The following is a 71370-nucleotide window of genomic DNA, read 5'->3' as shown; positions in this document are numbered from 1 at the left end:
TATTTTTCATTTACAAAATAATAAACCATTGATTTTGGCCGAACAAAACATTAGCGATTGCAAAAAGAAAATTATCAAAAGTAACTTAAAAAGGCATTTATATATATGTATATGTTCAAGCCCGCAGAGCACTAGTGCTGAGAAACATACAAATCTATGTCAACGGTAACAACGCTTCGTTGTGTTTTCAAACATCTATCTACCTACACGGCAACAGTTGAGAAACACAAAGCAAAAACATTCTTTCTTTTTTTTTGTTTTTCCTTCTTTCCCAAGTAACTCATGAATTGAAACATCCTATATATGAACAACACCTCAAAGGGCATTAAACAGCCAACATTTCTTCTATGAGCAAAATAATTAGCAAAAATGTACAGAAGCGAAGGGAATAGCTAGATGGCAAAACTCCACATAAAGCTTCCAAAAGGGTTTGAGTAAAGGCAGAAAAAGCTCGGGCTCAAGCCAGTAAACTTGAGCTGCCTTTAAACCCGAGCAAACAGGTAATCGCTTCCCAGCCAGGTCACACTGATAAAGGAGGGAAATCATCTTCGTCTTTCAAACGATATGATTGTGCAGAAATCCTACAAACCCAATGAGACACAACACCGACACGGCCAAAATTATATACGTTTATTTATATATCTGAGTGACGGATTAGATCCTAGGGCTATATCGAAAGAATCCCAATTACCGGTCTTTATCGAGACTCAGCACAGGCTTTTGCTTGTCCGCCACCGGCGATACGCTTGTGTTCTGAATGACGACGCTCGACCCTAAATTTGCTTGCCAGCTTCCTCTGAGCAAAGGCGGTTCCGGTGGCAGATGAACAATCGATCCAAACTCAACGAAATGCTCCGGCGAGTGCATCGAGCCATTGGCAATTTGATCGACCTTCATCTGAGGGGACCCACATGGTTCATCTGAAGGCCCGGATTTTACGGGTCCATTTGGAACAGGAAAGTGTGGTTGAGCAGCATCGCGGACGTTTCTCTCGGGAAATCCGTTCTCAGCGGGAAAAGCTAAAGGGAAACGACCATTGCCGCCACGAGGAGATCTCAACATGGCTTGGTTTCTTCCTCTCGGTGTCATAGGCCTATCCCGGTAATGATTCTGCAAAGATTTTACACCGAAAATAGCTTTGGAATGAGATATCGATTCTAGGAAGAACAACAAAATTAACGGGCACTTTGTCTGAGACTCGAACCCCCACAACCTCAAATATATCAAGAAATTCAGAAGATGATTGAAAGCACGTAAGAGTTGTTGGTCTAGCGCCCTTGGTTTATTTTCAAGAGGAGCCCAATAGTTTCTCTAAAGGTGTACCCAAATGTTGTGAAGCCGGGCAAAATGATAGAAAACATACCGCATTGGGGAAATACGTCCCCGTTCCTCGCGGCTTGGGGATCTCTTCCCCACTGAATGCCGGGCCACTTGGTAAAAGCGGAGGAGCCAAGTGGTAAAATGGGGGTCGATGAACAACACCATTGGGCGTCATTTGAGAGAAGTGCTTGAGATTGCAAGATTGTTTTACGACCTCCCATGATTTCTTGCGTTGGAAATGTGGGACCATATGTGGCACCGGTGAAATTGGGGCGGTCAAAGTGCACTCGTAGAACCACCGACCGTAGCTCAAACTGCTGATATGGCTCTCGTAATCCCCAGTGAGATCCGCCAAGGTGTTGTAACACTCGGGGCTTCGAACGGCCACCGGAGACATTCTATAACCCGGATGATTCGGATGGAATTCTTCGGAGGACAAGGCGATCGAGCTCGGATGTGGTGGCTTCACACCCACGGGACATCCGACCCCGTTGATGTTGACCAACCGGGTTTCATCTTGGCCGTGAGCTATTACCATCTCGGGATAACCGTCTTCGTTCGTATGCTTGACATGATCGTCGCTCATGTCTCCATTCGCGAGGGACGGATGAGAAAAATATTGATGTAGCGACTGATGTTGCTTACTGAAAGGAGAAGCTGGATTTGCCTCACTACCCGTAGGAGAAGCTTTCGGTGTGCCATTTGAAATGATAAGACCTTGGAGTCTAAGGGTCGGTAGGTCTTCTCCGTCCCCCTTGAGACGACTGTCCGAAACAGAGATCCCATTCATAGAGCTTGTGCTTGTCCTGTTGACCAGTCTGTCTGAAACATCTTCGGTCCCTGGTATCTCAACATTCAGTGAATCCTCATAATTCGACCTACACTCCCCAGAAATCTCACTCGAATGCATAGCATCTGAGTCGTGGGAAAATAGTGGGCCCCGAAGCTCGTCATACCCTTGCATCGGGAGATAATCTAGGATATCAGGCCTCTGGCCTTTTCCGTGCCTCTCCAGTGTGTTGCCGAAGAACTTCTGAACTTCATGACTGATATTATCTTCAGCCTGGGAAAGGACACGGCCAAGTTTTCGAGCACCGTATGAAAAAGCACTCCTTATTCGGAAAAAATTCCCTGCACATATATAAGAAGACTTTTCTCTTAGTCAATTGGTCGCTGATTTACAAAATTTATTTGAAGATTCTGCTACGGGTGGTTGTTTAAATTGCAATTCAAACACATGGAAAAAATTAGTTTGAACAAAAAAAAAAGTAATTACAAACAAACAACAAACAAAAGGAATGGCACAATGCTTTAATTAATTTCAAAGAAACACAATATTACCTTTGCTCACGCTGCGCCCAAGGTTGTTATTTTCTTTCAACGGATCGACTATGTTAAAATGCTTTTGCGGAAACATCTTTGAGATCGGCTCACAAGGAGCCGAGAACCTTTCGACACACCCCTTGAGAAAATCATCACTGAGCAATAGCTCATGGCCACCATTTTCAGGCGGCTCAGCTGCAGAAGAGAATCTAGAACAATAAGTACCTCAACCGGAAAATAGATTCAATATACTTACAAAGGAAAATTAGAAGGATATTACGAACCCATGAGTTCAGGAAGATTTGTTATTCGGACTGGACCGTTCAAGCTGATGCAGTAGTTATCCCAGTCAAAATTACTAAAGTAGTCCAAAAACTTGTACAATACCTATAATGGTCATCCACATTAAAATTTAGATTTTACATCAATGTGGAAGTATAGTAATTGCTTTTAAGCACTCACAGCTAACGGGCCACTCAAGGAGTCGTGAAACACATGGAAGATATACAAGACCAATGTCTCTAATGCATATGTAGAAATCAGACCATGATGAGCGCCAAGTATACGACTTTCATAATAGCACCATGCCTTTATTAGTATAATACTTCGCTTGAAGAGGTGATCTTTTCCGATGAGGCGATCAACCTGTCACGATAGCATACAAATTGCAAAAGGGACATCTATTAGCTACAAAGGGCTATAGGACATTGATCTTAAGATCCGGAGCCATTTTACAAAAAGAAAATGCTACAGATAACTGAGAGAACGGAGAAATTTAGATTATTGTAACACACTATAGCAGAGAAGTACAACTTCAAAAATGGGTTAACTAATAGCGCCAGTTAACAAAGCAATCACAAGGGCACAAGTTGTATAAGAAACACACAAGAGTGGTGGACAATAAAGATAAGATATTGAAATGGATGCATTGATTTGGAGCAATAGATTTCAATTTCTGGTGAGTTTTATCAGCAAAATACCTGCTCCAAAAAGTTTAGTGTACAAAGCCCTCCCAACTGAGTGAATGATATATCAACCACAATGTTCTGCACTAGGCATTTTATAAGCTTGACCTGCCACAGAAACACCCGATATTTGTTATATCAAGCATAACAGTCTATGAAGCAGCAATAGAAATGTCAAGCAAATCCATGACTGCTGATCAGCAACAGATATATTCTGTAAAAGTCAATAGAAATAACTTCCAGTTGCAGGTAGTATGCTTTGGAAGAAGCTTGTACAGTTTGGATTGATAAAAAGGAAGAATCCTTATAGAAGAAGCTTCCAAGACTCTTTCTAGTTACTCCGTTCTCTATTTCTATTTAATTGAGAAAAACTTTTTGTTAGTTGAGAGAGAGAGAGAGATCAGATGGAAAAATTTATTAAAGTATAAGAAAATGAAGCTTGCTAAATAACGGTAATCCAAATCAAATTGGACTGAGTACGCCTTTTTTTTATGTCTACGAATAGAACTTTAATAAAATTGGAAATGGCAAAACAATTCAAGGAAAGGATAAGGTATCATCAAAGGACAACTTTTTTTATTTTGCTAAAAGGAACAAACACAGATCCTAACACCACTACATAATTTTCTCTTTTAACCTAAAACATCATCCAATACCACTCTCGGGAATTATGGTGAATTTTGAACACTTAACTTTAGGATACCCAAAACTAAAATGATTGCACATGCGCTTCCATTAGATTGCAAGAGATGCAAACTGTACGAGATCTATACTCGAAACTAAAACACAGCCAAAGACAATTTGCAACCAAGAAGAAGAGTTTGTAAAATCTGGTCAGAAATTTGGACTGTCACCATCTTGGATGGGTCATGATTAGGGGCCGAGCTGAGGCATGAAAGTACGAAAGTTGACTAACAAACCGTATAAGTGAAAGTTGACTAACAAACCGTATAAGTGAAAGTTGACTAACAAACCGTATAATATCAGATTTCAGATCTAACGAACAAAGAGCTTTAGTTAGCATAGGATCAAGGATTAAAACCTCTGCTCTGATTAATTGCACATCTTTCACAACAAATTCCATATTGGTGTTTCTTTCTTGGCTTTCAAGGACTGAATACACATCGTTTGCGAAAGCCTCCTCGTGATTCGTACCACAAAAGGCAGTTAAATCAATGTCACCATCAGGTAAATACGTCTTTAGAGGTACTGATCCAAATGGGAAAACCTGCAGCTAAGCAACAGTTTGCAAGTGAGTAATCCGTGAAGACGTAACCAATAATTGAACAGAAATTTATGGGAAAAAAAATAATAATTACAAAGAAGGAAAGCGCGTCACAAGAAAAGTCCTAGCTAACTCCAAAAGGATCTATCCACAAACAATTTAAGAAACATATCTTGCAAAGGTCCGAATTATTATTAATACGACCATCTTTCATACGAGCATGAGATACGCTCGGCACAGATTTCAACACAAACATATTTGGATAAAATTGGTTTTACAGAACGAGGAGTTATTGTTGCACTATCCTTCAAAGATCCTATTTTCTTTTCTCTTGTCACATACGTTGTCACTTAGGTTATGAACCACGGATTATATTCAAACTACCAAGCATAAAAATATGGCGCTATGGCGCCAAGTACGTTGCATTTCAATCATGAATCAGAAATTCAAATCTGGAAAATCAGATAAGCACTTCCCAATTGAGTTTTCCAAACTACTACTCGAACTAGTTCCGAACACGGAGCTCCGAAAGCATAAAAACTAAAAAAATATTGTTCACTAAAACGCCACCGTGTTGTACGTTGAAGCGAAGTGTAGTCCAGCGCAACGACACGAAAAATAAATACAGAATCCGCATAACCCAATTACTTTCTTTCCTCTAATAAACCATCAAACTTGCAAGAAACAGCTAAATATCCTTAAAATCCCCGAATACAAAACCCGATGCAGAGCATATTTACTTAAAGGTTTTATCTGTAATAAGCCCAGCGCTTGACCAAAAACCTAAAGCTCTATACTTTCTTAGTCGTTAGGTCAGAACCCCATAGATTTTATCAAGAAACACATAATCCGAGATGCAAAAAAAAAAAAAAAAAAGCCTAATTAAGCTCGCCTCAAATTAGGTCAAACAAACATCAAATACTTATTCTGAATAACAATGCTGCAACTTCACTAAGCTTTACACAATCAATCAATATAGGTTTTGAAAAGAAAGAAAAAAAAAATCGATCATTTCTTTCAAATTCAACACGAAGGCTTGAAATTTATCTTACCTCGCAACCGAGATAAAATTTGAGAAGACCTTGAACGAAGTCAACAACCGCTTTTCTTCGCTTCTCCGACACAGCCGTGGGCTGAACCTTGGCTATAATCCCCTGCGTCGCTTCCTCCGCTAACCTCCAAAACTCCGCTCCGTTCTCCGCCGTCCGATCCTCCGCCGCGACGCCGTTCGGCTCCGGCGACCAGCCACGAAGATCGCCCATGGTATCAAAGCCAAAGAAATTAAAAGAGAAAAAAATAATCAACCGACAAGCTCTCACAGCTGTACGGCCGAGAAAGTGAGACCGAAGCCCTCCGTTACAGCCATCGGACTCGGCGATCGGAAAATCTTGGAGCTTGATCTTACGGCGATACGAAACAAGCACTTAAGAAAATCTAGGGTTCTTTATATTTTTTTATTTTAATTTTTTATTTTTCTGGCCAAAGAAGATTGTCCTTTCTTTGATTGAAGAACAACAACAGATACCGAAAAAGATTCAAAGGGCTTTTCCTTTCTTTCTCAAATTTTTTCTCTTGAATTTCTAGCGATCAGAAAGCGATTTCTCCTACAACTTTTACGTTTCAGTGGATTTTGACGATTTATTTTTGTCCTTTTTTTTCTTCTCAATAATATTTGGATTTTTATTCGATGATTCTTTTTTTTTTTCTTCCAACTGATTACTATATGGTAATTGGAACTGAACACACGTACAGAAAGAAAACAAAAACATTAAGGTGAAAATAATTTTATAATTTTTCAAAAGGAATTATTTGTATATATATTTTGAAAAAATAAATCTAAGAAAATAGGAAAAATTAATATATTAGTATTCAAGATATATTTATTAATTTATTTTTCTTACGACAAATTAAATAAGATTTTCAATAATACAGATTTCGTTAAAAAAAAAAAGATTTTATTAGCTTTTTTTTAGTTCGTAATTATCCTACTTTTTTGTACCATACGAAAATTGGCATTTTCTATATTCCCACACGGTCACGTGTTTCATTCTCACCTACTTTTTTCTTTTCTTTTTTCTTTTTCTAGTCACTCATCTTTTCTTTAGTTTATTATTCAACTAAATTTCTTTATTCATGCGTTATTTTAATACATTTTGACATTTTATATATGGAAGCATTTAAATATGACCATGGTCCCCTCCATAATTTATTTGGCCAAAGGAAAATGGTCCATATAATGAAAATAAAAGAAATTAGGTATATAATCCATTTAAATGTCTTAGGTTTAAATTTAGATTAATTACCTAATAATTAAAAATAGCTCAAATAAAACGAGTGCATACATTATAATCATAATATGAGATATTTATAGTTAATTTATATTTTTAATCCTTAAACAATTAAGTCATAATTTCAATTGAAAATAGTAATTTGACCATTTCATACCTTTTTTAAATGATAATGATCACTTCCTAAACGTGTAATAGAATATGAATAAAAACATATAATAAGATCTTTTTTATCTATGGAAAACATTTATTTAAAATCGTGTCCTCTTCATTTTCCTTTATGGATAATAAAAAAGTTAAACTATATAACCATATATGATCAATAAAGAAGTAATGTCAAAACAATTTGTTTCCTCTGTCACAAATTCAATACGTCTTCGACTCGTCTTAATTGGGATTTGGGATAACAACTCAGTAAAATCCTCTCACAAATATTTATTTATTGGAATCTATCATTTGATGAGTGGAAATTGAAGTGGTGCTCTTTAAACATATGCAAACATCACATCGAATTTCCATATCCTTTTTTTTTTTTTTTAAGTAAGTGCTTCTCTATGCTTTTGCATATCATTGCATTTATACCTTGATTTTCCCATATTAAATCGGCTTCGTTGATCATAATTTGTTGATATCATTAAATATTGTGTACAACCCATATGATATATGCTTATTGGGTGGGATAGAAGTCAATTCATGAATAATTTACTCCTCAACCTTTGTATTGATTTTCAAGATAAAATACTAGAAGGAAACGAAAACCAAATAGAACATAGCAGAGGAACATTATCTAAAAAAATACCGTTTTCTTGTCATTGAAATACCACTATTTGATATGAATGATTTAAATTGATGTTTTGTGTCCAAGCTAATGATGGCTTCTTGACTTAGAACGTTGGGAATTTCTTGTAAATTGTATATTTTGTGTCATTTGTTTTATAGGGTAATTATTATACTTTGTATTGGTATAGGATTTTGTCTTATTTAAAAAAATATATATATAGCTGAAAAATATTTAGAACCGTTACATACCACATCGCACTATGCAAAAAATATTTTATGCGCCGCGAGCTTAAAAAAGAATATCGATTCAAACAGTGGCGGACCCAGAATTAAAAAAGTGGGGGGTCAAAAAAAATTTTAAGGTAAAAAAAAAAAAAAAAAACTGGAGGGGGGGCCCAGACACCCCTAAGGGTACACCTGAGTCCGCCACTGGATTCAAAAGTGACGACGTTGATATTGTTTCAGTCGCATGATATTCATTTATTATAGTTTGAGATGGTTTCAGATGAATTATGACGTAACACTTTGCGTCGCACCTCAAAAAATATCAATATTTATTTTCAATAATACTTTTACGATATTCCTTAAAATGTCAACACTGCATTATTACATTTTAAAATAAAAATAAGATAAAAAGTAATTAACATATATATTTACGTTGTTAGACATTTTTATGTTATTATTTTTTTTTTTTTGTTATAAAGGGCTTCTCATGTGAATATATTGATAAAAGTCAAAAACTTAGATTATAAAATTAGCACAAAAGAAAAAGATGATATGTAGACCACAAACAATCATAAATCATACAACAAAATAAACTGTGGATTACTCGTCTACGCAGATAAATCAGTCATTATCAAATTACTATACAAATCACGAGAGGAAACGTTGGTCTTCGCTTGTTGCATATTTCATTTTAGAGATTTTGCCCGAGAGGTCCACACCCAAAGAATAAATTCATATCTGAAGAAAAATTTAAAACCACTCCGACTAAAGATCGGGCGGTACAAAAGTCATATCTTATAAGTCTGAATTATTAAAATATAATCAAACCAGAAAGTAAAACATGAAATATATATATATATATATATATATATATATATATATATATATATATTCCCTAAGTCGAGAGTCCTCCATTGATTGAAACTTTCGGAGTCTCTTTATCCCAAGGGAGGAGGCGACACTGAAGATTGAAAACCCAAACTTTTTTTATTTATTTTTTGGAGAGAAAGTGGCTAGGGTTAGTCTCTGTGCATTATTTGATTTTCCCTGAAAACATTTATTGATTTTATTTTGTATGAGAGAAATCTTCAAATTTTAATAAAAGAAATTTTCATTTATGATAATTAGTAAGAGTATTAAGAACTATTAATACAAAAAAAAAAATGTGAGAAATAAATTAAACTTGTGGACCCAAAAAAGATGATTTGGTAAAAATTTGTTTTTTTTTAATAAATGACATATAAAAAAAAAGATATAAATTGATAAAAGCAAAGACTTAAATTACAAGAATAGCGCAAAAAAAAAAAAATTGAAAAAAATTTATACAGAAAGAAGATGAAAAGTGGACCACAAATAATCATAAATACAACAAAATAACCTATGGAAACACTGGTCTTCGCCTGTTGGAGATTGCGGTTTTATGGGCCTTGTTCGAATAAGAGTCACGCCCAAAGAAAACCATATCTTAGATATGAAATTCAGATATGAAAAAATATTCAAAACCACTCCGATTAAAGATTAAAAAAAAGCTACAAATTAACAAAATTAAAAAGTAATAGATGAGGGTTTAGAATTCATCTAAAAAGAGATCAAACAAAAACGCCACCATGACGAAATTTCATGTAGACATGGACGTTTAAACTGTGAGTATATACGGGAGTGGATGAGTTTTGCGGGAGGTCGGGTCATGTTTTAGGAGATGTCACTCCCCTGATCCTTGGTCTTCGTCACCAAAGCCTGGGATCGTCAAGATCAACCTCGACGCCTCCTTCAACGAAATGGGTGCGGCGGTGAGGGCGGTCACGAGAAATGAGAAAGGGGACGTTCTGTGGATGTCGTGCTCGAAGGTTGTGGCCAGTTCAGCTTTTGAAGCGGAGCTCGTTGCTGTTCTTGAGGCGGTTTTACTAGTCAAGTCCTGTAATTATGATCGAGCTCTATTTGAAGATGATAATCTAAGTATCATGGATAACTTGGAGCATCATGTTCAGAGCCCTATTTGGCAGCTCACTCCTACGTTCGAGAAGGTATGAGATTTAAGTGAAGAGTTTTCTGTCTGTAATTTTGGTTGGTGTCCTAAGTTGTCGACCGGTTTGGCCAATGAATTTTGTCGATGGGCTAATCGAAGTGATTTTTTTGGGTTTTGTAATGTCAGGGATCTCCCGCTTCTTGTACATGAGTCTATTACGGTTGATGCCGTGTTTGAATGAGGAGTTGGGGGTGCTCTTTCTTCTCCGTCGCACCGATCTCGGGGGCGGGAGCAGTGACGGACCCATAATTCTTTTTTGGGGGGAAGTTAAAAAAAAAAAAAAAAAAAAAAAAAAAAAAAAAAATTATTATTTGGGCTTAAACTTTTGGTTGGAGGGAGGTCAAGGCATCTTCATGTTTCTACACGGGTCCTTCCATGAGCGGGAGGTTTTAGGGAGGTCTCGTTTGTTTTTTTTTTTTTAATGTGAATATATGCATTAAAAATTTATATTGAGCAGATTTCACCTAGTAAAGCAATTTTTTTTTAAGTAGAGCAATTTTCTTTATTTAAGTATAGAGATTAGATAAACCTTAAGAAGTACATTAACCATTGACGACACGTGACCAATGGAAACCCAATTGGTAACATTTGTTTCCGAATATTCGCTAATCATTTCGACAAATTTTTCACATAAATTTACAATTAAAACGCAATTGCGTGTTTGACATTATTTTTAAGAAGATCAAGGTGTCAATTTTTAGAATATGGTAAATTCTTCTATAATAGTTTATTTCCTTCTAGAAGGGGCTCACTGTGAGAAAAAGCCATCGCCACTACTTCATTGTAAAGAATTAATTATTCTAGTGGGATCCAACTTTCTCTTCATAGCTGAAAGAAATAAATGTCTATCCTAAATCCTAGTTCTTGATTTCATTTTTTAATCCCAGGTGGTGTTTGGTAGATGATTGATTAAGTAGATACATATTTTTTTTAAAAAATTAGTCATTTTAGATATTTGGTTGGAGAAAAACGTGTTAAAATCCATTATAATTTTTTTGATGCTGTAATATAATAGCTATGTTTGGCTCAGCTTATTAAGCTTGATTTTAGCTTTTTCTAAAAGTTAAATCATATTAAAGTGTTTGGTAAAATTGCTTTTTCTAAAAGCTAAAAAGTGTTTTTGAATATTTTAACTAAAAAACTAAAAGCTACAATTTGTAGCTTTTATACGTAGCTTTAGTTTTTTGTTTGTAGTTTCTCTCTCTTGACTTTTATTTTCTCTTACACTAACTTTTAATTATAATTATCTTAATATGCTTTTATCAAATAATTTTTTTGACGTCACCAAAATTTATAATTTATTTTTTACATTCTATAGACACCCACTTTGATATTTTTTTTATATACCAAAATATATCTTATTTTTATTATTAATTACATTTTATATAAATAATTATTACAAATAAATATTAATATATATTTTACCAAACACTAAATCAGCTTTTATTAACAACTACAGCTATTTTACAATAGTTTATCAAACACTCATCTGTTTTTTAAAACAACAGTTTTTTCGTACAGCTATTTTAAAATCACTTTTTTAAAAAGCAAAGCTATGCCAAACGTAGCCAATAACTGTTTCTCGTTTGTCTCATCACTTCATCATTGAGAGTGAATGCAATAAATTTTCTTAACGTGAAGCGTGGATTCAAAGTTGCTATGGTTGCATTTTAATTAGTATTTTTTGTTTTTGTTTTTTTGTTAGTGGTTATTTGAATTATTGAATATTGATTGACACTTGTGATCCTTTTGCAATACGTAGCGTTAGAACTGCAAATAAGTTAAGTGGTTACCAACTTATGGAATACATTTTCTGTTAGAGCTTAATTAATGACTTATACATGGCTAAAAACTCACATGAAAGGAAATCGACTCATTTATAAATTAGATTTAGATTTTATCGTGAACTTATTTATTAAAATCTTAAGTTTAAGCTTTCTTAATATAACTTCGTCGTACACGATGTATGAGACCTAAACGTGACAAACCTTACCGGTCAAACAATAAATTGTGAAATGCTTATAAAATATAATTGTTTGGTAATTCGACATTTGCTTAATTTTGAGCATCCGACTTGAGTTCCTCAACCTAACTAATATGTTTGGTACATTGAGAAAATTGGTAAATGTTATGTCAGCCACTCTGTGACATCTTATGACAAATTCTCATCCATGATCAATGACCAACGGTAGTTACTCCAAATATTTGTGTATTCATGAGTAATCTTGTGAATAACTGCTATAAAAAGAGTATGTGAAAAGATACAATATTTTGAGGCCGTTTCGAGACTATATTCTCTCGTCCATGAGTAAATACTAAAAATGGACTTTTGTAGTAGATGCTAATGGTTGGTATAGAATTAGTGCAAAGCATGTTTATCATATCCCTTGTAACCCCTCTGGCTGATTTTCCTAAAATCGATAGTCTTTGGCTCTACGAATTCCACAATCTCTGAACTCGTTCAAGTGTCCAACTAGTACTTTCAAGACAATACCGATAATGTTATCGGGGCTTTCTAGGCTTCATTACAAACTTCTACAACACATTTGTTTTCGAACTACGGGTCATCTCTAAAGGCCTTTGTTTTGTCACCATGACGTCTTAATCCACACCTTGGAGTTCGATTGCCTTACAGTGATCAAATCTATTAATGGTATCAATCCCCAAAGTTATTCTGCTATATTGTTTGTGATATTCATAGCTTTTTTAATTATTATTGTAAGTCGGTAGCTCTTGTTAGGACATTCCCACGAGGAAGATGATAATCTCACACGTTGTTTTGTGATTCATTCTTCACCTTTAAACTTTTATTGGTTTTATAATGGCTTTCATGTATTGATTTGTAATCACAATCTATTTGATAGCGCTATCTATCAATGAAAGATTTACCTACTACAAAAAGCATTAATTTTTTAATTTAAGTTTATACTGTTAAATTTCATCTTAAAACCAATTGGTAATAAGTGGAGAGGCTCAACTGATATATAAACACATGTCCATTCACACACGCAACCAATGTGAGACTATCCCACTTTAATACTCTCTTTCACGCGTAGCGTGACTAGGCCGAGTAACAATCCCCCTCACGATTCGCGTGGGCCAGGCCAAATTCAAGTTGTGTGAATGGACAAGGCTCTGATGCCATGTTAATTTCAATCTTAAAACCAATTGGTAATAAGTGGATAAGCTCAACTGATATATAAACACATGTTCATTCACACACGCAACCTTTAGTGGAAGAGCAAGAAATAATATCATGCTTCTTGCTATTCCAAGAGATGCGTGAATCTCTAAGGAAAACACAGAATCCAGTGGTGGACTTGCGATCTGTAGGATCACCAGCCCAATTGGTATCAGAGTATGCGCGCAACTCTAACGAAGACGAGGAAGGAAATAGTAGACTCTGAAATTGAGTACCACGAAGATACCTGAGAATGCGAAGAATGGCAGCCCAATAAACTATCGTAAGAGCAGTGACAAACTGACTGACAATATGAACAGCATGTGCAATTTCGGGACGAGTAAACGTGAGATAAACCAAGCTCCCTACCACCGTGCGGTATAGGCTAGGATCGGGCAGAAGATACCCGTCATATGGAGAGTAGCGAGCATTAGTTTTAAGAGGAGTATCAACGGTCCTGCTATCAGTGAGACGAGCCCGCTCAAAAAGATCTGATATATACTTTGGCTGAGATAGAAGGAAGCCTTTCGGGGAGAAGACCACCTCGATACCCAAAAAGTAACGTAACAAACCCAGATCTTTCATAGCAAAACACCGAGTCAAGTTAGACTTCAACGATTCAATCCCATCATAATCATCGCCGGTAATAATCATATCATCAACATACAAGGACAAGAAGATACGACTTGTACTTGTATGCTTGACGAACAAAGCGGAATCGTGCTGACTAGGAATGAAACCAAGGGAGGTGATCACAGTGGAGAACTTCTCAAACCAAGCTCGAGGAGCTTGTTTGAGATCATAAAGAGCTTTGCGCAGCTTGCACACCGGGCTGATGCGCGACACCAGGAGGGGGTGTCTCGTAGCCTCTTCGTGAATGATCCATACAAGAAGGCATTCTTCACATCCATCTGAGATATCTGCCAACGATGTATGGAAGCCACAACGATCAGAGCGCGGATCATCGTCATCTTTGCGACTGGCGCAAAAGTCTCTTCATAACCCATACCATACTCCTGAGAATAGCCTTTAGCAACAAGACATGCCTTGTAACGCTATACGGACCCATCTAATTTAGTCGTGATCTTATAGACCCAATGAGAACTGATAGCTCTCTTCCTCGACGGCAACGGTACAAAGTCCAAAGTGCGAGTCTGATGTAGAGTAGTAAGTTCCTCAACCATAGCAGTCTGTCAAATGGGGTCAAGAACATCATCTCTATAGGACAAAGGCTCAGACAAAGAGTGAAGAGACATGAGAAAAGAAACAAAAGAGGTAGAGTATGAAGAATAAGCAAAATCGGAAAGTTTAGTGGACTTATGAGGAAGAATGGACTGACACAGATGAGGATGATTTGCAATCTCAAATGATGGAGAACAGTCGTAGCATGAGGGGTCGGAGACGTATGTGTCTCACGAACCAAAGTATCAGTGTATACAACCTCATTGATGTCAATATCAAAAGGAAAATGCGAATAAGATCATTCTAAGTCATGTTATGAGAACTAGCGAGAACAGAGAAAAAAATGAATATGCTCTAAAAACACAACATGACTAGAGACATACAATTTCTGACTAACCGGATCGAAACAACGATATCTTTTTTGACCAACACCGTATCCCAAAAAGACACACAAAGCAGACTTAGGAGACAATTTATCGCGCTCGACGTGAGGTAGAAGCACGAAACAAGTGGAACAAAAAACACGCAAAGAGACATAATCAGGGACATTGCCAAGCAACTTTTTGAAATGGACAAACCTGAATTATGAGAGGTTGGGATCCTGTTTATGACATAGGCAGCGGTATGGTTAGCCTCCCCCTAAAAAATACTGGGAACCTCGGCGGACAATAGGAATGAGCGAGCGGTCTCAACAAGATGACGGTGTTTCCTTTCCGCAACACCGTTTCGTTGAGATGTGTCGATGCATGAGGTTTGACGAATGGTCCCATCAGAAGCAAGTAACTAGAAAAAATCATTAGAAGTATATTCACCCCCTAAATTATAACGAAAACATTTAATGACAACAGAGTGTTGTGTTTTAACGAGAGCTCTAAAATCACGATAAATATCCAAAAAATCAGATCTACGCTTAATAAGATAAACCCAAGTGTAACGAGTGAAATCATAATAAAAGAGACGTAATATCTAAAATCACCCTTAGTAGACACATGAGCAGGTCTCCACACATCAGAATGCACAATATCAAATGGAGCAAGAGATGACGAAACACTGTTTTGAAATGGTAGGGCTGAGAATTTTGCAAGTTTACAACCACTACAATCAGAAATATCATGAGAATTCAAATGACCTAAAGCTCCCGTAGAAACCAAAAAAGGCAAACGAGACGCTGAAACATGACCCAAATGAAAATGCCACAAATAAAATCAGACGACAAATGACTCAAACGAAAAGAAGATAAATCCACACTAGAGGCAGTCACTCCCGATGCGTTGAGTTCATCCAAGACATAGAGTCTCCTCTGCTTACGGCATGTCCCAATCACCGTCTGAGATCGCGGATCCTGAACACAACAACTGGAAGAAGAAAATGTGACTGATAAACCAGATTCAGTCAATTGACTAACAGACACAAGATTTATAGCAAGACTAGGGATATAGTAGACATTAGGAATAGAAATATGAGATGTAACAACAGAACCAACGCCCTCCGATGGCATACGGGTATCATCAGTGGTCATAACAGGAAGAGATGAATGACGAGACAATGACACAAAAGATGAAAAGTGAGGGGACATATGGTTAGAGGCACCTGAATCAAGGATCCACAAGGAGGATTGTATACCTGGGGCTGACAACAAAGACAAACCTGAGGAAGAGAGGGACATGACATGAGACTACGAAGCAAGGAACCGGAACTGCTCAAACATATACGGATCCATAAATGGGGCCAACGATCGCTGATGGGACTGTGGCGGTTATTGGTGTTGCGGCTGCGTTTTGCCTCTGCTCAACAATACAGGACACTCAGCCTTCCAATGGCCCTTCTTCTTGCAGTAAGCACACTCGTCATTGTGCCTCGCCATAACTCCAAAGATGAAATCAAACAACCAAATTTGAAATCCAAACAACCTATTATACAATCTAAAACGAAGCAATTTACAACCAAACAACAACCAAACTACTATGTGATTCACCCTACAGAGAGACTTAGAAAGCTCAAAATTTAATCCCACCGTTCAAAACGTACCTCTGACTGTCTCAATCATCCAACGGTTGACGAAAATGTAAACTCAATTTCCCCGTTGTTGGTCGGAGCTGTTGCGAAAATAAATTCGCAATTCATCTATTCACTCGACATACAAACTTAAATTATTCAAAACAGAAATCCAACCGTTCAGAATGAGCGAATATGTGTCACAAACATTTTGTGACAATCCAACGGTGAACGAATGTGGAAAAATGATTTTAGGGCCATGATACCATGAAGATTTTGGGGTTACGAAAATAGAATAAATAGTCTGAATGATAATGCATTGACGAAAAATACAATAATCTGGATATATATAACCCTTATACAACAAAAAAAGAAATAAAGAAAAACGGAAATAATCCTAAACATATATAATAATAATAATGGCTAATATATATATATATATATATATATATATATATATATATATATATATATATGCTAATATATACTATGTTTTAATTTGAATTTTGTAACGAACACTAAATTTTATTTATTTATTTAAATTTGCACAAATATTTTAAGAGAAAAAGTTATGTTAAAATTTCACTAGTAAATTGTGAACCTTCACTTATAAATTAATAGTATTCACATGTGTACGATATTTATATATATTATTTTACTTCTAATAAGAACTTGAATTTCAAATCCTTAAGTTGTAGTCATTTGAAAATTAACCATAAAGTTGATGTATATAGAAAAGGAGAGATAGACATATGGTTTATTTAGACTATCCATGTTAAATTTTTAGCATAATTATCTAACATTTAAAAAGTCTGGACAAATCAAGATAAGATGTGTTGATGTCAAAATTTGGCCAACAATCAGGAGCGATTGATGAAATCAACATAGGGCTCACGGAACACGGGACAACAGCCTACATCTTTCCGGAGCTACGGTGAACCTGAAAAAATTCGGCATATAAGAATAAAGATAATTTCGGGATTAAACAAGTATATCGAAATGAAATAAATAGAAAAATAATAGCAATATTATTAATTGAACAATCTCGATTACAAAAATGAAATTGACAGCAATAATACCATTTGTTTGACAATTACCAAAAATCAACCAAAACCCAAATATTGGCACGTAGAGTAACAAATTGGTCACAAACTGGTTGATTACGTGACACAGTTGGCTAATATGTAAATATTTGGGTTTGGTTGATTTTTGGTAAGTGACAAGCAATTGGTATTATTGTTGTCAATTTTCCTATATGAAAAAGTTGGTTCATTTCTTTTGAGAAGAAGTGAATTTATAGACTGTCAATGTGCGATTTCTTTTGAGACACCTGTCTATTAATTCGTTTGTGATCTCGTCTCGTCATGACACTGTTAGGAATATTGCCCACTTGAAGATAATGAATAAATGATTACTAAATTCGATAATAAGATAACTTTATTAGCATTATATGATTAGTGGGTTGAGTTCTAAACAATTAGAATCAATAACAACTATCTTCCATAGCCTCCGTATCTAACTGAGTCACGTGCTGGGCACCTGAGTTCGGGCGGTGAGCTAAAACGAGGTCGATGACTGATATGCGCCTGGAAAGCTATATCTAAAGTCATATATGTGGAACACATGGGTGAAGGCTGATCACTATGTGGGAGCATTCTACACTTGTGGTAAGTGTACGACCCGGACAGGTCTTGGTGTAGATGTGTCGTTTAAGGACCGTTACGACACACTAACCGAGGCCACTATGATGGTCACAGTGAGACTTGATCTAAATCCTGAAGTGATCATGGACACTGGGTTATGTTACTGGGCTCTTTGACTCATTCGCTAAAAGGTTATTCATGCTAATCACAGCTTATGTCTTGGGAGTTTTCTCAGAGCATGATTCGAGTGGGAAGTGATTTACAGATACGGAATCCAGCCTTCCTGAAAGAAGGTTAATGTTCACCCACCTAAGGGTTGATTCAAAAACCGATAAATTGCTAGCACTTTCGAAGTAAGTAACGTTCGAAAGAATCTTTCGCTGGGGAAGAAACAATGCTTAGGGCTGATATGTATCAAGAGAAGTATAACGGATAAATTGACTTCTCTTGACACGGGTTCAACCTGGAGGATCTTGATCACGAACTGACTATATCAGTGGACACTCGTCACGATGAGTAAATATAATTCTAGTATAAAGGAGAGTTCAATCTTGGCTTACAAGGTGGAGTATTTGACCAAGATTAGACGAATCGATGGACAAAAGAGAAAGGACTATTTCGTCTTTTTCATCGGATTTGTTAAGCTTCTATTACTAGGTCCATAGTCCCCGATTCGGCTCTGATAAAGGCGGATAAGAACTTTCGTATAATAATGTTTATCATTATTAAATCTCACTTGCTGTAATTGTGATTGACATCATTAATTCTGAAAAACGGGTATTCGCAGAATTAAATAAATATTTATGGTAGAGTTGTTTGTTTATTGTTTGATCAAGTAAATAAACAATTACTAATTATTTGTTTATTGTTGGACCAAGTAAATAAATGATTAATTGAGTTTTAAGCAATTGGGCCTTGCACAAAATATGAAAGTCGGATTTAGGGTTTTGGCACTAGGGTTTGCGCAAATCCCCTTGGCCGTGTGCCTAAAAACCGATTTTTATAATATTGGTATTTGCCAATATTTTCTCTTTAGTTGTTTAAATAAAGGAGAGAGAATAATATAAGATATTTTCCTATATTTTCTCCTTATTTAAAGGAGAGTATTTATGAGAATATTTAAGAGAAAATTTAGGAGAATAATATATTATCCTTTATTATCTCACTAAATAAATTATTCTCTATTTAAACATCCCATAGATATTGATCTGATGGATGAGAGAAAAAGTAGGATTCACTTGTTGAGATCCAATGGCCTAGATTTAATCCACTAGTGTGAACACAATAAAAGGAAATAAAATATTCTGGAAGATTCCGTGAATATCTCCTTTTTACTACTATAAATAGGTGTTCATGAGAAGGCAAAAATTAAGGATTTTGACCTAGAAATTTCGTGGCCCTCCCTCTTGGCCGTGCGAAATTTGCTGCTTCTCCCCCTCGGAAATTTGTTTCCATTCTTAGTAAAATAAGAGAGAGATCTCGAAACACCTAGTTTCGCGATCTAGTGAGATAAAGACTGTGCCCACTCATCTTTCTTATTCGCCTCGGAGATTACGTTTCGGAAGACTAAGGTGTCATCCTCTAGTCCTTTATCAAGACGTTCAAGACGAAGACGGATTGTGAAAGCTTTCAGTACGTGAGCCAAAAACTGTAAGTATTCGTTTTCGCTCTATATCGGTTGCTTGACTTATATGCTCTCGTGAATTAAATTAATTAAACATAACTAGATCTTGTTAATTATAACCATAATTTAATTGGCTTATGATCAGCGTAATTAATTATTTTTCCGCATTAATATGGTTATATGGTGGAATCATCTCAAAAGAGGCGCGTCGGAGCGATCGTTCGTGTCCGATGCGCGCTCGATCCACCAACAAACACGTCTCCTGATATGGTTGAACAACGAATGAATACTCGATAAATAGGTTAGAATCTTATGGCAGATGACATGGTCCCTCATGACGTGACATCCCTCGTCGTCACGAAGACGGTGAAATTGGCTGATTTTGTCCAACAGTATGGGCCATGTCCAACCGTGGTCCTCGGGTTAGCCTCTTTAATTGATTCATAATTTTGAAACGACAATAACTTTGTCAGTTTGGCTAAAATTACTCGAGTTGGGCCAGGTCGACTTCGGGCTTGATACTGAGCTCATGGTTCAATAGCTAATTTTTTTGGGGTGAGACCAAATTCTGCACCACACAAGATGAAGATGATGTATATGACTTATCATTAGAGAATTAGATATAAGTAGGACTATATATTTGATATTAAAATATATAGGCTATAATTGATATAACACAAAGACTAGGGGTGGCAATTCGGGTTGCGTGTCGTGTTCGTGCCGTGTCTTATTCGTTTTCATGTATTTTTTGACAGACCCAGACCCGACCCATTTATTAATCGTGTCTAGGAGCAAAACTCAAACACGACCCACTATTTTTTTGTCAAACCCAGACCCAACCCACTAAGACTCATTTATTAATCGTATCTCAATGGACCATGTAACCCACGAACCCACTTAGACCCATTTAGATCACTAAACCCATTTGAACACGCGAATCGGTTTAGGCCCTTAGACATGTTTACTTCAAAATATTGAAATCCTCTGAATCAAATTAAATAACAAATTAGTCAGAATAAGTAATTAATAAAAATACTCCATTATAATCAACTAAACCACCAACATAATATTTTTACTACAAAAGAGAAGTTCAAACACAATCCATTGGGTCATTATGGGTCTTTATCGTGTTTACCCATTAACAACCCATTTAATATTCGTGTCTAATTGAGTCCCAATGGGTTGTCGTGTTCGTGTCGTGTTCACCCGTTATTTAATCTTGTCAATCGTGTTCGATACGGATGGACCCAAATCCATTTTAGGTCGACCCAAACCCATTTACACCGTGTCGTAACCATGTCGTGTCTCGTGTACGGCCCAAATTAACGGACTTGTTACGGACCTACACGTGGCCCATCTTCGGCAACCTTAAATGGGCTCGTATCCAAAGTCAAATGGGCCGAATCAATGTCAAAGTTCAATGCCCACTTGGCCTCGATCCGTTCTTCTTCTTCGTCTTCTTTCTTTGATCTCTTTCTCTCTCTCTCTCGAAAAGTGAAAATTGAGTTGAGCACAGAATGGTCGGAAATGGAAGGACTTCGATACCGGCATGGACTATACTCTTCTTCCTTCTCACTCTTTCCTTAAACCCATCTCTCGCTTACAAACCCGGCGATATCGTCCCCACCAGCAAGATGGGTCAATATCACTCTGTTCGTCTTTAATCTCTCCTCTTTTTTCCCTTTTTCTTCATCTGTTTTATGTGGTTATGACGATGAATTCACGTAATTCAGTCGAGAACTGTGTGGCAAGACGTGATCGGTCGGCAATGTCCAATCTTCGGCGTCAATCGTGAGGTTCGATTCTTCCGATTTCGAAATTAGTTTTTTTTTTGGATTTCGCTTGGATTATCATTATCGTCTGTGTGTGTATACAAGTGAAGGTTTTGATCCCTATTCCGAAGCCTGTGGGTTATACCGGTGCTGATCCGTACAAAATGTGAGTTCAGTTTACGGATAATCATGAATTCTATTTCATGTACTGAATTGAATATACGAATTGTAGAATTAAACGCCCTTTAATGGGTTTGGATATGGCACAGATCATTTCAAGTTGGAAGAGAGAAGTTTTTAGTTCCTTGGCTTCTCATGATAAACCGTAAAAGCCAGGAAGTTCCGATGATCGATATGCACTTGGTAAAATCATTTTTCTTCGCCGTGAATACAGTGTATTATTGCTCTCTTGTTCTGAGAATCTGATGGAGATTAATTTATTTTTATTTTGAACGTGTGCGCAGAGATACTCGGGGGGCGATTTGCTTGGTGTCACAGCCAAAGTTGTTGATATGCCTCACCACTGTAAGTCGTTTCATCTTTATTTTGTGATTACTGTTTATTCGATTAAACTTTTTTTTTTTTGAGTTATTAGAAATTTTTTCATTGCCTGGACTTATTCCCATTACAAGGGAAGGTTTTTATGATAATTTTTTTTTTTAATCTTTTCGGTCTCAACAGTCACCGAGGTTCATACAAACATTCGGAAACAATTCTGGGATCCTGAAAAGTGGCCCAAAAACGTACTGATCAGATATACCTGGTTAGTAATTCTCTCCTTGTTTGGTTTTAATTTTGTCATCGTTTTGATGATGTGTACTTCTCTCGATCTTTATTTCGTTGATAAAAAAGGTGTGGTCTTCCTATGGAACAATGTCATCTTTGTCAATCTTTTATAAGACTAATGAAATGATCCGTTAGACATGTGGTTGAACGTATTCAATAATTTTTTTTTTCAATTTGCCTTGTATATATAAGACCTAGAATTAAGTTGCAATTTCACACGGATTACACCTTCCATTCTAACTTTTTGTAGTTACAATGAATTAGACGAGATGTGTTGATAATTATGGTGTTTCTTAGGGTTTGATTAGATGTTCTATGCTATCACTTTCGCCAATGTAGTGAGAAAATCTAATATGTTTCTAGATAAGAGAAAAACAGATAACCACTTCGTTAATGCGATTTTTTTTTAGTGTTTCATATTATCTCCGATCTTGTGTGCCCAGGGAGGAGCAATCAGAGATCGATGTGGCTTCGGGATTTTACGTCCTGTTCGGATCAGGTAAAATTTATGCTTCAATAGGTACCTGAAAATTTTTCAATTAATGAGGGTCTAAACAATAGCCTCAAATATCTTCATTTTTTAATGTTGGAACTCTATATTAGTCTCTGAAAAAAGTCTTTTATGCCCACAACAGGTCTAGGGCTTTCCTTCATTCTTGCGATCTATGTTCTTCAATCATCACGTGAGAAGATCGAAAGGTAATAACGATATTGCAGAAGCGGCTCAAAAGTCTCGTGCAAAGAGTTTCATTCGACTTGTTTTACTGAGATTTCTGTACCACTCTTATAACAACCAGGTTTGTGAGAGAGACTGTTGCAGAGAACAGCTCGTCTATGGAGGGCGTTGCTAAGGTCGAATGAAGTCACTCACTCTCGAATCTGAATCGAGTATTACGGATCTGATTTCCATCGTGAAAGGAAGGTACTTTGAGAAACCTATTAGCTCTTGAGGATCAAGCTGTGTGGGTGATAAAAATAGTCACAAACTGAGGACAGAGAAGAGAGACCAGAAACAGATTTTTACATCATCGCTTCATCTAAATTTTAGGAAATGACCTTAAATTGTATGTATCTTTTTTAGTTTGTTATACGCTTTTTTAACCCAAAAAAAAAAAAAAAACCGTTCAACAATTTGAAACTTTTTAAGAATGGGTTATGCTTTGTAGCTTCATATCTAAATCATAGTAGGCATTTTTGTTTGAGCTGGACAAAAGCTTTTTAGTTACTCTGTTCGAGATTTGCGAACTTAGACCTACCCTGAACTAGACTTATAAAGATGAAGAGAGGATTTTAAAAAACGAATTTTGTATTCATCTTATAAGGTTGTTTTTGTTGGTCGAATCCAGAAACATAAGGAATGTTGGAGGTACTGTAGTTGGCTGATTTAACATGTAAACAATCTCGATGACATTAAACCCAGTAAAATTTTGGATAAATATTTTTGATTTAAATGTTTTTAATTTAAATAATTAAAAAAATGTCATCTACTGTTTTATTTGTTAAAAACAAATTTAAGATATAAATCTTATCTAGTGTTTTATCCATCATAATAAATTAAATTTCGTATGGATATTAAAACATATTTAAGATTCAAATCTAATTTAGTGTTTATACGTTATACTTAATCGAACTTCTCGTGAATAAATATCGTATTAAGTTTGCTAAATACCCGTCATGTCGTTTTAGATGTAAAACTAAATTCATTTTCTTTTCGCTAATACCAGCCGTTTTTATGTTTTCTAGATATTATTTTCTTAACAAACTAATAAATATTTAAATTCCCCGTCAGATCTAGAAGATTTTATGTTTTATTAATTTTTTTTTGGATGGCAATTAATTTTACTTCAACGCGGAATAAATTTGTGAATAGAAACTCAAACTCAAACTCAAACTCGATAATACTTCCAATCTCAATGCTTATATAAACACTCAACAATAGCTACATATTTACAAGGTAAATAATAAGAAACCCACTCTCTCGGTTCTCACTAGGGCTCTTAATAATATCAATGGATGTTGCGGAAGACGTGATGTTCAAGGAAATTCTGACGAAACTCCCCATGAAATCCGTGACGAGGTTCAACAGCGTCTCTAAAGCTTGGCGGGGTCGCATCTCGAGCCACTCTTTCATGGCCGACCACGCAAGCGCTCAAAAGCCCTCTGACCTATTTCGCGTCCCTAAGATCTGTGATCATCTCGACGAAATCACTAGGCTGTTTCTCATTCCCCACGGCGAATCCAACCCCACGGAGATTAACCTTTCCTACGTAAGGAAAACCCTAAGCATTGACGATTGGATGTTCAACGGATCCTCAAACGGTTTGGTCCTCATTGAAGGCTTCTATCGACAACCTGACGACGATGAGCATCTTTGGATGTGGAATCCGGCGACTAGAGAGATGAGCTATAATCTTCCGCGACCTATCGACTCCGTCTCCGAGCCAGCCACATACTACCATTACAGTCAGGGACGAAACCAGAAATTCAAGTTAGGGGGAGCTAATATGCAAAAAAAAGTTGAGGGAGTGCTAGTTTGTAAATATTTGGGGTAACTTTAAAAAAAAAAATTAAACACTGTGAAAAAAGTGCAATTTTTTGTAGGGGGCTATAGCACCCCTTGAGCACTATGTGGCTTCGTGCCTGATTACAGCATCGGGTTAGGATCGGCAAATACTACGATCAGGGCCGGCCTTGAACTAAGGCGGGCAAGGCTTGTGCCTTGGGCCCCCAATTGGGTTGGGCCCCAAAATAAAATTATTTTACACTTTTTGCTTATTTTTAAGAAAATTTACATTTTTTACCCTAAAAATTTACACTTTTGGCCCATTTTTAAAAAAATTTACATTTTTACCATGAAAATTTAAATTTTTATTAATATTATAGGGCCCCAAAATATTGAATCGTCTAGAGCCCCCGGTGAGTTTGGGCCGGCCCTAACTACGATGACGCGGAAACGTCAAGTGGAGGGATTCGCTCGCTGCTCTCGTCAAAAACGTCGGAGGAGAGTGTGAGTTTTGGGTGAAAAGCTACGCTTTTTGTTGGACTAAGTTGTCTATTATGAAGCCCCCTGAGGCTACGTTGCCGCTGCGAGGAGTGTTTCGGAACAAGTTTCTTCTCACCGATGCCTATGACCAGAGAATACAGCTTCTCTTCGACCCCATTACCCACAAACAAACGCTTTTTCCTCAACACCACGCAACCGTTGATTTAACCAATTCTTACCATTTGCTTTACCTTCCCACTTTGATTTCACCTACTTACAATGTTTAACATACAATTTATTTATTACGTTTACGACTTTGGCTATTTTGTATCAATTTTCCATGTTTTACGAGAGACCACCCAAAACATATATTTTCAACTAAACTATATGATACACCATAATTTCATGCATCAGCATTTTTGGTCTCTCTCTCTCTCTCTGGAAAAGTGTATTGAGTTGGCTGATTTAACATGTAAACAATCCAGATCTCATTGTACCCTGTAAAATTTTTAATAAAAGTTTTCGGTTTAATTAATTGAAATAATAGGGTCAAGCGGCTATACAGCCAAATAGAACTTAAGCTTTTGCAAAATAATCATAGTTTGTCAACTATAAGCAAATTAGTCCAAGTAAGATTAATGTAGACTGGATTAAATTTAATCCCAACGAACTATAAAGACATAATGTAAGCTTTATGAAGACTGGTTTAAAATTAATCAAGACATGATTAAAAGTCATAGTACTCTCAATTGACTATTTTGCTATACCTAATGAAACTATGGTTATTTTGCAAAAGTCATAGTTTGAATTGGCTATTTCATACCATTTTTCCTATAATATCATTAACTGTTTTATCTGTCATAAAACATATCAAGGTATAAATCTAATTTAGTGTTTTACCCGTCATAATTAATCAAATTTCTCGTGAATAAATATCCTATTAAGTTTGCTAATTTACCAGTCGTTTTATTTATTTTATAAAATTAATTTCTAAAATAATAAACATATATAATATTAGAAGTAAAAGTATAATTTTTTTCTTTTCGCTAAATATCAGCCGTTTTATATATTTCTAGATATTATTTTCTTAACAAACTAATAAATATATGAAATCCCCATCTGATCTAGAAGAATATTTTTTAGAAAAAAGTATTAAACGAGTTTGGATGGCAGTTAATTTAAACTCCAACGCGGAATAAATTTGTGAATATAGAGTCCTACTCATACTCAAACTCAAACCCTAAGTCGATAATACTTCCTAGCTCAATTCCAAATCACTCCTTATATAAGCACTTAATAATAGCTACATATTTACTACGCATATAAAAATAAACCCTCCCTCTCACTAGGGCTCTTAATAATTAATTACGATCATGTCAAAAACTCTCAGGAAAAGATTTCAACTCTTTGCGTTGAACATGGCGGTTCTCATCGGCTGTGGCCGAGCCCCGAAGGGTCATATTCTCGTCTATGTCGACGACGAAAGAAAGCGTTACGTGGTTCCGATCAAAATGTTATCGTCCAAGTTGTTTCAAGCGTTGCTTAATCAGTTTCAAGAAGAGATTAGGACTAACCCTAATGGACCGATTGCCTTGCCGTGCTCGACCACATTCTTCGAGTCCATACTCGAATTTCTTCACGATGATGAAAAGCCTGTTTCTTCTTCTAGAGTCAACCCTTTTAAAAATTGCTTGACGTATCAATGATTACTAATTTTTTTGTATTTTTTTTTTCTGTTGATAAGTCGTTTAATTATGCTTACTTGTGAATTAAAGAATTAAGATTGTTCGACTGAGATTAAAATAATTGGAGACGACGATATTATACTATTACAGGTGATATTACTAATTGTTAGATATAATGCGTGCTTAAAAGAAAAATTAACTTTCCTTGATATATATTATTAATTGTTATTTTTTAAATTATACATTCGGAGTTCAATATTTCCCTTCAATATGGGTTTTCCCCATCAAGAATAACTAATGTCAAATTGGTATTATTTGAATCTTGATTCTTGGATATTGACCTCATCTTAACATCGAGACATGTCAGCACAAGTGTAGAGAGCATGATTTGATTTGAAGACCCATATTAAAAGAAATATTGAACTCGGTTTTCCGCAGTGAAAGAAAAGGCAATGATTCAGAAACAATTGATTGATGATTTATACTTTGTGGACTAGTTTGACTCCAAGATTAAAATATCGGCACCTACACTTTAATAATTATTGATATACCGTCTATTGGGCAAGTTCTCTCCGTACAAATGGCGAGTGAACTTTTTGGCTGGTAGATTGTCCTTCACGACGGTCTTTGGGTCCTCCTCGTAGGTACCTGTGTCCTATCGCCGTGATGGCTTTGAGGACGGAAGAGGAGGATGAAGTCTTTGTCCCCCCAACAACAACCATTCTAGCATCGGAGCGCCTCCCGGATCCTCCCCTGGCTAGCAAGAAAACCCAAGAATCTCACATCCTACTGGCGAAAATCCTGGATCGAAGGCCTCCAAGTCGAGGAGTCCTAGCTTCGGTGTTGAGCAAAGTGTGGAGAACGACAAACCAATGGAATGTCTCTGAGATTAAACCTGGGTTTTTCAAGTTCCAGTTCAAAGAGTGTAAAGACAGAGACCTGGTTCTCAACAGAGCACCTTGGACCGTCAAAGGGGCCCAACTCCTGGTGTCATCTTGGCCGGATAACCTCAACCTGGATGAGGTCGAGTTCCTCCAGTGTCCTTTTTGGATTCGGTTGCTGGGTCTGCCGCCGGCGGCGATCAATCAGAAAACTATGGAACGTCTGGCGGCTTTCTTTGGGAACGTGGTGGAATGTAGGATCAAACCCCAGGATCGCCATGGTCCCTGGGTTAGATTCAAAGCGGTGGCCAATATCGCAAACCCTCTGTTCCCGGGCTTGTTTTTGGACAGAGAAAACAGGCCCCCCATCTGGATATAGGCGAAGTACGAGAACATAGGCATGTTCTGCTTCAAATGTGGGCGCTTGGGTCACGGACAGGCAGATTGCACGCGGAAATCGCCGATGATAATCGCGAAAGAGGGCTTCCCTCCTGTTCAGATCTATGGAGACTGGTTGAACGCCTCGTCGGAGACCTACTCGTGCTTTACCGGGGCGAGAAACGGCTTGGGAGAGGAAGCCAACAGAGATCGTCCGGCGGTCACTTCGCAGGGACAGCCCGGGAGCGCAGAGGTGGGAAGCACGCGCGGAGGCCAAAAGCGTGTAGCGTCTGACCTCGAGCAGTGTGCGAGGAGGGACGAGGTCAACCCCTCGACGGCTGGGCCTCTTCAGCTTTACCAGGGACTCGGTGAGCAGACTTCCGGATTTGGTGAAGAAGCCGATCTGCCGCTGAGGAACAGTGGAAAGGAAGTTCTGACATCGCCTTCTTTGAGGGCTACGAAAGAGAAGGCTAGGGAAAAGGGTTTTATACCCTCCCCTGAACTCCCTGCGGTAAGGCCTCTAATTGGGCCAAGTCTTCCAGGCCCAATAACTCCTTTGGACCACGTGGGCCACAATCCAGATAAGGCAGATAGTGGGCACATGGTAGACTCAAAAAAACCCACGAATCCATCATCTACTGAGCCCCCCACTAAACCGGTCTTGGGCTTGGTATTTTCTGCTCCAGGGGATTCTAATACGGGAGCTATTCCAGGAGGGAGACTCCCGAGTAAAAGAAGACTTGGAAAGCGCCAGTCCATAATCCAGAGGAAAGCAAGTACGGTTCTCACTGGAGTGGAAAATACGCCCAAGAAGAGGAAAACAGGTCCGGTCTCTGGTCAGGTGGAGGCAGCCGGTCCCGAGCACAGCCTTTGCCTTTCCACTTTTGCCTCATCGGTGTCGGGAGTTTCCCATCCTGGGGATTCTTTCGCCTCCTCCAATGAACTCATATCGGCGCCCCCTGGCACCCGGGGCGACCGGGCGCAATGATCGGTCTAGTCTGGAACGTCCAAGGGATTGGAAACCCTTGGACGTTGGAGACCCTACAGCTCCATGTGCAAGAACACTCACCACAGTTCATTTTTCTCTCAGAAACAAAGATCTCGAAGGCTGCGGCCGAGAGGCTCCGGGTGAAACTTGGCTTTGATGGGTGTTTTGCGGTGGATCGTGTAGGATTGAGTGGGGGCTTAGCCCTGTTCTGGAAAGATGATGTGGAGTTCAACGTGGGATCATTCTCTAGATTCCACATTGAAGTGAAGATAACGGAGCAAGATGGAAAATGCTGGCGCTTTATGGGGATCTACGGAGAACCAAACGCGTCCCAACGGAAACATACCTGGGAGTTGCTGAAGAGGGTGTACGACTTATCCACCGGTCCTTGGCTGTGCGGAGGAGACTTCAACGAGATCCTCTTCAATCACGAGAAAAGTGGAGGAGGTACAAAAAGCCCGTGCTATCTGGAGGCCTTCAGGCAAGCTCTCAATGCGTGCAACTTGGAGGATATCGGCTACCTCGGAGATCCCTTTACTTGGAGGCGGGAGACTAATGAAGGCTGTACGTGGGAGAGGCTAGACAGATGTGTAGCCAACCGGGAATGGATCGAGATGTTCCCGTCCGCGTGTGTCAGGCACCTCGACCTCTGGGGGTCGGACCACCGTCCCCTGCTCCTCTCGACGGAAAGGGCAGTCCGTAACCCTTCTCGGCAGTCCCGGGGAGCCTTCAAACGTTTCTTCTTTGAAGCGGCCTGGTGCGACGAAGAGGAGTGCAAGCGAATAGTGGAGGAAACTTGGTGTTACGATGCCCGTTCGGCGGTGGGGAAGTGTTCTAGAGCCCTCGCTGATTGGGGGAGCATGAAGTTCCGGGAGATGCGACGTGGTATAGAGAGACACCGTGCGACCCTCGAAGCTCTCAACTCTTCGTTCTCGGCCTTCGATGCCGAGAGGATTCGCACGGAGGAACGCAGCCTCAACGCCCTCCTTGAGAAAGAGAACACCTACTGGAGACAACGCAGTCGTATTGCTTGGCTTCGCAGCGGAGACCGCAACACTAGTTTCTTTCACCGTAAGGCCTCGATCAGGAAGAAGAAGAACTTTATAGCGGGCCTTTGGAATGATGCTGGCCAGTGGATAGACAACCAGGAGGGCATTGAAGGTATAGCCTCTAACTACTTCCAGCAATTATTCACTTCCTCTAACCCCCATGTGAGTGCTGTGGAAGATGTATCTAGTTGCCTATCCCCGACGATCACTCCTGAGACCAATCAAGACCTCCTTAAACGGTTTACGGAAGAGGAAGTGAGAAGTGCTTTTTTTGGGATGGACCCGTCCAAGGCCCCGGGGAAGGACGGCTTTCCCGCCCTTTTCTTCCAGAAGTTTTGGGCGACGGTGGGCGGTAGCGTTACAAGAGTTTGCCTCGGAGTCCTCAACGATGGAGATGATCTTGGGTCCTTGAACGACACGGTGTTAGTCTTGATCCCTAAAGTGAAGTCCCCGAAGGATATACGAGAGTTCCGTCCCATAAGCCTATGCAACGTTATGTATAAAGCCATATCTAAATGTATCGCTAATCGGCTTCGGAGGACAATGGACGGAGCGATTTCGGAGAACCAAAGCGCTTTCGTGGGGGGAAGACAAATTTTTGATAATGTCATAATCGGTTTTGAGGGTCTCCATACAATGAGAAGGGGCCGGTTTGGTAACGGGAAATGTGGGGCTCTCAAGATCGATATGTCTAAGGCCTATGATCGCGTGGAATGGGATTTTCTCGAAGCTATGATGATCCGCCTTGGTTACGCGCTTGAGTGGGTTCGTCTTGTGATGAGGTGTGTCCGTTCGGTGAGATTCTCTTTCGCCATCAACGGTAAGATTAGAGGCAACATCATCCCTCACCGAGGCCTACGCCAAGGAGACCCGCTCTCCCCTTTTCTATTCCTCTTTTGTTCGGAAGGTCTCTCGGCGTTGTTCCGAAAGGCGGAAGAGACTAGGCGGATTTCCGGCTTGAAATTTGGCGTCTCGAGAGTCTCCGTCTCACACCTCTTCTTTGCCGATGATAGCTTCATTTTCTTCACGGCTACGAAGGGAGAGTGTAAGGAGGTTCGGGAGTGCCTTGAGGTGTACGCTCGGGCCTCGGGCCAATCCATCAACTATGACAAGTCGGAGGTTTGGTTTGGGAAGAAAACGAAGCCGGAGTTGGGCGAGGATCTTGCTAGGCTCCTTGGAGTCAAGACCACGGACGGTCACGAGAGGTATTTGGGTCTCCCCATGACTATGGGCCGATGCAAGGCGGAGGTTTTTAGCTATATTCGAGAGCGGGTTTGGAAGAAGATCCGGGGATGGAAAGGTTCATTCTTTTCCTTCCCCGGAAAGGAAGTGATTATTAAAGCGGTCCTCCAAGCTATTCCTAGTTATGTGATGAGTTGTTTTATCCTCCCTAAACAACTTATCAAAGAGCTCCATCAAATGGCGGCTAACTTTTGGTGGGGAAGCACGGCTGAAAAAAGAAAAACCCATTGGGGGAGTTGGGATAAGCTTTGCACCCGGAAAGATGAAGGAGGGTTAGGCTTCCGGAATCTCGAAGATTTCAACCAAGCGTTGTTGGCTAAGGGTGTGTGGAGGTTGCTGAAATTCCCTCATTCTTTGGCGGCACGAGTTCTCAAAGCGAGCTACTTCCCGTATTCGGATATCCTCTCCACCAAGAACATGAACTACGCCTCGAGCACTTGGAGAGGACTTATGTGGGGGAGAGAGCTGATCATTAGTGGATCAAGATGGAGAATCGGCTCCGGGACTTTAGTCGATGCGAGAAAGGGACGCTGGATTCCGAGGACGTCGGGCTGCACGGTGCGAGAACCGAATCTACTCCCGGAGGGCACGAGGGTGGCGGATCTGAAATTACCGGGGGGGGACTGGAATATCCCGCTTCTCCGCGAGGTTTTGGCAGAGGAAGACTTCGTAGAAGTGGTTAAGATTCCTTGTATTTCGACGCCCGTCGCCGATGTACTATGTTGGAATCTCACAGAGGATGGGGAGTACTCCGTAAGAAGTGGATATCGGGTGGCCCGACGTGGCACGGGGAGTTGTAACTCTTCGGACCCCCGGGAAACGGAGAAGTGGTGGGAAGGCGTTTGGAAACTCACTATCCCCCCTAAGCTTCGTATGTTCCTCTGGAGAGTGGGAAAGAGTTGGCTACCCACCGTAGGCAATCTGGCTGACCGGGGGATGAACGTGGATCCGGGGTGCCCGAGGTGCAAAGCCGGCAAGGAGAGCGTGTTCCACGCGGTGTGGGGCTGCAAAGTCAGCGCTAAAATTTGGAAACTTACAGGGTGGTGGAAAGACTTGAAAAGCGTGTTTGTTGGCGATATCATAGCTTTCCTCATCCACGTGAAGAAGTCCCTCTCACCCACAGATTTCGAGCTTTTTGTGGCTGTGGCGTGGACTTGCTGGAATGAACGAAACAACGAAGTGCACTCGGGTCGTCGAGGGGCCCCGGCAGACCGGCTTAACTATGCGATCCACTACCTAGAAGAATTCCGCCAAGCCTCTCTGCCGAAGATCCCAGCGAGAGCCAAGAACCTGAGCATGACCCGCTGGCCCCCTCCGCCCCGGGGTGTGACTGCAGTGTGTGTCGACGCGGCCGTCCCTCAGTCCGGAGACAGCTGCGGCACAGGCGGAGTGCTCCGCTCCTCGGAAGGTCTGGTGATGGGCTCTTTCATCTCTCAGGTGCGTCGGCCCTCCTCCCCGCTGATAGCTGAGCTTCTCGCTGTGGCCGAAGGACTCCGAGTGGCGCAGGAGTTGGGGTGCTCTAGGGTCCTCATACAATCAGATTGTGCGACGGCGGTCAAACTCCTGATCGGCGAGCTTCGACGGGCGAAAGAAGAAAGTTTGGTGGTGCTCGAGGCACTTCACTTAACTCGTCGGTTCGAGTCCACAGTTTTTAGCTTTCTTCCCCGCACCTGTAATGCAATAGCTCATGGTCTAGCTAAAAAAGCTCTCTTGTTTCCCGCTAAGACGGTCTGGGTGGGGTCTGTCCCCCCGGAATTCATTGACGTTTGCTTGGCTGAATTGCCTTAATAGAGTTCCTGGGTTTTACCAGGTTTTTCAAAAAAAAAAAAAAAAAAATATACCGTCTATTGAAGAATATTTAATAAGTATTTAAAATATCGACACCGATCAAAATTTATTGAGATACAAGTTATCGATGATTATTCTATAAAAATGACATAATTAAAGTTAAAGATTGATCAATGTTGCAATAATTAATTGCAGAATACACGATCAATAATAGATTTCTTGATCCACGAAATCTCGAATCTAATCACATGACCGACAATATAGAAACAAAACAAAAATAAATTATCCTGGTTTGGAAAATCGCATATGTCCAGTCTTCGGTGTAGCCCCGATTCTTCCACTAACAATGATGAAGAAATACAATACAAGATTTTTTTTTTTTTTTTTTTTCCCACACTTTTTCCAATTTCTTAACACGATTTCTATCAAAAGTGTTTCCCAATCCTCACAAACTCCCTCTAACTATTCTCTAGGTGTCTCTCTTTTGATCCCTCCCCTTTACCGGCTATTTATAACTCAATGCCAAGTAAATTACAGTCAACTTGCCACGTAAGTAGTTTCTGGAATATGATCCAACGGTCGAATTTTTGCAGATTTGCAGTTTTCCTTCAAAACTGTTTCTCAGTATTCAAATCAACTCTCTACACTCGTGCTGACATGTCTCAACGTTAACATGAGATCAATAACAAGAATTAAGATTCAAAAATTACCTATTTGATATTAGTTATTCTTGGTTTAAAAAACATTATTGGAGGCTTTTATTGGCCCCCACTATTTTATATCGAGTACATCTACGAATACCGAATTGAGTAAATAACCTTTTGTCTTATAACATTGTTCCTTCTAGTTTGATAATTAGCTTAGCATTTTATGCTTAAATAGTAGAGATTTTTTTTTTTTTTTTTTTTTTTTTTTTTCGTGAAAATATTGGATGCATAATCAATGAGTGAGTTTCTCAAAAGCTAAAAGGATATTTGGTATGAAAGTAACAATATTTGGTATGAACTATGAAAGGCTATTGAGGATCAGCTCTTAACCAACAGTATGAAAAAACCGATTAACCTAAAAACCCATCTTTACTTAAAGCAAAACTCACCATTAGCTTTTAACCCGTCGATAAAAGTAAATTCAGTTATTTCTGTGTGTGCAGTTTTTTGAACTACATATATGAAAAAATACCATTCCTGGAAGCAAAACCTCCAAGGTATAAGGTCCATTAACAATTTACATAATGGTGTTTACAAACATATATTGAGCTTCTATATTGTAGTCCGACAGCCCCAAAACCAAAGTTCTACCACAAGATTGAAAAGAAAAAAACATTACAAAATCATGTTAGGAACTATCTTGTACAAACTCTAAAATTAATACATTGCAATGAAACACCAAGTCTCTTAGTCCAGATTAAGTAATTGACTGAATTCTGATCAACTCTCTTCAGACTCTGCATATAATTCCAACCAAAATGACGCTATGAGATTTGTTTTTTACAAGGACATATAAATAACAAATAATTAACCTACTTTCCACGTTGACAATGATTCAAATTACATTTCAAGCCCTTTGATATTCGTAATCTACAATGTTTTAAATAAATTTTATTTTCTTCCACTGCGTGTATAGATGATAAACAAAGTTTATTTTTAAATCTGATAAAGAGGATAAGTAAAAGAATTATATACCACATATAGCCTCCATATTTTCTTGCTCGTAAATGCCAAGCGGCGAGCCACAGACTGATAAAAGCATCTCCCCAGGCTTTGGAAGCCTAAGCGTTTTCGGGGTCATTCCAATAGAAACCCTTTGGCTACTAATCTGTTATGTTTCAAGGGTTAATAGCACAAGAAAAAAAAAATCTATTAAGAAAAACGAAAAAAAAGCACCACGGATCCGAATAAGCAAAGAAATGTAATAATTTCAGGGGTTACGAAACATACCCCGGGAGTTTGAAAAGCATCATGCATTCCGAGCATCTGATTTTCAGATGGTTCCTCTAGAACCTGAAATAACATAAACATTAAAACAAATATCTAAAAATCGAGACTTGCAAAATTTTCAACATGGCACATCTCCAAAAGCAAATCTAGTTTTCGATCGAACATACAAAGTTTCTAATTTGAAGATTGTCAAGACCCAGAATCCTTGTCTTGGCTGCAAATCAACAAACCGAAATTGCGTGAGATGGGTTAGGGGGAAAAAAAGAGATTAGAAATATCACAGTCCACCATTTTATTTTATCAAAAACCTGTTTTCGTGGAAAGGTCAAAACCCCCGAAAGACGAGAACGGGCCGGAGTAATCAGAACGTGCAATGGACAATCGGTGCAGAAGAGAAGCGTGGACATCTCTCGTGTTTTCCATCGGCTCTTTGCCCTTGTTATTATTGTTATTCTTCCATTTCAATTCAGACCGTCCGTTCTCGCCACTTTTGACCACAGAGAGGTCTGGAAAATTCTCTTCGAAAAACTTCAGAACAGGGGTCTGCAAATTCTCCTCGTTGAAATAGGAGCGGAGCAAGCGTATCTCTGTCAGAAGATGATCGATCTCAACGTCGCGAATAGCTCTAACCGCGACACTTTGTCGTTCCACTGATGAACAAAAACAATAAGTAATCCTTAACTTTTTTTTTCTCAATTATTAATAATATCAAGGATAACAATGGAAGCCGTGTGTATCTCAATTGTAATTTTTTCCAACTTTTCACCGGATTTTAAAGAAAGATTAGCAAAAAAAATCAAAAGGAAAAAGGAAAAAAAAACTCGTGGATGCAATTATACGAAGCTATCAATAATAACACTAAATTTATCCGACTAGAGAGCATAGCTCAATGGTGAGCATATCCACTCAAACTTGAAATAACATGGTTTCTAGTCACTGTTAAAGTTATATTAAAAAAAAAAAAACGTAAGTTATACCATCAGGGTCTGTGGAAAGATCTTCTTGCTCCTCAATTTGGGGCTCTTTCAATTTGACAGCTTCTGAATCACTGCCCACCGGAATCGTGGCTTGTTTCTTCTTAACTCTTCGTTTGACCATTTGAATCAATTACAACAAAACACGATCACCGGTCGAGTATTCTGCGATTTGTACACACAAATTCACAAGTCTAACTGAACATTTCAGGATGAAAAAACAACATACGAACAATCAGACGGATACGAGTTTCGGCTTGTGCTTTATGGACTCTCTCAAATTTGGTGCCAACAAATCATCTGATAGAAACGCGGCTCTAGTTTGAAATTTAGTATATAGATTTCTAAACAAACATTTCATAAACTTTAGAAAGAAAGAAAGAAAAAAAACAGAGAGAGATTAGGGCTCAGAAAAACCTACTCTAGTCCTCCTCGCCGGAGCGAAATCCTAATCGTAGAACCCCGAGAAGAAGAATAAGAAGATCCAGAAAAATCCTTGAGCGTTTGTGTGTCAGTGTGCTTTAGAGTGAAATTTTTTGGGAAATGACTTCAGGTGAAATTCAAAAGAGAAATTTCATTAATTGGGCTTAATAACCCATTAAATATCAAGATTAGACCCTAATGTTTAAAAATATCTAAATATGGACTTTTGTACCGAAAATGGACAAAAATGCCCCTGAGACTATATCAGCTCAGCCTCACTCTCACTCTCACACTCGCTCAAACTCTTTCAAATCCACTCAAATCCTCTCTACTTAAGCGGGTTTCAAAAGAATCATGGGTAAGATTACTAACTTAATCATTTTTACAAAGTTTATGAATGTATATGATAGAATGTAGCATAAAAAATCGATCAGATCTGAAAACAAAGTCCAAAATCTGGGTTTAACTTGTTTGTACGATGGTATACGATGAAATTTAAATTTGTGTACGATGAAATTTAGAAAAAAAATTGGATTCTGTACGATTCTGTACGATGGTGTACGATAGTATACGATGTTGTACGATGCCTCTTTTACAATGTACGATTCTGTACGATGGTATACGATGCTGTACGATGCAGTACGATGTTTATCAGTAAGATGATGTACGATGATGTACGATAGTGTACGATGGTATACAATGTTGTACGATGCAGTACGATGGTGTGCGATATAGAAGCTTATTTTGCATAGTTTTGACTGTTTTTTTTGCAGTTTTTGTCATGATTAACGGCACTTGGGAGAAGGAAGGACACCAATGGGTTTTCACCAATGCAGAATTTCGTGCATTCGTAATTCCGAAAGAGGTAACGTACACGGAGTTAGTAGATTTCTTATACGAGAAGTTCGAGTTAGACAGATTCGCGTTCGACTTAAAACTCGAAGTCCCATACGAAGTCGGTACAATTCCAGTAGGTCCTGCCGTATTGAAGGACAATGGTGATGTTTCGCATTTTATGAAGCACAAATATCGTAATAGATTTCCACTCTGTGTAAGTTTGGTACCGAAACAGCTCGAGGTCATTGCACCTATTGCGTATCGAGGACTATGTAAAGGGAAAGATGTGGAAGTTGGAATGGTGTCTCGCAATGAACCGAAGAAGAAACGGAATACTCTTGTTATCGAGGATCGACAAAAAGATCCTATAATTGAAAACAAAGACGGTGGCTGTGACGATGACTTGTTTAACGAGTACAAGGGTGCCGGAAACGGTGACGAAGTATACAGGCGTGATAGAGATTGTAATCACAACAGTGACGAATATGATGGACACAATGGTGCTGAATACGAAGATGGCGAAGGTGATGAAAACGAAGGTGGCGAAGGTGATGAAAACGAAGGTTGCGATGGTGATGAAGAGAATAGTGATGGATATGACGGAGATAACAATGGTAGAGGTGAAGAATTTGAAGAATTTGCCAATCCCGAAGAATATGAAGAATTTGTGGAAACGTTTACGGTACCAACGGGTCATTGTGAACCATCGGGTCAATGTCAGCGTGAGCCTCCGATGATCGGATCACCTATCGTTCCTTATTCATGGAAAGCACCCGAGTTCAGCGCCGATGATGTTGTGAAGGAAAACCCGAGTCATTATCCAAGTCATTCTTCTACAGGTAATTTAAGTGGATTCAAATGAGATTCAAGTATAATATGAAACCACATATTGTTTAACTAACCTTTGAAAGTAACAGGTAGCTCAGAAGAAATATATATTGGGCAGCAATTTGAAAACAAGCATGAACTGAAGAAACATATCCACTTGTACGCGTTGAAACATAATTTCGAATTTAGAGTGAAATCTTCTTCGAAAAAGAGATGGTATGTTCTATGCAAAAACGAGAGATGCACATGGAGGTTGAGGGGTGTCGTGCAGTGGTCTGAGATGTGGGAGATTACGTCGTACGAGGGTAAACACTCATGTGGGCGTGTTGTTCGAACAGAGGGCCATCGAGGAGCGGCACCATGGGTCATCGGTCACGTATTTAAAGACAAGTACTCAATTAACTCTATGGCGGAGTATTCGGCGCATAACGTCAGGGAAGAAGTGAAGACAAGATGGGGTGTGAACGTATCGTATTTGAAAGCTTGGAGATCCAGGGAGAAAGCTATTGGGTACGTGCGGGGTACGCCGGAACAATCGTACCAGAAGTTACCGTCTTGGCTGTACATGTTGAAGCAAAAGAATCCTGGGACGTTAACAGACTTTGTGCGAGATGGTGATAAATTCAAGTATGCTTTCTTTTCCATTGGGGCGTGTCGTAGAGGCTTCAAAGCATGTCGGCCGGTCATAGCATTGGACGGTGCATTTCTGAAGACAAAATACGGGGGACAGTTGCTTTGCGCAATTGCAATGGATGCGAATTCACAATTATATCCACTTGCATTCGGAGTTGTAGATAGCGAGTGTCATGCTTCTTGGATTTGGTTTTTGAGAAGATTGCGAGAAGCTATCGGTGAAGACGTACCTAATTTGGCGTTCATATCCGATCGCCACGTTAGCATCATACATGGTGTCGAGGTTGTGTTTCCTGGTATCCCTCACGGAGCATGTTACCATCATTTACAACTGAATGTCCAACACAAGTTCAAGACAGACCATTGTCGCTTTGAACTTTACGATGCGGCTTACGCCTTCAGTAAAACAGCATTCGAAGCTAATTTTAGACAGTTGAGACGTAAGGATGTCGAGATGACAAAGTATCTTGAAGAAGTTGGTGTCGATCGGTGGGCCAGAGCTTTCTTTCCTGGAAAACGGTAAGAGTCTAGAACTTCTTTTGTACTGAATTTTTTATGTCGTTGATTATATAAATCAAGTATGTTTTATATAGGTACGACCTAATGACGAGCAACAACGCAGAAAGCTTCAACAACAAAACAAGGAATGCGAGGACGTTTCCCATTACGACGTTGCTCGAGTTTATTCGATTCACACTCCAAACTTGGTTTTTTGAACGAGAAGAGATAGCGAACAAGTTGAACACAAAATTGACACCAACGTGGCAAAATGATATCGCACAGCTAAATAATAAGGCACAGTTCGTCAATGCGTACGGACTTGGTCTATATGAATGTCATGTCAAAGACGTAAGAGGTGATTTCGATGTAGACCTTATGGCAAAGACGTGCACTTGGGGACTACCACAACAATTGAATATCCCGTGCGAGCATTCTATCGCAGCAGCCCAACATCGAAGCGTGGACGTGTACTCGTTATGCAGTGACTTTTATTTGAATGAGACGTCGATTGAGATGTACAAGGAAGCCATATATCCGGTTGGCAATGAAGATCAATGAGATGTCCCGGATGAGATAAAAAACATGAAAGTTTCGGAACCCGTTGAAAAGAAGCAAGCCGGTCGACCGAAGAAAAGTAAACAAGGAAGAAGAATAATTAATCGATACCCATCTCAAGGCGAAAAGATTGTCGTGCAGCGAAAATGCGGGAAATGTGGTGGTAGGGGACATAACAGAAAAACATGCACTTGGAGGGATTAAAACTTTAGACTTTGTGTGTTATTTTTATTTTTAAGTTTAAAACTTTAACGTTTATTTGAGTCACCTTTTTATCTTGTTTAATGGAGTGTCATCCGTCTCATGGACCTTTTTATACGGGACAATTAGGCTAGTAGCTCAATAGACCACTATCCTTTTAAAAATTGGCAAAGTTTCATTTTATTAAAAAAATAGCTCACCAGTTCGAAGTAACTGAATTTAACTATTTTAGTTAATTTAATTTAATTCAGCTTAGTGAGCTATTTTTCTTTTTTAATAAAAGGAAACTTTTGCTAGAATCTAAAAAAAAACTAGAATATTGATTATTTGTAACAAACTATCCTAATCTAGAATGAACAAGTTAGTTACACACTATCCTAATCCTACATGAAGCTATGATGGAAAAGCAAGCTTGTCAGTGGCGTCAAGATGCAACTTTAGTTCTTTATAAATGTCTCGAGTTCTAAACCCTTTGTGAATGTGTGAATTTTTTATGTTTTTTTTTTGTGAATCTCTTTAATTGAATTACATGTTTATAAGGTACAATAAAAAACACAATAGTCAACAAACCATCTCGATAATATGTTTATAAGGTACTATTACATAGAAAACCAAAAAGATAAAAAATAAACATCCGAAAATACAAAATCACGGGATAAGGTGGTTGTAGAATAAGTCCACGCACCATTTCTTCCTGAACGTTCTCATATTCTCACTTTGAAGAGTGTCAAATGATTCGTTCAGTACTACGTGCTCGACATACTTCAATGCGAACATCCCGCAATCACCGCTACAACACAAGAATAAGTTGTCACAAATAGTTGAAACATAACTTGAAAAAAAGAACAAACTTCTAAAATAACTTGTCAATTAAAACTTGTAAAAAAAAAAAAAAAAACTTCTAAAATAACTTGTCAATAAAAACATGATTGTTTAGAGAAAGTTGTCAAAAAAAAGTTCAAATAACTAGTAAAATAACTTGTCAATTAAAACTTGTAAAAAAAAAAAAAAAACTTCTAAAATAACTTGTCAATAAAAACATGATTGTTTAGAGAAAGTTGTCAAAAAAAAGTTCAAATAACTAGTAAAATAACTTGTCAATTAAAACTTGTAAAAAAAAAAAAAAACTTCTAAACTAACTTGTCAATAAAAACATGATTGTTTAGAGAAAGTTGTCAAAAAAAGTTCAAATAACTAGTAAAATAACTTGTCAATTAAAACTTGTAAAAAAAAAAAAAAACCTTCTAAAATAACTTGTCAATAAAAACATGATTGTTTAGAGAAAGTTGTCAAAAAAAAGTTCAAATAACTAGTAAAATAACTTGTCAATTAAAACTTGTAAAAAAAAAAAAAAACTTCTAAACTAACTTGTCAATAAAAACATGATTGTTTAGAGAAAGTTGTCAAAAAAAAGTTCAAATAACTAGTAAAATAACTTGTCAATTAAAACTTGTAAAAAAAAAAAAAAAAACTTCTAAAATAACTTGTCAATAAAAACATGATTGTTTAGAGAAAGTTGTCAAAAAAAAGTTCAAATAACTAGTAAAATAACTTGTCAATAAAAAGATAATTGTTTACCTGTAAGCACATTGTGGGACCTTGTCATCGACGATCCACGTCGGCACAGTGAACTTAATTTCACCATGTTCACTTTCCCGGTAAGAGTGGGGATGGTTCTTGAAGAAACCACCTATGGCCACAACCCTAGCAAATGCTCGACTCCAAGTCTGAATAATAAACATTTTAACAATGTTAAGTAACCCTTATAATTTAATTAATTGTTGCTCTAAGGTAATAATTGTGAATAACATAACATTTTACGTACCTCCATCAGCTCAGTGAAGTCCTTTTGATGTCTCGACGACTGCATGAGATCCTTTTGGCAGTCGAAGACGGTAATGGTCCAGGCCTCGATGTCGATCCGAAATGTGAACCAATGAAGGTTCTAGAAGTTCACGACGAACAGGATCTCTCGAGCACCATCCCAAGGCAAAATATCGGCGTCCCTATACCCAGTCATCGGGCTAATAGTTGCCCTCATGTCCCAGTCCACGGGTTCGGGCTCTGCTCCCAGTTCGATGGCCTTGTTGATGTTCGCTTCTTCCGTTCTGAATCGGCCGTACACGTGCTGGACCCACCGACAATCCATGATTCGGACGTCTTGCCGATAACCGTCGAGACCTCGTTGGCGAGCCCGAACCATGTGAATCATAGCATCAATATGCTGAGACATTACAAACATATAGCGTTATTTTAAATTGATTGGAAAAAGTGAAATTATATAATAACGTACCGAATCATGTAGCCATTTGGTTTCTGTCAATATCGTGTCGAAGAAAATCGTGTCTGCGTCGCACGTCTTCAGTCGAACAGACTCCATGAATTTGCCGTCCCACTTTTTTATCCGCAACCACTTAACGAAATTATCAAACTCTTTTTGCTTCGCGTCCTTCAACGGCTTGAACTTGGGGATCGGCTTTTCCAAATACTTGGGCCTCGTCGGATCAGTGAATTCGGACCAACGCGACGTCTTCTGTCGCACTTGCCGATCTGGACGTGCCGGAGTAAGCTGTGCCTTCTGTCTTTTCCTTAGAGGAGTTGTGAGCGGGCGTAGCTTATCCGAAATGTCTTCTCTACGAGGACTCGACGAAGACGTCGACAACCTGGGAGAAGTCACCGGCCTGATCTCCGATCGCTTCGACGACTCGCGATGCGTTGAAGATGGCTTCTTCGACTTCTTCGATGACTCGCGATGCGTAGAAGACGGCTCTGACTTCTTCGATGACTCGCGATGCGTAGAAGACGGCTCTGCCTCATGCGATGGAGACGCCGGCTTTTGACTAGCCGCCGGAGGAGGAGGAGGGGTCCGGCGTTTACGACCATCATCTTGGGTCGTGGGAATTTCACCCCCAGGCAAGCCCGTTGCGTCCTCGAACAAAATGTTCAGCCTCCTCCACATAGAAAGCTGAAAGTCAAAGTAATAAAATATGTCACAAAATTTAAACTTGTCAAAAAAATTTAAACTCAACTCTAAAATTTAAACTCAACTCTAAATTTTAAACTTAACTCTAAAACGTTAAATTATATTTAAACTTAACTCTAAAACGTTAACTTATATTTAAACGTAACTCTAAAACGTTAAATTAAATTTAAACTCAACTTTAAAACGTTAAATTAAATTTAAACTCTACTTTAAAACGTTAAATTATATTTAAACTTAACTCTAAAACGTTAAATTAAATTTAAACTCAACTTTAAAACGTTAAATTAAATTTGAACTCTAACCTGTCTAACACTCATGCGCTCAACTCTACGGCCGGTCGTGGCAAGAGAACGTAAGACTATCCCTTGTGACTGAATCATTCGTTTTTGGGATGCTAGCAGTTGTTCTTGAGATGCTCGCAGTTGTTCTTGGGAAGCTCGCATTTCTCCCCACATTTCCCGTGTTATGACAAAGGCCTCGGGAATGTCGGCGCGAGAGGTCGCTGTAGGCCTCGATCCCATTGCGGGAGTGGTCGGACTAGCAAGACGAACACGTGGAGTGTCTGACACGTGTTCGTCGTCGGAGTCTCCGACGATGGCATCTTCTGCAACAGTCGCGACTCGATCTATTTCTTCTTCGATGTCTCGCGGCTCTGTCGCATCTTCGCCCTCGACGTCTATGGGATACAGACATTTGCTCGTCTGTGTCTCGAGGAGAGTGAACATTTCTTTCTCTGGTGCCCTTGGTCTCAGCATTTGAAGAACACCCACCTACAATACATTAATAAACGTTACCAATATTCCAAAATAATGTAAAATACATTAATAAACGATAAATAATAAAAAGTTACCATTTTTTTATTCAAGACCGCCTCGATGTCTTTGCCCATTATGAGCACATTACTAGACCACGAGTGCATCCGGGGCACACGAATCCCCTGGTTCGACCCGAACCTCATCCCGATCTCTGGGATAGCCTCGTACGCCCAGTAATGAAGGGTATGGAGATTACCCGTCAATGTGTACTTGGCCTCTTTCTGTGCCACATCTGGCTTGTCCTTCAACTTCTTTTGCAGCGTTTCGTGATAACGCCGTAGGTTCACCGACAAGCTGGAATACGTCTCTGCCCAACTCAAATTTCCCCAAGGCATCTTGAAGAAGAAGGGGAGGTCTTGAACGATGTATAGAAATTTCTGCCACCTTTCTTCGATGGCTTTGTTGGCCGGCTGCCCCAGAAGATACCCGTAGACGAATACGAGCAGCCCGAGCTTGAACGCAGCGTCAGGGCTTCGACATATGGTGAACGCGTTGATCAACGCGCTCAACTTGCTTCCGGCAACGCCGTTCAAGTGATCCGTGATCAATCCATCGTTCTTTCGCTCGTCTTGTTCGGCTTTGGTCGGACCGTCTTCATAAGTCATCCCCGAGACGAGTGCGTACTCGAGGCGTCCAAATCGTACCCGTTTGCCTCCGATACCAAAATGTATCTCGCCGCGTACCGTCGCCTCGATCTTCTTCTGAAGGAGAGTATGTACGAGCACCGGTGAGAAACCAAGCTCGCTCTCCGTAAAAAATTGCTCGAACGGAGTCCCGAGGATTCGTTCTTTTATCCCGAGCTCATCGAATCTACTCCGTACAAGCTTCAAGATCCCCGTCCCACCGTACGTGATACGCCCCGGGAATGAGACGTTGTACATGTAGTTCAAATTGTCCTAAAAAAACAACAAAATTAGGTCAGAAATTAAAAACATCGTACAGCATCGTACAGTATCGTATATCATCGTAAAACAAGAAATTTATTTTTTTAAAAAAACCATCGTATAGCATCGTATATCATCGTACAGAATCGTAAAACAAAATAATTAATTTTTTTTAAAAACCATCGTACATAATCGTACAGCATCGTACGACACTTTTTTTAAAAAAACATAAACCCATCGTACACCATCGTATCGCATCGTACAGACCTATGCATTTCATCGTACGACATCGTACAGCATCGTACGACATCGTACGACATCGTACGATGCATGAATATCATCGTACACTGCCCCCAATTTTTAACCCTAACTTTCTAAATCCGATCAAAAACAGCTCAAATAACCACAAATCAGATAAATCCTAAGTCCTAATACCTATTCTGACTATTTTTTATGAGATTTAACAAGAAATTAGTTGAAAAACTCACCTTTTTCGACGTTTTGAGATGTCGGGATTTCTGGGCATCACCGCCGCCGGATCTCGAAGAATTTCCATCGTACGCCATCGTTATCTATCGTACCGACTCGTACAAGATCGTCTGCCGTCGTACCGACTCGTACACAATCGTAGAGTTTTTTTTTTAGTGAGCGAGAGAGAGATGAGTTGTTTTCGGGGGGAATGAGACTGAGTTGAGATTCAAATAGGTTATAAGGGCATTTTTGTCCGATTATGGTACAAAAGTCCATTTTGGGATATTTTTCAATATTAGGGTCTAAATGAGATATTTAATGGGTTTTTAAGCCCACTTAATGAAATTTCTCATTCAAAATGCGCTTCATTTTAAGTCTTTATCGGGACATTATTTTTTAAATAATATTATGGGGTAATTAGTCTACTCTCTTTTTTAAAAATAGTTTAAATTTCAATTTATTTGAGAAATAGTCCAACAAACTTAAATTAATTGTTCAATTAATTTAATTCATTTTGGCCTGATAAATTATTTCACTAATAATATGAAATTTGAGCTAAATATTTAAAAAGAGGTAAAAAAATTAACTAATTATAATAAGTACTTGTAATATTATTCGGTCATTAATAATAAATAAAACATATATCTTAATTGAAATTATTTAAAATTGTTCAATGAACTCCGAATTCAGATTATTTTGGAATTGGTTGATATCTATGAAAGAGGATTTGAAAACATACTATAATTGGGCGGAGTTTTTTTTTTTTTTTTTTTTTTTTTTTTTTTTTTTTTGAGGGAGGGCTTTATAAGTAACCAATGATACAAGATCGGATATTTACAAATATGGGGGTTGGACAAATATAAATATCTATTTCTAGAACCACACAAACACACTCCAGAATTAATTAAATATGGGCATTGCGCCCGCCGGGATTCGATCACGCGTCCTCCCCTTGGGAGGAAAGTGGTGTTACCACTTGGCCCAAGCAAGCTTGGTATAATTGGGCGGAGTTCAAAACATAATTTAAGTAAAACATTAGTTTACTTGCATTTTTTTTTGGGCAAACTAGCAACGTAGCCAAATTGAAACGTGGTTTTTGAGATCTAGCCAACGTTTGGTTAATTTTTAAATCTAGCCAATTTTTGAAATTTACGGGTGCAAAATAACTGAAATACCCCTAAGTAATTGTAGTGCTTTTTTTTTTAAAAGTAGTAGCCAACGTTTGTAGAAGACCAAATTCAAAAGTCAACTATGGTAGTAAATCTCGGATCCAATTTTGTGCATTTAAAAAGATATCTATTTAAATACGTATTAAAGGAAATAAAAAGAAATCGGCTCTACCTGCACATAAATAAATTTACCATAATTAACAGAAATAAACAGAAATATTCAACAGAATTAATATTCATCCAAAATCAACTGCATCCGGCCATGAAAGCTTCACCATTATCAATCTCTCAACCTTTGACATTTTTGTTGCTCGACTTGTGATCAATTCAGCTCCGTTTCTATTTAAAAAATTTACTAAAATTAACATAAATAAACAGAGATATTCAACAGAATTAATATTAAAAAATTTACTAAAATTAACATAAATAAACAGAGATTAAACCAAAATAAAACAGAAATTAAAGCCACCAGACGCGCGAAGGAGAATGGAGAGTCTAGCACCATGAACGGCGGCGAGCTGGTCGTCTTGGGCGAGAGAGGCACCCGACGCTGCAGATCCGGCCAATCCCCGTGCTCGCAAGCCAGCCTCGACGCTCTCCAACGCCTCGCCCCCCACCGGCGCGCGGCTAGCGCGTTCGGAAGCCCCAGATCCGAGCGGTCCCAGCACGCACAAGCCCGCCTCGACGCTCGCCAAGACCTCGCCCCCCCACCTGCGCTGTCGGTCCGAGCAATCCCGACGCCAGCGGACCAGATCCGACGCCCGCTGGAGTCCCAGTCGGCACGCGCGACAGCCTGGACGTCGCCATGGAGGGAGGACGCCGGTCGGCTCCTTGGGGCGGCTCCGACGGTTTCAAGAGAGAGAGAGAGAGAGAGAGAGAGAGAGAGAGAGAGAGAGAGAGAGAGAGAGAATGATTCAATAACGTGAATAAATATAATTAATACACATAATATATTTATAAACCGAATAAATAAAACAGATTAAAATAATATTGGCTATATAAATTGGCTGCAAACGTGGGCTAGTCATTTGGAATTGAAAGGAAGGCTAATATAGTAAATACAATCTTACATAAATATGCCACGTCATCAAAATTGTCTAGATTCGAAAAATAAAGGAAACGTTGGCTAGTTTACAATTGCAACGTTTGATGTGGCTTAGATTGACTAATTTTTCTTTTTTTTTACGAATTTGTCAATGTTAGTTACTCAAAAAACTATGAAAATTATTTTTATTTACTTATATTATTTAGGAAGTGTATAAAACGTGAGAATGTATTAGTTATAGTTTCGTTAATAATTAATTAATGTGAAATTTGTTGTAACTAGCTCATTTTATACTTCTTATTAGGGAAACAGCTCAAGTTTCATTTAATTAAGGAAAGAACTCATTTTTTCTTAGCAGACAATTATACCATTCGCGAATCAGTTAATTAATTAACAGACTGAATTGAGTTAGGTTAATTAATTAACAATGTTTGGATTTGAAATTCACAAAAAATTAACAAAAAAATCAGAACTTAAGTCAATTCCTATTCAAAGCATTCAATTAATTAACCTAATTCCTAATTCAGTCAATTAGTAAATTAACTTTACTAAAAAAATCAGAACCTAAGCTAATTCTTAATTCAACCAGTCAGTCAATTAATTAACCTAACATAATTTAATCGGTTAATTAATTAACTGATTCGCGAATTAGAGAGCGAACCAGAGAGAGAGATAGAGAGTGAACCAGAGAGATCGGAGAGAAGAATCGTGGCGGTGACGCCGCTCGAATAGGCGGCACAAGTTTTGAGGACACGAGAGGCGATCCAGTTCTAGCTCAGAGATCTTGGATCAGAATCTCCGTCTTTGAATACCGGAGATATCGTGGACCTCGCGTGGTCGACGAATCTCAGAAAAAGATCGTCGTCTTGTTCGACCGCCATTGCTGAGGTGAGGAAGAAGAAGACGCTCCGGGAAAGGGACTCAGCGACCGGTTTGGGCGTTGACGAGCGCGGCGGCCGAGGGCGACGGAGGATTGGCGGCGGGCTGGAGAAGATGAAGTCGCCGATGGAGATCGGAGAGGTTTCCAGTGGGAGAAGGAATCGAGACCTGAAGCTGTGGAAATGAGACTAAGTTTTGGGTGAGGGTAATTTTGGAACTGAAATATCACTTGGGCTATTCTTTTAATTAATTCAATCTTGAGCTATTTCTTTAATAAAAATGGATTGATTGGGCTAGTAGGCTAATTCACCCATTAATTAATAGTCATCCACATTTACTAATAGATAATAATTGACTTCTTTGCCCCCATTACTCATAATAACTTTACCGAAATTTATATATATTTTGTTCATATCATTGTATCATTTGATGTATATGAAATGTTAAGTATATTTGTTTATGAAAATGAAAGCAAATCAACAAATTTAGTTATCGTTTGAGGATGCGATGTCTTGTACGTAAACAAGATTGCTTCCCAATATGAATGAAACCTTCTTAGCGAAACCTCTACACGCTAGCTGTTGATGCTTCTCTCCCACGCTATTCCACTTGCATATCATACGAATTTTGATATTGTTTGTTAAGACGGTTTCAACACTTTCAAGACAATTTCTCTTTCAAGGAATTTAAAAACACTTTCCTATATTTTTGAAAATAATTGCTTAGCCTTGACATAAATAACAACAGCTAATTAATAAATGCTCCTTACTAAAAAGAAACAAATAAGATTTTAATATGATAATTATATTCAATTAATACGATTTTGAAACTTATATAAAAAACACGTATGAGAAAAATCAAAGGGCCAAAATTAGAATTAACAAGTGCTGGATATTAGTCCACACGTCAGCGTTGTGGCTTATTTTTTTTAAAAAATCTCAAACGTTGACTAACATGAAATTCTTAGGTTATATTTGACTTAATTACTTTTGGATTTTAAAAATTAGTCAATATGTTAGGTTTTCCCATCTTCAAATGGAAACTTGAGATACCAAGCTTAATGTGGTCTCACATTTGAAAATCAGACTCCATGTTGGACACATCAGGAAAACCAAGCTTTTAGGTATGTAAAAAGTCCAAAATGCCTTTAGTTTTCGTGAAAATTTGCACTTTCAAACTTTTATTGATAAAAATAATTAAATTTGCAATTTCAGACTTTTGTAGTAGCTAATTTCAACTTTTTAAAAGAAATCTCAATGATTTCGAACTTTTTGATGCCTTTTCAAACTTATTAGCAAAATTAATTTTTTTTAGACCTAATTTTTTTTTTGTCAACCAAGTCTTTTTTTCCCTCTATTGTGTGTTTTTCTATTGAGGTTCAACTACAACTTCAAGCGTGCTTCAGTTGAAGAGAATGCGTTGGGATGGTCGCCGACCTCATACTTTTAGCCCACCGATAAGACTCACTTAATTTGTGGGTGTCGAATTTGAGGAGGTGGTCCTCCAGTAAGAGTTTTGAAGGTATTCTATGGATGATTGCTGCTCATGTGAGTGGGATCATTGGTTGTGTAAGTATTTATCTCCAATTGAGAGATAATGAGATGTTTCGCCAAATCTCGAGTACGCCTAGTTCTGTATGATTGTCTAGGTAGTTCTCATGCGATACCTTCGGCTTGTCTAATCGATGTAATTATTGTTATTTTCTATTTCTTTGTATTTTGCTAAATAATACAAGTATAAATGGAATGTCTCAAAAAAGAAAAAAAAAAAAAAAAAGGAACAAAGTACATATCGTCATAATATTTTTGGCGCTTTTTTGGTTCCGATCATATGTATATTTGTCATCGGTATCGACATATACATATGGCAGATGTATCGCTGGTAAATATATTTTTATGATATCCTAATAGACCTATACAGACATAAAGTACCAACACTATAGAGCTATCTCTTAATATAAACTCGTATTCTGTATTAATAAAATAAAAATATTTGTTAAAAATATTACAACAAATAATATTCATAATATGGGAAATAAAGAAAGTTTGGACGGAAAAAGTTAAATAAAAAAAATTAAAATAGATTATTATTTTATTTCATAATTAGATAAAAAAAAAACCAACAAAATAAACCTCAAACCGGAAAAAGAAAGAAAGGAAATAGAAAGACGCGACGGGTTTTTAAAGCCTATATCGCTCTCTCACAGGTGTTGGAGTTTATGAACGATAAGCCTCCCACGATCAACAACGTTGAGAAGAACTTTACAACAATAGTACTTCTCCGGCGAACAAAACCTATAACAAAACTAACCACCGCCTACAAAGGAAAATAGAACAATTTCGGGATGAGAAGAAAGTAGAGAGAATTCAATTTTAGACATGTTTGGATGTGGGTTAGAGGACTCTATTTATAGTCTAAGGTCAGCCAACGTTATCATAATTTAGCCATTTATGGGCTTTTAATACATTAATGCCCATTCACGTAAACGTTTATCAACCCACGTAATACATTAATGTGGATATAAACGGTTGTATATTAGAAACATTAACGCTCATTAAAAACGTTTAGCCATTATGGGCATTTATTAACCCACGTAAACGCTTTTATTTACTCTGACCAAATACACAACCGTTTATACCCATTCAGGAATCAAAACCAACGTTTTTATTTAATTCCAAAAGTGCTAGCCGTGAAATAATAAAAATCAGAAGTGAAATTTGTAATAAAAAGATAAAGGTTACCACAAACAAGCCCAAGCCCAGCTTGTCACGACTGATTGACCAGATGGAGACGTGCGTATGTAGTGGACTTGGGCTTCCATAAGTCATTGCCCCTCTACAAAACTGAGTCACTCTTGGGAATTCAAACCCACGTAAACGTTTAACCATTATGGGCATTTATTAACCCATGTAAACGTTTTTATCTACTCTGACCAGATACAGAACCGTTTATATCCATTCAGGAATCAAAATCAACGTTTTTATTTAATTCCAAAAGTGCTAGTTGTGAAATAATAAAATCGGAAGTGAAATTTGTAATAAAAAGATAAAGATTACCACAAACAAGCTTAAGCCCAGCTCGTCACGACCGATCGACCGGATGGAAACACGGGCGTGTGGTGGACTTGAGCTTCCCTAAGTCTTTGTCCCTCTAAGAAACCGGGTCACTCTTGGGAACCAAAACATTTTTGCACAAATTAGCTATATAAGCTCAATCATTTGTCAATTCCCACTCTATGTGAGACTCTTGCATTTTACTTCATTCACACACATTTCATGTGTTTGTTTAAGCATACTTTGAATATCAATTTCTCAATCATAGTATCTCCGATTTTAACAAATTTATAATAGATATTATATCCCCTTCCCCAAGAAATAATAATACGCTAGAATTACTCAATTCCGTTGAGTGGATCATACTCAAATTTTTTCCAAATATCACCAGCCCATAAAATAATAAATACTCTTTATTATCAAAATTCTCCACATGATTTTAACAAGGATAACAATTTCATTTTCTAAAAGCAAAAATCATTTCAAATCTTAAACTTTCCATTGTTCTTTCCGGACGACAGTAGCAATATATCTGTACTTTTGTAATGACAAATTGCCTATATATATATATATATATATATATATATATATATATATATATTATATAGAATATTCGTCCGCTAGAAAAATCGCTTTTACAGTTCAACCTACAAGCTCAGCTTATTCACTTTTATATTATTTGTTAATATATCCTTCACACACACACACACAAAAAAAGACACATTGGAATAGAGATTATTGAAATTAATTTATCTCCTTATTCACTTTTATATCCTTCACACAAAAAACAAGACATTGAAATAGAGATTGTTGCACTTAATTTATCTCCTATCTGGGCTATCATTGTCGGTGACTAGAAGATATATTATCCAGAAGTTAGTGACCTCTCGTAGTTCTCAAAATATATACGAACTTCGTACTAAAATGCACAATAATAATATAAACTATGAACATATAGTTTTTAACACATGCAATGAATATAACTAATGAGCACAGACAACTTTATGTGAAACGATAATATAAATTATGTAACTAACATGTACGAAAATTCACTATAGTATTGACTACTGTATTTAGTTGTTTGAACAAATAAATAACGTTATCATCATTCTATATGTTATCCAAACGTTTATTTTTTTCTTCAGTGAAAGAAAAAAATAAGCACTATATTGAGCCTTTAGCTACTACATTTTTTTATACAAATATTCTTATATATTTATTTTTTTATGAACTGCAAAGCTAGAACGTACAAAGTCGGCAATTTAAAACTTAATAGAAAAAAAAAAACTTAATAGAAGAATATATATGTGTATATACGAATTAGGATATGGGTCATATGAAATCCATTTTAAGTTCACTATATTTTTTAGAGCAAACCTACAGTAAAATATCTCCATTTTTTATGCAAATAATACATTCTTATTTAATAGGATATGAAAATATTGTTGAACATCTGCAAAAATATGTCCTTAGTTTCTAGTTGTTTAATTTATACCCTCACATTCTAAAGTTTATAAATTTGTATTCTAATATATAATTTTATCACCTGATAAATAATGATACTCTTTTGAGAACAATTAAAGATTGGATTCAAGTAATGCTTGAGATTCATTTGCATAAATGATACATCTATTCTATATTTCGTGAGGTAACATTGTCGGACAAGGTATAAATTTTAAAAATTACAGTAAGATGCCCCAATTATAAGATGAGAGTTTATATTTATCATGAGTTAAAAAAAATTAAATAGTATTATTTTGAACAGTTAAAAAGACAGGATATTTTTTTACACAAATAAGTTACTTTTTTTTTTTTTTTTTTTTTCTTAGAACCGATATTTCATTCCAATTAAGATAAGAACAAACAATCGGTAGAAGCAACATAGCCTAGTCACACAGGGCAGAAAAGAACCCATTGAGCAGAAAGAGAGAGGGACATGCCCCTCTTAGCAATAGTATCTACGACAAAATTACATTCACAAGAAATCCAACTACATGTGATATCACCTATATCTAGCAACATTCCAATATCCTCCACAACGCCTCCAAAAGGGCCTAGAATTTGTTTGGCCCTGATCATATGAGCCGCTCTCAAACAATCAGATTCACTTTGTCAACGTGGATTCCTAGTTGCGTAGTGAATTTCAATCACGCTTTCACCGCCAAGCACTCCGAAAGGAGCGCTGAATTAGTAGCCGCCTCGAGTTCGCAGACCAAGCCGCGTCCACATTAACCTTGAACCTCTCTCTTCCAGGAACGCCCCTCGCGACTGTAGCTCATCGTCGGCATTGTCGATACTCTGTCGGCTTTATTGAAGGACAGTAGCTCCACCTCCTCAATCCAAGTGATTGCATGCTTAGATTTAGACTCGAAAAGATTGAGATTCCTGTCTTTCCAACACGCCTAAGTAATCGAGCAAAAGAGCCCCAAATTTGCAGGGTTCAACGGCTCCAGAGCCCGGAAACAAACCTCTTCTCGAAAGATATCGCTACATATTTCTCCATCCATGAACTAACACATGAGCTCGCCCAGATGATACGAGCTCTATTGCACTCACACAGCGCGATAGCCACAGGAATTACATAGCGACAAGCACTTGACTTGACGCCTCCTCAAATTCGCCACTGTGGGCAAAACATCAAGAAAGCCCCTCCAAATAAAATGCTTGATCTTTGGAGGTATATCAATGGCTCACAGACTCTTCCAACACTTCTAATAGAGATTAGGCCACAATCCTGATGCATCACGGCTCGTGTCTCGGAGCGCCAACCGGTAAGCCTCACCTAAGGGAATCCAAAGGATCGCCTCCACATCAAACGGAATAAAAGCCTCTTCAATCAACCCTGTATTCCAGCATTTGTTCTTGATCAAGTCCGAGACCTGAAGCCCTACATGTCTCTCCGTTGGGGCCATCAAAGGGCGAAGATTACCCGACCTTGGAATCTAGTGTTCCTTGAAAGCTTCAAAATTCCCGACCCCCACTCTTCGCTTCAAACCTTTTTTAACAAACTCGAATCCCCACAAGACACTTTGATAGAAGTCGGAAGCGCGATTGACCACGTCCAGCTCAAGAAATAGAGTATGCATGCAGTACTTTGCCATGAATACCCTCGTCATAATGCAATTTGGAGAACGAAGGATCCTCCATGCTTAGCGAGCCACTAAGGCTTGATTAAAAGATGCAAGATCCTTGAATCCTAGTCCCCCAACACCATTGGCTCGAGAGATGATTGTTGGAATAGATCTAAGATTGAGAATAATTTATCGCTTCTAGCAAGCGACGAAATATATAAAATTCTTTAAAACACGTAAAACGATTTTACTACCTAGACAAAGTGCATGAACATATAATTTAAAATTAAAAACTATAATGAGTTTTCACTTGATACCAACCTCGTTAGAAGCTTGAGCGTTGAGAAGCTTTTTGGAAAGGTTGAATCACTCGTCTCCCCACTTAGCTTGTCTCCTTCGTGTCTTCTTGAATCTTGAGTAACCACGATAGTTTCTACCACTAGATTCTTCGAGTTTAGAAAGGATTTAGTGTGTGGGCACTATTAAACACAATGACTCAAGAACTAGTCTTAGAGTCAAAGAGCTAATACAAAACACTAGGTCTAATGAGGACCTAAGTGCCAAAACATAAGAGCAAGAAGAGAGATAGAGGGAGAGAGGTGGCCAAGTTCTAGAGAGAGAAGCTCTCAATCTCAAAAACTTATGTCTTTAACATTGTGAATGAGGTATGATATTTATGGAGGGATTGCCTTGAAGATGTAGTTTCCTCTTTTCTATTGAATATCACATATTCATGAGCACAATCTTTATTTCTCATTCCTATCATAATACCAAGGTTGTAAATTTCCCTTTTTCCTCCTATGTTGGCCGTCCATGTGTGTAGCATCATGCTACAAATTTGTTTCCTATTTTTTTCTTTTGGAAAGTATCTTCATACATCAATGCATACAATAATTCCCTCTTTCTCTTGATGGTGTGCACGAAATTCTCATCTAGAACAAGCTTGTAAATGTTTCTTTATTTGTTCATGACAAAACAAGAAAAACCCATGTAGAATTTTCAGATAAAATTCCATAAAATGAAATTCAATCCTCAAGGATCAATTCTCATTTATGGCCGTGTGGATCAATTTACATTGTCATCATATGACAAAGTCCAAAATCTTATTTTGACTTATGTCCTTGTGGACAAAATTACCCTTTAGACAATTTTTGTAAAATTCGTCTAGTTCAACACTTGAACTTGTTTTGACTTAGCTACTAGTTTAACAAATCCTACTCTAATGACTTGTGGTAGTGACCTCATGGATCCAAATGAACAAAGCTTGAGCTAGCATGATTGGACACAAAAGTTCACAAACCTTTTTCAAGTTCTAGCTTAATGTCAACTGACTCCATTAAATAGTTGACACTGAAAATCTCTCGGTTGAAATGAATATGGTTTTTACTCAAAATTCTACTTAATTGTGATGAGTGGATCCATTGAATATTACTATGTTTACCCTTCATGAATATCATCAACTAGATGAGATTTATAAAATTACCATTTTACCTTTCTAGTTGTTATTTCCTCAATTCCTTTGTCACTTGTGAATAAGTTAGAAACAATGTATTGACGAGGAGCTAACAAGTCACATTGATTCATCCAAAAGAGTCATGACTCAATTTGGATACTGGCCAGTTCATTTATTCACATTCCAAGGAACAAAGCATGATGTGATATACATTGCATTTCAACAATCTTGTACATGAATTCCATATCTATGAGATCTTCACAAAGTTGTTCATGACATCTTCATAACTTAGTACTTCATCAATAGGTCTTGTCTATATCACATAGTAAATCTAGAACTCTGACTTTCTCAAATGAGAGTATGTAAGCTATGAAATAACATGTCTCATTTCAGGATTGAGGTAAGTATGATGCAATTCATACATAGTGACTTTGAGACAGAATATGTTAAATGGTTTGTTCTTATACTGTCTCTAGAAGTGCACTGGTCAATTCAGTATCTTCAGAAGATACATAGGAAGAACTATAGAGTCTCCAACTCTCTATGTCTCATAACCAGATATTATAGGTTCTCCTAACAATCATACTGAGATCAATAGCCCTTTGATCCTTAGATTGTGAATATGCTGTTTTAAGCAAACCATGAAGAGTTTGTTCATGCAAATCTATATTTGACTCTGCATTTGTTGTTAGGTTTGTTTATGGACTAAAGACTAAGGTTTATCATAAAGCTTCAAACAAACAAAGAAGAATGAATGAAATTTTCAACTCTTTATAAATTATTCAACAATTACAAGCAAGAGTTTTCGTGAGACTTTATTGCATCAAATGCATATAAGCATCAACTATTAATCTTCTTGTGGGCACCAATGCCAACAATGATTTCCCTACCGTTCGAGTGGATTTTCCGCTTACTGCCCTCGCCATCCCACAAGAATTCGGTGATCAGCCCCTCAATCTCCTGAATCAAGGTTATTAGAATCCGAAACAAGCTCAGTGTATGTTTGAATAGCTTGATCTACAACTTTAATTAGCACTTTTTTCCCTTCAGCCGAGAAGAGATTCACCCGCCAAGAAGCGAGCTGTATACTCACTTTACTGAAAATCGTGCTAAAAACCACCCGCTTATGTCTTCCCACAAGTACTAGAAGTCCCAAGTATGACTCGAGCTTTTTCCAGAAAGAAACGCCTAGCACGCGGGCTAGCCTTCTAGCGTCTCATTTATTAATGTTTTATGAGAAAGCAGCCATGGACTTGGACAGATTCACTGATTGCCTAGATCCCCTTTAGCAGTCATCGGCAAAGTGGAGTTGACTCGTAGACGGGGCTCTCGGGCAGCAGCGAAAACACGAGAGAAGACCGAGACGTTCTTGGGATCGGATAAAAGCTGAGAGACCCTCGGTGCAAAGAAGAAAATGATATGGGGTAGGGCACACCCTTGTCGGATTCCCTTAGACGGCTGTACCTCTCCTTCCACCTTCCCGTTGACCACGAAAGAATAGATCGGAGTTGACATACAATCCGAAACCATGTGAACATTCTCGGACCAAAACCCGATTTCTTCAACATAGCCACAATAAAGCCCCACCTGACCCGATCGTAAGCTTTACTCATATCGAGTTTGAGCGTCATGACACATTTTTTCTCTTTGGTCTTCAAAGGCGGTCATCACGTTATCATAGATAAGGCGACCGAGAACAAACGTGCTTTGATTATCGGATATGATTGTCGAAAACACAACATTGATATGATTAGCAATGGCCTTAGTCACAATCTTGAGAAGAACATTATAGAGGCTAATTGGAAAAAAATCAGCCATCCTTCTCGGAAATATAACCTTTGGAATAAGAACTACATTTGTGACGGAATAAGAACTAAATCCATGGTGTTCCAATCTTTGACCGACACCCCATCGTTGAGGATTTGGAGACATTCATTCTTGACGTCTAGGCTGATCGGTGTCCATCTCTTTTAGGAAAAGACGACATGAATTCCATCGAGGTCCGGAGCTTTCGTGAGACCCATAGAAAAGACGGCCTTGGAAATTTCCTCCTCCAAGATTCTTTCCTCGACCCTCTATCTCTCTCGTCCTCGCTTAACCGGCATAAGTTGTTCTCCGTGACATGACAAAAATCTATGTCGGACGGGCCATTCGACGAGAAGAGCTGCTCGAAATATCGTTCGATGACCCCTCGTATTTCTAGGTCACCTGTGATCCACACTTTACTTTCATCCTTGATACCACTAATGGTATTGTAGCGCTTGCACCAAGTCGCCCGTGCATGTAAATATTTAGTTTTACGATCTCCACCTTTAAGCCACTCTGCACGCACACGTTGTCTCCAGTGGTATTCGTCTAGTTAGAGAAGATCGTCAAGCTTCTTCCCGAGCCACTTTGATTTAGCTTGACTATCATGAGATCTTGCAACCTCATTCACCTTCTTCAGAGCTTTGTTTGTCTCTTTAATGCTTCTAGCCCGGGCCCCAAAGCCCTCTCTCGCCCATTCAAAAAAGGATTCTACGAATACACTGGTGCTTGTTCACACAGCAACCTCGCGTGGAGCCTCCGGCCTGCCCCTTTAAGCTCGCATGGTCCCCTTAGTCTGGATCCGCAAATCATCCGGGTTCAAAGGCCCACCGTTTCTTGCCTCTGATCTCCATCCCGTTCCGGCTTTGAGTCTCCGTCATGATCAGGATCACTCAAATATCTGAGCCCCAAAAGTCCAAAACTTCTACTGAAACCAAAGGGAACAGAGTTTTCCACATCGCAGTGGCGCAATGATAAATGTCCCTAAGGATGAAAAATTATATTGTCAGGTCATACTTGATAAATCTTTACATAATTACACTTTGTTTCACACAATTCATTATTGTCTTGAATTGATATACTAAAACAAAAGCACAATTCATACATTGCACATAATTAAACATGAAGCCAAATTTAAAGCTTCATTATAGAGTTCTCTAGATATATAGCCTTATAAACATAATAAAATTGCTACATAGTTAACATATTGTTAAGAGTGATGCTATTCGGCCCGATTCACGAGCCCGAACGATCCACTCACGTGATGACACGTGGCAGTTTGTTGCCACGTGTCATCACGTGAGTGGATCGTTCGGGCTTGTGAATCGGGCCGAATAGCATCACTCTTAACAATATGTTAACTATGTGACACGTGTCATCACGTGAGTGGATCGTTCGGGACTCGTGAATCGGGCCGAAAATCAATTTCCTATTGTTAATTATAAGTGAATAGTCACACTTTTTTTAATTAACATGATCAAATTTACGTTAATTCCCAAATTTACATAATACACAAATAGGTATATATGCAGGGACTGAATCAGAAATATAAATTAGAAGGGCTAATGTCTAAAAAAAATCAGGGGAGCTAATTTGTAAATTTTTAAAGTAAAATAAAATGATTTTTTTTTTAAATGTGCAAAAAGTATACAAAAAAAAAATTATTGATGGGGAGCTTTCAACTCCCCTAGTCCCAAACTCCCTTCGAATTATACACTTGATGACACATCATGCTATTTATCTATAAACAATTGAAAGGTTGACTAGTTATCAATTCACAAATTTTTAGTGGCTTAGTTGGTTAAAAAAATTATTATATAATTAATTTAAAATTTTATTATATAATTATTTTAAAATTTCATTATATAACTGTGAAATTTCTAAATTTCGTAAAGTTTTGAGGGGTTCATAGTCCTCTCCTCAACAGCTTTACGTCGACGCCAATTTTTTTTTCCTAAGTGCCCATTTGGTGGGGTTTGTGTTACAGTCATTTAATAATTCGAAGTTTTTTAAAAAGGCAATGTAGTAAACTAGTCATTTTGAGATAAGTAAACTTTAAAATAACCAACATTTTATTAATAGTTGGTAAACATCCATGGTAAACTATTCATTTTTGTTATGAGACGCTAATTGCCCAAAGTTTTAAATTACCGCCCATTTGCATGTCAAATTATTGGCTGCGTTTGGTTGAGATTAAAATGCACTGTTTTTGTTTTTAGAAAAAACTAAACTATTTATCTGGTGTTTGGCAAAATTGTTTTTACAAAAAACTTCAAAAGCGATTTTAGATTTTGTACATGACATGGAAAAACTAAGATTCTTAGCTTTTAGAAAAAGTGGTTTTAAGTTTGCTATACAAATTACCGTAATATTCTCGTACAAAGTGTTTCTAAGTCATCTGTATGATATTTTAAATTCTATCTCCCTTCATAAATTGTGAGAATTTGTGTACCATAATACATAACTTTTCTCTTTGCCTCATCTTTTTTTTTTTCTAGAGAAATTGCCCCATTTGCCACCTCTTCGATAACAATTTCCCACATTCCACTAAAAGCCTAATTTGGCTCAAAATGCCACCATGGCATGTGTAAAAAGTCAAGTTTGCCCTTCACTATCTATTTTCTTAACAACTTTATCTTCACTCCCAAAATGAAGACATAATTTAGGTCTCAGTCACTCTCTCCCTCCTCTTTTGTCCATCTCTTCTCTCTTTCTCGTCCAGTACATCTAGGTCTCAGTAACTCGCTCTCTCCTAATTCGTCCATCTTTTCTCTCTCTCTCTTCCAGTCCATCTCTTCTGTCTCTCGTCCAGATCTTCTCTCTCTCTTTCTCCATCTCCCCATCTCTCCCCCATCTCGTCCAAGCTTAGAAAACTCGTGAACACAGCTCAAAAAAGTCATCGGATGAGCTTAGTTATTGTCGGAGGAGCATTCCGAATCTCAGCCCAAAAAAAGAGAAGTTGCAATCCACGAAATAAACCCCTAGGTTCTTTGTTTTTTCATTTTTCGGGTATAAAAAAGCTCTTTGTCTTCAAATAATGAAATTTTTATTGTTTAAAAGCTTGGGTTTGTTATGGGTATGTTATGTGATTTTTGAAGATGACGTTCATTATTTGTTGACATCTATGTCAACAATGTTGACTTTAGATGTCAACAATGTTGACATATATGTCAACAAATAATAACTCTGTTTACTTTTTTGTATGCAGTGATACTTGGGTTGAACCTGGTCGGTATCACGAGAAAGAATCTTTCGGAATCGTGTTGCCGTATGACGTCAACTTCACTAGTTTGATGCAAATAATTTACACGAACTTACATAAATCACCATCCACTCATACTATTGGTGTTGCATACTCGATGGCTGGTGCAGTGCAGTCTGTTGAGATAACCAACGATGATACGCTCAAAGGTTTCTTATATTTGCGGAGAAGACGGGAAGATGACATGGAGAAATTTCAATTGATATTGGAAGTAAATGAAAAACAATCGGGTCCCGATTCACCAAGGATTGGATCCACTCCCAACAGCCGTGGTAGTGGTTGTGTTGGAAATCTACCTAGAAGAGTTTTCGACATGCCATCTATAGCCGAGGAGGGGTGTGGTTCGGTCCCAACTCCTAATCAAACTGTGAGATTAGATGAATTTATGTTATTTGACGATGCGACACAAAGACGAGGCTCTCCACCACAAAACTGTCATCCACCATAAAACACGCCTCCACCACCACAAAACTCGCCTCCACCACAAAACTCGTCTCCACTGCGAAACTCGCCTCCACCACAAAACCCTCATCCGCCACCACGATCTCCTCCACCACCACGCAACTCCAATCCTCCACTGTATTCGCCGCTGAATTCAAGTAGCGTCCCAAGTTCATCTACTAGGAACGGTGCAGACGATGACACTTTTATTTTGGATGTCTATTCCCCTGTATATATTGAGCTTCATGCACTGTACGCTAATAAAAAGGCTTTACAGAAACACTTGATGTTGTTCGCTGTAGTCAACAACTTCACATATAAGACAAAGAACTCAAACAAAAAATCTCTGCACATTGTTTGTCCGGGAGAGGGCTGTAACTGGTCTGTTCGAGCTGTGAGAAAGGCAAACACGCCCATATTTCAAATTAGAAGGTAAATTGTCGTTATGTTCCATATGTTCTCTGTCTGTTGACTTTTTATGTCAACAAACAAAGAGCAGATTGTTACAGATGTCAACATTGTTAGCATCAGATGTCAACAATGTTGACATATAATGTCAACTGTTGACATTATATGTAAACAATGTTGACATTAAATGTCAACATTGTTGACATCTGTGTTATAATTATGAACTTTTTCCCTGGTGATACTCATGGAATTTTCATGTTTCAGATTTGACAAAGACCACAGTTGTGCCTTACACGTAAGGCAAGGACATCACCCGCAAGCAACGAGTGAGCTAATTGGAGAGGTTGTAAAGCACAAGTGTATTGATCCAACGATGGGTATGTGCAGACCGAAAGAGATAATGAGTTATATGCAAATGGATTACGGTGTTTCCATGACTTACAAAAAAGCTTGGCTGTCCAGAGAGAAGGCACTAAAGTCCCTCTACGGTAGTTCAACAGATTCATACGCGTTCTTACCTAAGTTAAGGTACATGATCGAGACTAAGAATCCCGGTTCTTTTTTTGACCTAGTCACTGGTGCGGGCGGCGTATTTGTCAGTTTTTTCATGGCACTCGGCCCTTGGAGAAGTGGTTGGGAGTACCTTAGACCTGTGATTATCGTTGATGATACCCATTTGAAGAACTATTATAAAGGAACATTGTATACAACATGTGGGATGGATGGAAACAAGCAAATATTTCCATTAGCCTATTGTGTTGGTCCTTCATAATCTAACGAGGGATGGACTTACTTCTTCGCCAAATTGAAGGACGCATATGGGGAACAGGAGAATCAAGTATTTGTATCTAACAGACACGCTGGCATAATAAATGGCATGAGGACGGTATTTTCGAATTGTTATCATGGTTTTTGCATGTTCCATCTCTACGGTAATTTGAAGACTGCTTTTAAGGGGATTACGAAGGATGTGAAGTGGAAATTTTATGGTGCATACACGATGAGTGAATGGGAAAGTTACATGGTCATGTTGGACGCTGAAAATCCGGAAATACGCCGATACTTGACGAATGATGTCGGGAACCATAGGTGGGCACGGTGTATGTTCATGGAGAAAAGGTACGGTATCGAGACGAACAACAACGCGGAAGAATTGAATGCATTAAACGTAAACGTGAGACAGTTTCCAGTTGCAAAGTTGATGGATTGGCTAAGAGATAGGAGTATGAAATGGTTTTATGAACGTCGAGAAGCTGCGGCAAAAACACAAACGATTCTGACAAAAGAATACCACGCCAGAGCGGACAAGTACATTGGATACGCTGTTCGAATGACTGTAAATGTTTAATAATCGTTGATATGTGTAATCTGATGTCAACAATGTTGACAACTATGTCAACATTGTTGCCATAGATGTCAACAATGTAGACATCAGATGTAAACATTGTTGGCATCTATGTCAACATTGTTGACAACTATGTCAACAATGTTGCCATCTGATGTCTACATTATTGACATATATACGTTGTTGACTTCATTGTTCACAACTATATCTAATGAACTTTTTTTGTATACTAGGTGAGACCATCTTCAGTCAACGAGTTTGAGGTAGTAGATAGATAGGGGATTGTATTTGCCGTTAATTTAGATGATAGAACCTGCTCCTGTCATCGATGACAGGCGCATGATTTTATTTGTCTACACGTAATCGCGGCTTGCCGAGTTTACAACCGTCCAGTTGAGAGCTTTATTTCTAAGGTATATACTATAGAGTATTTGCAGGCAATCTACGCAGCTGTACATCATCCTCATGGCGACATTTCGAGTTGGGGTATTCTCCCGGAGGTGGAGAATATCCGCGTTCTTGCGCCTCAGCACCAAGCACGTGCCGCCGGTAGGCCAAAAAAGCGAAGAATACCCTATCAATGAGAGGATGTTATTAGGCACAAGTGTGCGCATTGCGGAAAAATTGGTCACAATCGTCAAACTTGTAATAGTGCAATTCCATTGTCCTAGCCTCCTTTGTCAACCTTTTTTGTTGATTTCAAATATTATTGTGTACTTTGTTTGTGATTTCAGATATTATATTATTGTGTACTTTGTTTGTGATTTCAGATATTATTGTCAGTTCATACTTCGTTTTCAGATGTCAACAATGTTGACATACATGTCAACATTGTTGACACAGATGTCAACAATGTTGACACATCTGTATCAACATTGTTGACATATCTATGTATACAATATCATAATAAAGTACATATATAATAATAAAGTACCATAATAAATCAACAATATCATAATAAAGTACATATATAATTAAACTGAGATTAAGTTAAAGTTTTACATATCATAATCATTAAAGTACCATAATTTTAACAAAAACTAAATAAAATAAATAAGAGTTCATGCATCAATTTTCTTCATTCATCCATGTTGTTTTCCGATTCCACCTCTTTTGCAATTTTCACCGCTCCGTGTCGGTATAGGTCGATGGTGAACTTTTGTCGGTACATGGCCAAGTCTTCTTGTTTGATCGCCGACACGTCAAACCCGTGAGTCATAAACTCAATGACCTTCACAACAAATATGCCACAATCGCCGCTGTTTTACAAAAATATGGTATTAGATAAATTTGTGTATTATTGGTAATATTAAACAATATGTAACCATGTACGTACCCATTTCCCTGTTGTGGCATGTTGGCAGCAGTTCCGACATTGAACTTGGCTGAACTCGTGTCTTCAATACCCAATGTATCGAACGCATGAAGAAAACACAGAGCTAACGGGATGAATTCAACAAGTTTTTGCACGTGGGCCGTCACCATTTTCCTATGATGTTTGTTTTCGGACATTGAATCGTAGATCGTAATAGACCGCTCCCGAATGTTCACAAGTAGAAGAAGCCAGTGCGACCTATCCGCGTAACAAACGGGAACGTATACGACATCGACGTCCACCCACGGCCACGAGTGCTTCAAAGATTTGTTTGTGGTAGTTATGTAATCCACGTCAGGACTGATTGGCCCAATCAAACTGATCTTTGTTCTCGCACTTCAGCCATGATTCATATCCTTGGATGCAATAATTGTGAACGAAAACGTTCATTATTGTGATCGAATCTTTTAGTTGACATAACTGTTGTCAATGGTGCCCACAAGAAGAGTTGTAGTCTTTATTTTGTACATTTGATGTAATAAAGTCTCATGAAGACTCTTGCTTGTAATTGCCTATCTATTCATTAATAAAGTTGAAACGTTCATTCATTCTTTCTTTGTTTGAAGCTTTATGATAAAACCTTAGTCTTTTAGTCCATAAACAAACTTAACAACTTACGAAGAGACAAATGTAGATTTGCATGAACAAACTCTTCGTAGTTTGCTTAAAACGATATATTCGCAATCTAAGGGTCAAAGGACTATTGACCTCAGTATGATTGTTAGAAGAATCTATGATGTCTGGTTATGAGGCATTGAGAGTTGGGGACTCTATAGTTCTTCTAGGTATCTTCCGAAGGTACTGAATTGACCAGTGCACTTCTAGAGACAACATAAGAACAAACCATTTAACCTCTTATGTCTCGAAGTCACTATGTATGAATTGCATCATGCTTACCTTAATCCTGAAATGAGACATGACATTTCACACCTTAGTATTCTCATTTGAGAAAGTCAAAGTTCGGACTCACTATGTGATTCCGAACAAGGCCTATTGGTGAAGTACTAAGTTGTGAGTCTGTCATGAGTAACTTTGTGAAGTTCTCATAGATATGGAATTCATGTACAAGATTGCTGAAATGCAATGTATGTCACCTCATGCTTTGTTCCTTGGAGTGTGAATAAATGAACTGGCCAGTGTCCAAATTGAGTCCTGACTCTTTTGGATGAAACAATGTGACTTGTTAGCTCCTCGTCAATACATTGTTTCTAACTTATTCACAAGCGACAAAGGAGTTGAGGAAATAACAGCTAGAAGGGTAAAATGGTAATTTAGTAAATCCCGACTAGCTGATGACATTCATGAAGGGTAAACATAGATAATATTCAGTGGATCCGCTCATCATAATTAGGTCGAATTCTTGAGTAGAAAATAAATTCATTTGAACCGAGAGATTTTCAGTGTCAGCTCTTTAGTGGAGTCAGTTGGCATTAAGCTAAACTTGGAAAAGGTTTGTGAACTTTTGAGTCCAAGTGTTTAGCTCAAGCTTTGTTCATTTGGGTCCATGAGGTCACTGTCACGAATCACATCGATAGGAATAGTTAAACTGGAAGCTAAGTCAAAACAAGAACGAAAATTGTCGAAAGGGTATTTTTGTCTTTTGAGACATAAGGATGAAATGGATGTCAATAAATTTTGACAAGTTCATTTGATGACTTAATGTCACTCGGCCATAATATGATTAATTGGGCCTTGTGAATTAATTTCGTTTCATAAGAATTTTATTGAAAATTCTTAATGGGCTTTTCTCATGTTGTTATGAACAAATGAAGAAGCTTCTAGAAGCTCCTTCTAGAGACATGTTGGGCGCCCATAATACCCAAAGAAAGAGAGTTTATTTTGTGCATAAATGTATATAGATACTTGCCAAAAGAAAAAGAGGAAACAAATTTGCATAAGGATGCTTAAGAATTTCGGCCAAGTAAGAAAAAGGCAAGGCAAGGCACATAAAAGGAAACAAATCCAAGCCTTCTAGAAGGCTGCCTTGGCCGTGTGGAATAAGAGGGAAATGGGCAATATTTGCTCATGAATATGTGATATTCTATAGAAGAAGAAACTACCTTATTGAAGGTGAGACCTCTCCTATAAATAGGAGCCTCATTCCACACATTTCATTCATCCAAAGTTTTAGAGATTGAGAGACTCTCTCTCTAGAACTTGGCCGAAAATCCTCTCTCTCTCTCTAGTTTATTTTCGATTTTTCTTGTCTTGGCACCTAGGTCCTCACTCGACCTAGTGTTTAGCTCTACGACTTCGAGACTTGTTCTTAAGTCGTAGTGTTTAAAAGTGCCCACTCATTGATTCCTTCTTTTCGAGTGATTTAGTGATAGAAACTTTCGTGGTTGCTCGAGGTGCCGAGGAAAGAAAGAGAGACGTGCTGCGAGGGGAGACGAGCGTTGCAAACTTTCCACAAGCTTCTTCAAAGTTCAAGCTTCAAGAAAGGTTAGTAAACTTCTAGCTCATATTGGTTTTTAATTACATGTACTTGCACTTGTCTAGGTTAGTAAAAACCGTTTTTACTTGTAAAAGAAAATTTTTAAAATTCCGCCGCTTACCGAAGCGTTAATTATTTTCTCAAACCCTAGATCGATTCCAACAAATGGTATCAGAGCTATGGTCAAAGATTAGCATGTACATGTTTTTAAAATTATGAGCTTGAAAATTGTTTTCGAAAGTTTACTAATTTTGTGACAAGTTAGAATTGTTGTCTTAGATTTTTTTTTATTTTATTGCTCATGTCTTTAAATTAAAAAGCATGTTGATTTTCTATGAGTTTGGGATGTTTTTAAAACACATTAGAATCAGTTCTAAAAGTTTTTAATTTTTTATATTGAAAAACGTGTTTTAAAGGTTTGAGAAATTTCGGTAAATTTTGTGACTAGTTACGTTGTCTTTCTAGTTTCTTTTATTTACCGTATTCGTTTTATGCTTGTTGTTATTTCTTTTATTCTATGTTATTACCTTGCTAATAAAACACATATAAAAGCTTTAAACAACATCTTAAAACGTTCCGTTACACTTGATTCTTTTTCGCACCTAAGTAGGACCAAGCTTTAATTTATTTCTTTTTCTTCGAGCTGGAGTAAACCCGCATTAAAAGTGGCATAACTCTCTGCTCAGAAATCTAAATTTAATGATTCTTGAATCAAATTAAAGCTCTGTCTGTCCTCTGTCCAATGCCACCGGTTTCGGCTCAAAAGGACATCGGAGCCGCCAGATATGGCGATTTTACTCCGAGGTGCGCGGCTGTCTGAAACTCCAGTTTTTTAGAAATCCGGATTTTCAAACCCCACTACCATGAGTTATAGAACTCTAATGAGAAAATTTTCTTGAGCAAAAATGTTTTTCATATGATTATAAACATGATGTGTAAAGATTAAAAGTTTTGATTTTTGAAAGATTAATTGAAATTGAATTTTTACAAAACTAGTTTGAATTTTGAAAAACCGTTTTCACTTTCAAACTTGAAAATATTTTGTCATCCAAATCAAATAAGTTTTCAAAATGTTTTCAAAACTATATCTATATCACATATGTTCAAAATCTATATGCTCTTGAAAATTTGAGTGGGAGGTCTCCTTGTAGACAAGCCGAAAAATAAAAAGATGTGTAATCTCAAACTTTCAAGTGTTCGAGTGAGTTGAAGTTCACACTTCCCTCACGCACTTTCCCGAAATAGAAAATAGGAAAAGATCGAGTATGTACCTTGTGCCTTTATGCACTAATACTGCTCTGAACATGTCGATCTAGGATTCTCTTCTAGTTGTCCGCTCTGTCGCTCTCTAACTAGGAAATTTGTTTCCGAAATTATAAGAGTCGATGAACCATCTCCAAAAACTAAGTGGGAGGGTTATATTCGTTGTTTGTAACCCACGATCCCCAACACTAATGAAAGATGTAATAACGTGGGACTAAGAGCCGCTCTTGCGACCCTCACTTAAATGTGAGTACTCCAAGGCGTTATTGCTTCGATCATTGCTCAATGAGCTACATCCGAGAGTGATGCAATGATGGCAAGGCCTCCCCTTGGGGGATTGTTTTTCAAAGCTGATCTTTTGGACTAAGTGGTTGGTTGCACGCTTAGGCTCAATCCCTAGTATCCTCCCTTGAGGCTCTGCGAAAGGATGTGAGTGATCAAACCAATTTACAAGGTGGCTAGTCAAAATAGATGTATTGACATCTTGGCTTAGCATTAATGGTGTGTCATTTACTTATAAATGGAGATTTTTTGCGGCCTTCTCTTGAGGGAGTAAATTATCGTTTGGTTTATAACACCTTTGGATTTTACAAAAGTCTTAATGAAACTTAAATCCTAAACCAAAGACTAATCATAAACTTGTTTCAACTTATATAGGCAATATGTCTCTCAACTCTCTCTCTTTCATTCTTTCCTCGAACAAACTCGAAAACGAAAACTACATAGACTCGAAACGTAACCTCGACATAATACCTACCGTTAACAAGCACAAATGGGTACTCACCACCCCGTGTCCTCCTCTGACGAATGATGATTCAACTCAAGAGGACAATGACGCCTTAGCGGCCTGGCTTCGATCCGATGAGATTGTGAGGTGCTATATCTTGGCATCTATGAACAATATGCTGAAATAGCAACATCGTGACATCGAGACTGCCGCTGACATGCTCTACAAATGTTTGGAGGGCAAAGGCGTCAAACAAGGCTACAAGCAGTCCGACAGTTTATGAACTGTCATATGCAGGCTAGGACTCCTGTTGGAGACTTCATGATACTGATCATTAGTTTTCCGAATAAAATGGAAATCCTAGGATCTGAGATTGAAGGGAAGAAAATCATAGATATGATCTTAGAAACTCTCCCCGCATCTCTTGATACCTCCAAGATGAACTACTCCATAAACAAGCTAGAGTACACTGTTACCAAGCTTATGAAGGAACTTCACATTGCTGTAGGTCTCACTAAGAGAAAGAGGAATCAAGGAGAGGCATATGCTACTGAGCGAAAAGCCTCCGCCTCTGGAACTAAGAAGAGACCTCATAAGGCCGATAAAAAGAACTGTCATGCCTATCTCAAAGCAAAGGAACATAGTATTGTACTAGTTACCGAACCATGCTTAGTAGCTGATAATGTATCAACGTGGATTCTTGACTCCGCTTCTTTCTGAGGTAGTATGATATAACATCGACATGCTACAATTACAATGAAAAACACATAGTCATGTAAGCATGATACATAGGATGTCAACAATCAGATGTCAACATTGTTGACATCAGACAATTTTGTGACATCTGATGTCAACAATGTTCACATCTGATGTCAACAATGTTGACATCTTATGTTAGGGGTCAAAAAACATACAAATAAACTAATAGAGAAGGGTTTTACCTAATCGGAGAGCCACTCTTCGGGCGTCCACATTGTGTAAAAAAGGATTTTGACCGCACTTCAAGTTCCGTGAAATTCCACCGCCACGGCATTTTGTCTTCCTTTTTCGAGTACCAACGGCCTTCATCGTCTTTACTCTTCCTCACTCCAATCTTGAGCCATGTCTCCATTATAAGGACGTCTGCATGAGATGTTGGATCTAAAGGAGGAGACAGCAGAATCTTTTGTACCCGATCGACACCTTTTACCAACTTCATAAATGGCCTCGGGACTTGAGCTGGAGTGTATTTTTCTGGAGGTCGAATGACTCTTGTTGGTCGCTTCGGTGAATCTTCTATGTTTATTGGCACAAGCTGCCAAGAGTCCTGATTTTCCTTGTCCCAAGCATCGTTGATCTCGTCCTCCATCTCCTGTAGTGTTTTGCCCTCACGAACCGAGCCAACCCATATTAGTTGACTGTCATCATACATCTCCTCCTCATACTGTTCAGCATCCAATTGCAACATGCGGACTTTAGACTGTGATTCAGTCAATTCTTCTTGACTGTCTTCTATTTGGCTCTCTTCAACGGCATTGTCGTCACCTCCTTGGGACTCTTGAACATGGCCTATAAAAAGGTGAGCAGACATTACGTTGAACATATTTCAACAAATACCATAGATGTCAACATTGTTTGACATCAGATGTCAACATTGTTGACATCAGATGTCAACAATTGTTGACATTAAATAGCTCCTGCGATAATATGCATTATCAGACTATTAACTACTTTTCTAGCGCCCACAATATTTTTTCTCGATCAAATCCACCAGAAAAAATAAAGAAAAAGAACAAAATTTTGTATTAGCGCATTAATAGAACCTGCGATAATAGGTATTAACGAATATTACTGATATAATATATATTAAAAGTTACTAATACCTACCATAATTAATATAGGCATCGTGTGCGACTTCGTCGCACCCGAAAGTTCTTCGGGTGCGACTTTCAGTACGACAACGTCGCACCCGAAAGTCCGTCGCTAAAGGCTTCGAGTGCGACTTGTCGCACCCAAAAGTGTCACGTATTAGGTGCGACACTTTTCAGTGCGACTTGTCGCACCCAAAGTCGCACCTATATTGTTTCCAAAAATCTAAAAAATGGCAGGTGTTTGAGTATTTGGTGCGACATGTCGCACCCGATACCACTTATATTAATATAATTTTTTTCCCCGAGTTCTATTAGGTGTGACTATGTCCATATTCGGTGCGACAAGTCGACCCTGATGATATTATTGGGTGCGACAATGTCGCACCGAAAAGTAATTTTCACACTGAAAAATATTCGA

General features: G+C 38.2%; 6 protein-coding genes across 7 annotated transcripts; 1 reads left to right on the top strand and 5 right to left on the bottom strand.

Annotated features, from left to right (window-relative positions):
* Nucleotides 1-81: 81 nt before the first annotated feature.
* Nucleotides 82-6561, bottom strand: LOC149405320 (PAP/OAS1 substrate-binding domain superfamily). Of its 2 annotated transcripts, none has more exons than XM_089607064.1 (9): nt 5886-6561; nt 4651-4842; nt 3624-3716; nt 3106-3288; nt 2928-3030; nt 2662-2838; nt 1364-2451; nt 692-1110; nt 82-581 (listed from the first exon to the last, which is right to left on the bottom strand). In XM_089607064.1, exons 1-9 carry the CDS (start codon nt 6093-6095, stop codon nt 521-523), a joined length of 2526 nt encoding a protein of 841 aa, XP_089463190.1. In that variant the 5' UTR covers nt 6096-6561; the 3' UTR covers nt 82-520. The 2 variants fall into 2 exon arrangements, with proteins under 2 accessions (XP_089463190.1, XP_089463191.1); XM_089607065.1 differs by having other exon boundaries at nt 4651-4836; nt 5886-6560.
* Nucleotides 6562-21173: 14612 nt separating this feature from the next.
* NPU (ATP-dependent helicase/deoxyribonuclease subunit B) lies at nt 21174-23590 on the top strand. Its single transcript, XM_089607329.1, has 9 exons — nt 21174-21429; nt 21511-21573; nt 21660-21715; nt 21819-21912; nt 22014-22074; nt 22231-22312; nt 22779-22834; nt 22971-23034; nt 23133-23590. The coding sequence occupies exons 1-9, from the start codon at nt 21295-21297 to the stop codon at nt 23194-23196; spliced, it is 675 nt and encodes a 224-aa protein (XP_089463455.1). The 5' UTR covers nt 21174-21294; the 3' UTR covers nt 23197-23590.
* A 10859-nt stretch (nt 23591-34449) lies between these two features.
* On the bottom strand, nt 34450-36799 carry LOC149405318 (translation initiation factor). The gene is made up of 7 exons (XM_089601771.1): nt 36662-36799; nt 36244-36405; nt 35575-35916; nt 35434-35480; nt 35267-35329; nt 35012-35144; nt 34450-34773 (listed from the first exon to the last, which is right to left on the bottom strand). The coding sequence occupies exons 2-7, from the start codon at nt 36362-36364 to the stop codon at nt 34757-34759; spliced, it is 723 nt and encodes a 240-aa protein (XP_089457897.1). The 5' UTR covers nt 36365-36405; nt 36662-36799; the 3' UTR covers nt 34450-34756.
* Nucleotides 36800-40738: 3939 nt separating this feature from the next.
* Nucleotides 40739-42158, bottom strand: LOC149405317 (uncharacterized). Its single transcript, XM_089605838.1, has 3 exons — nt 42044-42158; nt 41797-41945; nt 40739-41008 (listed from the first exon to the last, which is right to left on the bottom strand). Exons 1-3 carry the CDS (start codon nt 42086-42088, stop codon nt 40867-40869), a joined length of 336 nt encoding a protein of 111 aa, XP_089461964.1. The 5' UTR covers nt 42089-42158; the 3' UTR covers nt 40739-40866.
* A 5-nt stretch (nt 42159-42163) lies between these two features.
* On the bottom strand, nt 42164-44055 carry LOC149405316 (uncharacterized). Its single transcript, XM_089607809.1, has 3 exons — nt 43504-44055; nt 42512-43183; nt 42164-42442 (listed from the first exon to the last, which is right to left on the bottom strand). Exons 1-3 carry the CDS (start codon nt 43954-43956, stop codon nt 42164-42166), a joined length of 1404 nt encoding a protein of 467 aa, XP_089463935.1. The 5' UTR covers nt 43957-44055.
* On the bottom strand, nt 43931-45667 carry LOC149405315 (uncharacterized). Its single transcript, XM_089605831.1, has 2 exons — nt 45389-45667; nt 43931-44912 (listed from the first exon to the last, which is right to left on the bottom strand). Exons 1-2 carry the CDS (start codon nt 45464-45466, stop codon nt 43992-43994), a joined length of 999 nt encoding a protein of 332 aa, XP_089461957.1. The 5' UTR covers nt 45467-45667; the 3' UTR covers nt 43931-43991.
* Nucleotides 45668-71370: the final 25703 nt, after the last annotated feature.

This window comes from Urtica dioica, chromosome 2 (assembly GCF_054948205.1).
Source record: "Urtica dioica subsp. dioica isolate 48M chromosome 2, U.dioica_male_clone48M_v1_H2, whole genome shotgun sequence".
Taxonomy (NCBI): domain Eukaryota; kingdom Viridiplantae; phylum Streptophyta; class Magnoliopsida; order Rosales; family Urticaceae; genus Urtica; species Urtica dioica.
The sequence above is the reverse complement of the archived record's forward strand: the minus strand, read 5'-3'. Positions and strand labels throughout refer to the sequence as shown.

Excerpts from the sequence above, each read along its gene's own strand:
- LOC149405317 (XM_089605838.1), bottom strand. The coding sequence starts at position 42,088 with ATGCAGTCGTCGAGACATCAAAAGGACTTCACTGAGCTGATGGAG. Across the intron at positions 41,946-42,043 it reads ACTTCACTGAGCTGATGGAG|ACTTGGAGTCGAGCATTTGC; the intron begins GTACGTAAAATG and ends TTTATTATTCAG. Across the intron at positions 41,009-41,796 it reads GTCCCACAATGTGCTTACAG|CGGTGATTGCGGGATGTTCG; the intron begins GTAAACAATTAT and ends CTTGTGTTGTAG.
- NPU (XM_089607329.1), top strand. The coding sequence starts at position 21,295 with ATGGTCGGAAATGGAAGGACTTCGATACCGGCATGGACTATACTCTTC. Across the intron at positions 21,430-21,510 it reads AGATGGGTCAATATCACTCT|TCGAGAACTGTGTGGCAAGA; the intron begins GTTCGTCTTTAA and ends CACGTAATTCAG. Across the intron at positions 21,716-21,818 it reads GGTGCTGATCCGTACAAAAT|ATCATTTCAAGTTGGAAGAG; the intron begins GTGAGTTCAGTT and ends GATATGGCACAG.
- LOC149405316 (XM_089607809.1), bottom strand. The coding sequence starts at position 43,956 with ATGCTGAGACCAAGGGCACCAGAGAAAGAAATGTTCACTCTCCTCGAG. Across the intron at positions 43,184-43,503 it reads AGCGCATGAGTGTTAGACAG|CTTTCTATGTGGAGGAGGCT; the intron begins GTTAGAGTTCAA and ends TTTGACTTTCAG. Across the intron at positions 42,443-42,511 it reads CCAAATGGCTACATGATTCG|CATATTGATGCTATGATTCA; the intron begins GTACGTTATTAT and ends GTAATGTCTCAG.
- LOC149405318 (XM_089601771.1), bottom strand. The coding sequence starts at position 36,364 with ATGGTCAAACGAAGAGTTAAGAAGAAACAAGCCACGATTCCGGTGGGC. Across the intron at positions 35,481-35,574 it reads TGACCTTTCCACGAAAACAG|CCAAGACAAGGATTCTGGGT; the intron begins GTTTTTGATAAA and ends GTTGATTTGCAG. Across the intron at positions 35,330-35,433 it reads ATCTTCAAATTAGAAACTTT|GTTCTAGAGGAACCATCTGA; the intron begins GTATGTTCGATC and ends ATGTTATTTCAG.
- LOC149405315 (XM_089605831.1), bottom strand. The coding sequence starts at position 45,466 with ATGGCGTACGATGGAAATTCTTCGAGATCCGGCGGCGGTGATGCCCAG. Across the intron at positions 44,913-45,388 it reads ATCTCAAAACGTCGAAAAAG|GACAATTTGAACTACATGTA; the intron begins GTGAGTTTTTCA and ends TTGTTTTTTTAG.
- LOC149405320 (XM_089607064.1), bottom strand. The coding sequence starts at position 6,095 with ATGGGCGATCTTCGTGGCTGGTCGCCGGAGCCGAACGGCGTCGCGGCG. Across the intron at positions 1,111-1,363 it reads GGACGTATTTCCCCAATGCG|AATCATTACCGGGATAGGCC; the intron begins GTATGTTTTCTA and ends AAATCTTTGCAG. Across the intron at positions 582-691 it reads CTGAGTCTCGATAAAGACCG|GATTTCTGCACAATCATATC; the intron begins GTAATTGGGATT and ends TTGGGTTTGTAG.